The 72,089-nt window shown below is 36.2% G+C and overlaps 2 protein-coding genes, 1 long non-coding RNA gene and 2 pseudogenes across 6 annotated transcripts in view; all 5 read right to left on the bottom strand.

Moving 5' to 3' along the window:
• LOC114167041 (acyl-coenzyme A oxidase 4, peroxisomal-like) overlaps window positions 1-4,721 on the bottom strand; it is a 5,097-nt gene extending 376 nt beyond the window's left edge. The window contains exons 1-12 of one of the 2 annotated variants that reach the window (XM_028051954.2): window positions 4,441-4,721; window positions 3,635-3,739; window positions 2,946-3,052; window positions 2,745-2,822; window positions 2,541-2,664; window positions 2,352-2,425; window positions 2,209-2,268; window positions 1,948-2,057; window positions 1,267-1,426; window positions 799-875; window positions 553-724; window positions 332-424 (exon numbers count right to left, since the gene is read on the bottom strand). In XM_028051954.2, coding sequence (XP_027907755.2) covers window positions 332-424; window positions 553-724; window positions 799-875; window positions 1,267-1,426; window positions 1,948-2,057; window positions 2,209-2,268; window positions 2,352-2,425; window positions 2,541-2,664; window positions 2,745-2,822; window positions 2,946-3,052; window positions 3,635-3,739; window positions 4,441-4,468 — 1,188 coding nt within the window. In that variant the 5' untranslated portion in view covers window positions 4,469-4,721. The remainder of the gene's footprint in view (window positions 1-331; window positions 425-552; window positions 725-798; window positions 876-1,266; window positions 1,427-1,947; window positions 2,058-2,208; window positions 2,269-2,351; window positions 2,426-2,540; window positions 2,665-2,744; window positions 2,823-2,945; window positions 3,053-3,634; window positions 3,740-4,440) is intronic. The other variant, XM_028051955.2, reaches the window with a different exon arrangement.
• A 28,455-nt stretch (window positions 4,722-33,176) lies between these two features.
• LOC146882422 (uncharacterized) lies at window positions 33,177-33,695 on the bottom strand. Its single transcript, XR_014984970.1, has 2 exons — window positions 33,594-33,695; window positions 33,177-33,507 (listed from the first exon to the last, which is right to left on the bottom strand). It is a non-coding gene; the product is annotated as an uncharacterized LOC146882422 (long non-coding RNA).
• An 825-nt stretch (window positions 33,696-34,520) lies between these two features.
• On the bottom strand, window positions 34,521-43,576 carry LOC114165799 (uncharacterized; annotated as a pseudogene). The gene is made up of 5 exons (XR_014984937.1): window positions 43,489-43,576; window positions 42,319-42,403; window positions 35,164-35,324; window positions 34,829-35,070; window positions 34,521-34,751 (listed from the first exon to the last, which is right to left on the bottom strand). The product of XR_014984937.1 is annotated as an uncharacterized LOC114165799 (transcript).
• A 2,684-nt stretch (window positions 43,577-46,260) lies between these two features.
• On the bottom strand, window positions 46,261-47,695 carry LOC146882421 (uncharacterized). The gene is made up of 3 exons (XM_085667399.1): window positions 47,354-47,695; window positions 46,576-47,310; window positions 46,261-46,467 (listed from the first exon to the last, which is right to left on the bottom strand). The coding sequence occupies exons 1-3, from the start codon at window positions 47,693-47,695 to the stop codon at window positions 46,261-46,263; spliced, it is 1,284 nt and encodes a 427-aa protein (XP_085523525.1).
• Window positions 47,696-50,467: 2,772 nt separating this feature from the next.
• LOC114166351 (uncharacterized) lies at window positions 50,468-61,234 on the bottom strand (annotated as a pseudogene). Its single transcript, XR_014985123.1, has 2 exons — window positions 59,529-61,234; window positions 50,468-53,899 (listed from the first exon to the last, which is right to left on the bottom strand). The product of XR_014985123.1 is annotated as an uncharacterized LOC114166351 (transcript).
• Between the last annotated feature and the right edge of the window lie 10,855 nt (window positions 61,235-72,089).

Raw genomic sequence — 72,089 nt, 5'->3', positions numbered from 1 at the left:
TTAAACTGATGAATTAAAGCAGTCAATCAGTTGCAAAGCATATAAATGCTGCCTCTCAGATGTCTATAAATTAAGATGTTCTTCATACTCAAATTTTAACTTTATAAATTATATATAGCTTCTTTGACAGCAGAATGAAGCAAAGATCATTAATGAAACAAAGATCATTAGAACATTACACTAGGGTTTAAAACCTCCTCACGCATCTATTAGGTAAGATTTATTCTGGCGATCTATATACTCATCAACATACAACTAAACTACCCAGTTTAAATCATTGGTCAAACTTGAGGCTCGACATAATAAATCTTGTATTAAGAATCAATAATACCTTTGCCACAAGAAAATCTGCCAAAATTCCATTGCCACCAAGCAATTCTCGGCCCAGAGCAGCTGTTTCTCTTGCCCTCAAGGTGATCCATGACTGAAAGGTCATTACAAAATTCATTAGCATACATCTACCTTAAAAAAATAATTACAAGTAATATTACTTGATTTTGGTTTCAGGAAAGAAAGCAGGGGGTTGCGACTGCGACATAAGTTAGAAGCTACCTTTCCCAAGCTAGCATGACCCGGAGTCATTTTACCACTCTCATACAATTTGCACAGGCGCCAACCAACAAGAATCATAGCTTGAATATTTCCAAGCATTTGGACAAGTTTCTGTTGGCTGATTTGGAAAGCTGCTAATGGTGCTCCAAATTGTTTTCTCTCTGTTAGATACCTATTGATCAATCCAAATTAAGAAAATATTTGCCGTGAAAGAGTAAGTATGACTACATTGTAATTAAGCAATACCTATGACACATATCATAGATGCCCATCGATATACCAATAGGTTGCCAAGCAACCATTATACGTGAAACAGCAAGCACCTGGTTTTAGGAGTCAAAAACAAACAAGCAATGGTAATGATGTAAATCAAGCCCCGAACATGAAAGATGAAAAATACACAGAGGATATTGACTGACGTAAGGATTGTAATTCCATCTACGTTCTTAACCAAATTTTTCCGATCTTGGTATTGAACAAAACAACAAGGATAGAAGACATGCATAGGGGGAATTTAAAGTTTACTTGAACAAAACAAAAACAATCTGTCAAAATGAAAATTGAGGACACACCAACTAAAGATTGATATATCATATCTACTGCTGCATCTAATAGAACTTTTATTGACAACAAGTAACTCAAAGCAATATATGTTTTTGTTGAATTCATATTGATTTATTGAAAGAAAAAGAAAGAAACAACACACAGTCATACCTTGTTTGTGTCCTGAAAAGAGTTTACTCCTGCAATTCTGTCCTCGTCAGGGACAAAAACTTTTCTCATAACGATGTCACCATTCTGTACAATCCTAAGTCCAATTTTATTCTCTATTTTTGTTACTGTTAAACCAGGTGCGTCCTTTTTAATGATAAATCTGAAATAGAAAGTGCAGGGTCTATATGTAAATAGAATATTAATTTCAATACACAATAGGTTCACATAAAACAGAAGCTAGGAGTGTGTGTGTGTGTGTGTGAGAGAGAGAGAGAGAGAGAGAAAGAGAGAGTGTATTAGCATGTTATTGTTGTTAGTTCCTAGCAATACAAAATTCCATCCAACTAAGACATTCTTTACTGTCCGCCGTATCCCCAAAAATAGAAAGAATTCCTTCTTCATAGATCCTTTCCTTGAATTGTGTGATTTCAATAGGCCATGGTATGCAGGCATCATATCAGGCTAATGTTTTACCATATCAAAATATGTCAGTTATTTTATTCATTTCCCTCCCCATTGGGAAGCAGGGCAATGGTACATGGCAGTCCACAAAATTTTAATACATAACTGAATCTCTTTGAAATTTAGATGAAGTGGTATATTAAAACTAAGTTAACATATTTCATTTTCATATATGAGCATGCAGAGACTAAATACTGAAGGTAAGGACTCATTTCATACCCATTTATTTGATTCGTGGCTGCATTCCTAGCAAAGACAACCAATACATCAGCAAATGTACTGTTTCCTATCCACCGCTTTTGGCCCTCAAGGATCCATCCACCCTCCACCTGTTCATTTAAAAGCAAAGCAACTACATAGTATCAATACTATTGAAATTTGGAACAATTAAACACATAAAATTAAGAATGATTAACAAGACACATAAGGCAAAAAGAATAAAAAGCAAATACTAATTAAGGTCTGCATACAGTAACGCACCTTTGTGGCAGTGGTCTTCAAAGCACTGGCATCACTTCCATAGTCAGGTTCAGTCAAAGCCTATTGTTAAGAAAATAACCCATTTCAGAAGTAGCTTTTCCGCAGAAACATAAAATAATATATTGCCAGGAAAACTAACTAACCCAGCATGCTACAGTATGAAACTGTGCCAAAGAAGGCAGATACTTTTGCTTCTGAGCTTCTGATCCACACAATGCTAAACTTGACAGTCAAAGTTAAAAATATCAGGAACTATTGACATGGTATCACCAATACAAATAAAACAACTAACATATAGGGAACTATTTACATTAAATGAACAAGGTTATTACCAATAGTAAGCATAGCCAAGGATGAATGGACCAAAATAAAAGTTGAACAGCTGGCATCAACTCTTGCAACTTCTGCCGTAGCTATTGCACTTCCAGTGATAGAAAGACCAGGACAACCATAATCCTGAGAATCAGAGCTAGCTAAGAACTTCATTGATCATGCGGAATATATAAACAACAGAGGAAAATATCAGTAAGGAGAACCTTGATCGTGCCACCAGCAATGCGCAAGGCACCAAGCTTTGGAATAACATGAAATGGGAACTTGGCCTTCTCCCAATACTGAGAAGAAGAAAAGTTGAAAGATGATGGATTGGAAGAAAAAAAAGAAGGTAACATTATGGAAGAATAACTTCCTGTCATATTTGTTTCAATTCAAGTAATAACAGCATCACAAATACATGCCTCAGTCATTATTGGAGCAATTTCTTTTTCCATACACTCTCTTACTTTCCTCCTAATGGCATGCTCCTCCGCTGTCAACAAGTCATCCAATTGAAAATAATCTGAAGCTGTTTCTCAGACATCAGGTAAAATAGGAAGTGAATTCCTGAAGAATAACTTGTTTAAATCAAAATATTAAAAACAGTAAAAATGTCAGCATACCAAGTTATGCGCATCAATGTAAAGGGAATTAAGGAAGAAGAAAATCATATTTTAAGGGTGTCTTTGGCTCAGCTTTGTTAGATAAATTTACTTCCTAAATGAAAAGTACTAAACACATAAATGTAACGAAAAAATTATTGGAAAACACATGTAATTTTCTGTGATTGAGCACACTCACATGTGTGGATGAATGTGTGTGCGTCAGAGAGGGCTAGAGAATAGTTCATACAATGTCACAAATGGTTAAAAATATACATTAAATTGATAATTAAAGGTAACAATTTAACAGAGCACAAAGTTAGAACATAAAAGCGCTACAAGCCTTTGTGGGAGGGGGCTTTACACCTGAACTATATCTTGATTATTAATGTGTATATCTTTTATCAACATAAAAAGCCCCGTAAACTTAATGCACACACCTAGCTAAGCTCAAGCAAAGACAGCATTGTTACTCTAGTTCGACCTATATAATCACAGAAATTTCTTACCAGAAGGTGGAAACGTTGATGCTGGTGTTGCTTGTGGAAATGCTGCAGAAACATCTAGTGGTGGTAAATAAAAATACGAGGGCATTGCATTTTTGACAGATCCGTCTGCACAAACCAAAGCATTCATTAAAAAGAACAGCACAACATCTTAATAAAATTATTAAATACAGTAATAAATGCCAAAAAAATTCAAAACATCCATTGTGGATTAGAAGACGGGAATAAATAAATTACTGGAGCAAATGATAACTAAATAATATGTTTGGCTGATTCTTTCAGGTTGAGATACAACAGTAACGGTGCACCAAAAGGTCATCAGACATTGTAATAAGGACTGATCCTTGAACAAACCCGGTTCTGATAAAATGTTAACACTATTAATAGTAGTGATCGTAGCGTTAGATAAATAAGAATTAACAACGTGTCAGTCAACCAAACTAAGCACGCTGGGTTAATCCAATATATCAATCTTCTACACAATACTGTTTACTTTTAGAAAAACACCTATATTTACATTAGAGCAAAGCTAACCACCTCTGACAGAAAAATAAAATAAAATCAAGTGCAGAAGAACATAATGCTTTACTGAATCAAAATGACACTTCAATTTCTCACACATATTTCAAACAGCAAACAAAGAATATTAAAGAATTGATGTGAAAAATAAAGGAAAAGATATTTAGCAAATCCTGTTCGAATCAAAGAGCGCTTGAACATGCTCAGAAAGTCTCGGTCATGTTGAAACCGATCGCTATGATTGAATGATGCAAACTGTGACACTAAATAAAACTGAAAAAATCACTGACCTGGATTCGTAGAAGAGGGAATCGTCATGGTCGGAGAGAGATCGAAGAAATGGAAAGTGAAAATTAGGGGTTCAGGTCAGGTGGCACAATATTATAGGAAATCGGAAGAAGAGCGAGTAAATGGAACTTCGGGGCTATGAAGTAACAAATAATACGCAATCCAAGGCAATGATGATTGTCCGCGTCAGCACAACGTTACGTGTTGGTGTTGATGACTACTACTTTCATCCCTCCATGTATGCGGTGTTCTCTTGTTTGACAAAATCCGAAAACTTCATTATATCAACCTTACCAGAAAAACCCGTGACTATTTTGTTCATATTATATGAAACAGTATATGATGAAATTTTTCATTTACCTTATATACAAAATTTTTTATTTTATTTTAATAATATTTTAAAGTTATGATGCCAAATTTGCAATAAAATACACTAATATAAAAATATATTAAAAAAATCGAAGCATGATGAAAAAAAATTAACAGGTAATGAGAACTGAAGTGACTCTTACTTTTGTCTATATTTCATAATCAATTTTTTTATAACAATAATTGATGATAATTCGATTTGTCTCGGTGTTTATTTTTTTTTTTAAATTTTAAGTTAACGTAAACATATTAAAGATTAATTTTAAAATATTAAAATTCAAATATTGATTTAAAATATTACTAATGAATTAAAATTTTGAAACTTATTATTAATTTAAATCATACTTAAATTTGGTGAATATTAATAATTAATAAAAGTAATTTAAATTTGTGCGAATATAAATTATTTATAGTACAGTATATATTAATTTAAAATTTATTAATTTGAAAATTATAGTTATTAATAACAATTTTAACGGTATATAAACTATTAAACTAGTAATTTATTATATAAAATAACTGAGAGAAAGAGAACAGAGAATAAAGACTGATTTTCTGTGTGTCCTTTATTAGAATTTAGAAGTTTCTATTTATAGATATAAAAGACAATCCAAGGGATACAACTCAATGGTTACAATGTTAATGATAACATAATAGCAATCAATCATAGGTAACTGCTAACAACTCAATGGACATCCATAAATTTCATAAGACTTTTTCTTGAGTGTCCATTGATCAAAGAACGTGTCTCGTTAAAACCTTCCTTTGGTATAAAAACCTAGTCAAAGAAAAGAGTACATCATTCTTCATTCTTTGATATAATATTATTCATCACATCTTTTATCTCTCCCCTTCATGTAAACTTACATCTTTAAGATGACGAGTCCAATCTTGTGAACCAATTGCTCAAAGATTCTCCTTGACAAAGACTTTGTAAATAAATATTTAATATATCCTTCTTTCAATTGAGCAATGCATGCATTGTTGTTTTTATATATGGTTGTTGATTCCATTTTTCCTCATGTAATGCTAAAAGTTGCATGATTTGACGATGTTGCTATTATAAGTTGTTTCACTAACCGCCATGAAATCATTGTGCCACCACATGTGAAGAAATATTTTGTTTGTGATCAATCATTGTGAGGATTAGATGAATAACCTGCATCTACATAACTCATTTGATTTCGAATCAGTTGGATAAAAATAAAACTATATTCAAAGTACCCTTGAGGTAACGAAATATCTTAAGAACTTAATAAGTTTCTATTAGACTTTTTTGTAGAAGTGTAGTAGCTCTTCTAGAGCCTTTAAAATATTATTTGCAATATAAAAATAATGTTAATATTGACTTCTCGAATAATCAAATAAGAGAAAAATAAATTAATAATCTTAAGAGTTTAATTCTTACACTATCAAAAAAATACAATGTATTTAGTCTATCTAATATTACTGTATATCAAAATGATCATATATATATATATATATATATATATATATATATAATCACCTTATACATTTAATAATAAATATTCATTATACATTTTCATAATAGTATATAATATTCAATTATTTTTATTCTATTAATATAGATAAAAAGATATATATTATTGTACATGGACGCTGCAATTTTTAAAAATTTAGAAAATATAAGTTATTATAAATATTATGAAAATAAATATTTCAAAATATATTTTATTTTTTCAAACATAAACAAACGATTATATAATTGTAAGGCCCAGTTTTATTTCTGCCCTAATGTTTAAGGGTTAGCCTTAATCTGTTAGGCCTAAGGGTTGGCCCATAGGGTGCTAAAGCCCTAAAGCTGCTAGGGTTTCCTATTCTGATTCATTCTTGCAAAACAGAACCCTAAGCGTTGCCCCTTTCCTTTCAGAACGCTCTGCTAGGGCTCGACTCCGATCTTGGCCAAAGATTTCTCGAGCTCAGCTTTGTTTTTCGCTCCATGTAAGTGTTTCTCGAGCTTGTACCTGTACTCCCTGAAGCTTATTTTCGTGTTCTCCTTCTAGGGTTCCATAATGACTTTGTTCTTTCTCTGCCCCGCTGTTCTTCTAGTTTCTGAGACTGCTTCTCGAACCGTTGCACTCCGCAGTTGGTGTCGAGGTCCCGTATAAGCCCTTTCCAGGTAAGGGAAGCTAGGGCCCATTTGTCTAGGTCGTTTTTCTGCTTGTCCTATTGTTATTGTATGGTTCTGTGGATTATATGCTACTATGATGTGATAAGAATGTCGTTTGGCTTTTGGGTTTGGGGTATGTGTATCTGTTGTGTGAATAAACAGTGGCGGGCACTAGTTTTCTCGCCCAAGCGAGCATGCCTCGCCTAGGCGAGACTAACAGGGGGCTCGCCCAAAAACTTTTGCACGAATAGTCGCCCAGGCGACTTGGCTTCATTTTGAGCGAGGTGCAATCTCGCTTAGGCGAGAAGGGTCTCGCCTGAGCGAGACGTCGCAGAACCCATTGTTCTCTTGTCGCGCCCTCGCCTAGGCGAGATGGGATTCGCTTGAGTGAGAGGGTCCCTCTCGCCTGAGTGAGCCCTGCTAGCTTGAGCGAGGTTGTGGGCAGGTTTGACGTTGTTGTTGAATGGTTCACTGATGTGTGGCTTGCTTGTCTGATCTAAATGCTTTACTAGAAGGGTTGCGTGATGATGCCATGATTAATATATGAGTTTGAGATGGAATTGGTATGTTATTTTATCGAGTATGAATTGGAAAGCATGAGTTGTATGATTTGTTATTTATACATGATATTAATGTTATGAGAAATTCTTGATTGGTGGGTGGAACATGTATAAAGTATGGGTAGGGCATAATTCCATGACTCTTGTAGTGAGAGGTCTTGGTGGCGCCTCATCTGTTGGACGTAATCCCATGGACCCTCTTAAGGGGAGTTCCTGGTGGTGCCTCAACAAAAGGACATATTTCACGGGGGGTCGTGGTGGTGCCTCAAGGCCAGGACGTAATTCCACAAAGGCCACATGGTGGTGCCTCTTGTAAGGGTGTAATTCCGCGAAAGCCTCGTGGTGACGCCAAACTGCTAGGACGTAATTCCACTGTCTCGTGGTGGTGCCTCATTGAACGTATCCAGATAGTCAAGTCTTGGTGTCTTATATGGTTTGATGCCTCTTATGTGGATGTATGCCATTTATTCTTGAATATGAGACTGTATGTTGAGTGTATGATATGAGAACTTTTTCATTAGCTTACCCTTTGCTTGTTTATATGATTGTGTGTGGTTTCTTCCTTTGCGATGATCATCAACCTTGTTGATGTGAGCAGATGTGAGAACCTCTGGCAGTGGTAATAATAATAGAGATGCTGCAATTTGATGAGATCTTGGACGACTATCAGGCTCACTATGGGGGCCTCAGCTTTTGGAGCCTAGTAGTAGTAGTAGTAGTTTCTCTCGCTCTTGGCGAGTTTTTGTATCTCGTTTAGGCCTGTGGAGCCTTTTCCTTTTGGTATGAATATGTTGGAGTACTGTGTACGTCATATTCCAAAATTCTGTACTCTCTGGATATTTTATATGTGGTGTTTTATTTAAATTGATTTTATCCGTTTATTTGGGACGTTACAATAATGATCACAGTTGATTACATAATTCAATGAAGACAACAAACATGTAATGTAAATAAATTTTGGCTAACTAATCAGGCTAATCCAGCACATCGAAATAGGAGAATGGAGAGAAAGGGCCAAACAAAAGTTATGTCAATGAACAAGGAAGAGAGTATTGGAATAAGAAAAATACAACCAAATGTGGCTAATGGGGAATACATGTTCTTTATTAGAAGTTGTAACCCATAGCCCTTTCTTCCAATGGCTTTCTTCTTCTGCCATGCAACACTCAATGCCAATGCCAATGCCAATGCAATAAAAGAGAAACAAAGACTTAACAACATGAATATGGCGAGAGATTTTAGGAATTTTAAGAAATTAAAATATAACATTTCAATTACTTATAAATTGAATTCTTTTTATTTTTTAAATAGTTTATTAGAATAAAGTTTATAAAATAATAATAATAATAATAATAAATGTTCATTATACACTCATTTCACATATACATCTCATAATATAAAAGAAAATTTGATTCTTCTTACTTATACATAACCAACATCAAACATGCATATTTTATATAGTAATAATACCATAGAGAATTCACCTTAAATTAATTAAATTATAATAAAAATAATTTAATATATAAAAATATATTTTATACTGTCACGTAGAAACTTTTTCTCCCATTTTATACAAAAAACACATTCTTAATACTTCCATCACGAATGAGGTGATTAATGTTTCTATCTTCCATTTCATTTAGTTTAGCAAAAAATAATAATAATAATATCAAGATGAGTGACATCTATATGGTCAAAAACAAAATCATCATCTTTATAAACACAAAGTGTGTTTATATGTTCTTCTCCATGTTTTTAGGATGCTTTGATGTAAGAGAAGTATGACCTAAATGACATTTACCACTGTGGAGATAAATTATATTGTCATATTATTTGTCATTGTTTTCATCTTTTTCTTTTTCCTTTTCACACTATTGTTTCACTTTTGATGACAAAATGTCTCTTTGAAATTTCCTTTATGACCATGAAAATATAAATTAGATGTTGCTATATTCACTTATGGGAACAAAGCGTAACCAATTTAGTCTCATGGATGTTGCTGCATTCACTTCTGGGAATGAAGCATAATCAATTTGGTCTCATGATTTTTCATTAACACTTATTGTTTTGTTTGGCCATAAAAAGACATTCAGATGCTTTATTTCCACCTTTTTTCTTTTTTTTTTCCTTTTTTTTAGAGTATCATTAAGACCCATTGCATCTAGATGTATTTCAACCTCTAATACTCAAGAAGATGAGTAATTTTTGCCTTGTAATATCAAAATTCACAAATTCAAATTTTGTAAGGTTTTTGACTTGTTTAAAACTGACTCATAAAATATTGATAGTAATCAAATTTTATTTATGAAACTGTAGAATTAATATAAACAATAATAATATAATATAAGACAAATATGAAAATTGATAAAGTCAAATAATTTTTTATCACAAAAAAGAAGAATAAAAAAAAAAGATTGACAATAAGGAAATGATTAGAAATAGTCTGAATTGAGGTACGCAGAACATTGTCCTTAAAGAGAAAATGTTTCTACTAACTTAGTTGTATAGCCTTCGTGCTGATAACGTGTTATAAAATAATTGAGAGAAAGAGAATAGAGAGTAGAGACTGATTTTTTGTGTGTCCTTTATCAATAGGAGAAGTCCCTATTTGTAGATACAAAAGGCAACCTAAGGGATACAACCAATGGTTACAATACTAATGATAACATCAATAGCAATCAATCATAGATAACTGCTAACAACTCAATGGACATCCATAAATTTCATAACATTTATTTATTATTAACATAAACAAATGTGTTAATTTGTTCTTATTATTATTATTTTTTAAAAATGAATACATGTTATTATCCTCAAAATTTATATTTAAATCGTAAAATCATAAGATTCTACCTTGCATAGTATTCATGAGTCGAGTCAGATTTTATGCACAATCGTAATATAATATAATTAGTAGGATCGTCGAACAAAATCATAAAATCATGTAAGTCGTTATTTTTTATTTGAAATTTTACTAACTTTATATATTCTTTAGTGAATAAATTCACCTAAAATTAAACTTAAACCTAACTAAAAGTTAATATAAATAAAAATTTACATTGTTTTATATATGGTTGGTCACACAACCACGTATCACCTAATTAAATTAAATATTATACAATTAAAATTTATTTCTCAATTAAAAGTTAATACAACTAAAATTCAGCTACAACACACCAGAATATTTCCAATTAAAATTTAATACAATTATAATTTTTCAGTTTTGCAACTACAATTTTCTATAGGCCCAAAGCATAATAACATTTGTATTTATTAATTCTCGTATAAAGATACATAATAATGTTATTTTTTATTATTTCTTATATAAAGAAATTTATATTAATGTTATATATGAAAACTGATAATAGATCGCTTCTTTTGAACATTTTTGAACATTAATGAATAAAACCTCAAATTTACATTATACTCAGAAAATCAAAACAGAAATTTAGTTATCCATTAACATTGAAAAATGAAAATACATCATCCAAATGAAATAAGGAAGAAGAAAATTGAACCAAAAGAACTCTAAACATCCATTTGAAGAGAGAAAATGAAATGGTTGTTGCCCTAGGTGTAATGAGAAGTCAAATGTGTAAGAGAGCCTCTCTCTCTCAAAAAGGAACTTTGTCTTACGAAAAATGACAACTTGGGACATAGTCATATCAAACCCCCTTCCTAAATCCTAAGTTACTCTTCAAAGAAATTACAAAATTGCCACTAGGCTGAAATAAAATTTGGTCCAACATTAATGTTGACATGGAAACAAGGGCTGGTGTGGTGTAGATGATGTAGCACTGATGTGGCATTCTTCTCTTCACAAAATAAACGTCCAAGCCCAAAAATGTTTCACGACAAAAAATGAAATTAATTAAGAACACAAATTAAACAAAGTAAATCAAAATTAGTAAAAAATTGAATTACTGACCTGGTGAGGTCCAAAAGATAAAAATGGACTAAAGATAGATAATTAAGCATTAAAGATAAAACAAGATGGGTACAAAAAGGTAAGAAAAAAAGAGAAAATGATTACTAGCACTCAAGGACTAAAAAATAGACCATACTTTCTTTTGTACACTTAGTTTAATTAAGTATTGATAAAATGATTGATTTTATTTCCATATATATATATATATATATATATATATATATATATATATATATATTGTTCTGGTACAACCAATAAGTCCCACATCGCTTAGGAGTCGAGGTCAAGCACAATTTAAATACTCATTCCTCCCTCCACTTTCTGAGGCGGGTTTTAAGGACAAAACTATGACGAAACTCCACAATCCAAAGCGGACAATACCTTGAGCATGTAGTGATTGTTCCTAACGATGCTGCCAAACGAACTTAGGTCAGGTCAAAACATTAGCGTCGTCTATAGGTACGACAACTCCCCTTGGCCACCTTAGACATTATGTAAGAAGCATAGGAGAAGGAGCCTCAAGGCCCTACTACGAAAGAACTAAAATTAGAAGGTTAAAATGAAGGGCAGATTAGAGGGAGCCAGGGAGAGAACCAAGGAGGAACTATAACGTAGAACACAAGGGAGAGAGGCCATCACAAGAAAACAAACGCCCAGATGATAGACCTCCCCTAGGGATAAACACCATATTCGGAGGATTTACGGGAGAAGACTACTCATCCTCTTTCAGGAAGAGGCATTTGAGAGTGGTCCACTCAGTCCATGCCATGAGGGGAAGATCTTGAAGAAGGATGTCACCCATCACGTTCATGGATTCTGATTTCTAAGGAACGAATCCAAACTAGGATGACCTCATGGTCATAACAGTAGAGCTCGAAAAACTTCACACTAAAGAAGGTCTTGGTGATCAATAGACATCCTCTACTAGAAGACTTTCCTAAAGTTTTAGATACCGATAGAAGACCTAGCACCATATGACGAGCCTATATACGACTTTTCCACAGAAAGGGTCCCGACCAAGGGGTATGTTGACCTCCATACCACCTTCGATGAAGACAGGTAAACAAAAACCATACAAATTTGCTACCTCGTGGTACACAACTCACACCTCCTACAACATGTTTTTGGGGAGCCTATCCCTCAATTCCCTTGGGGTGATACTCTTTACCCTCCACCTTGCTATGAAATTCCGATCATCTTCAGGAGATATCTTTATAATGCACGATGACAAGAAGGAAGGCAGAGAATGCTACATGGCTAACCTTAACCTCATGTATACTCCCATGACGACCCACATCATGGAAAAAGAGTGAGAAGGAGGCATGACCTTAACCAAAGAAGACTTGGACCCAAGAGTTAACGACGAGGCAAGGATAAAGTCAATAGGGAGACGAGGCAGTTCCCCCTCACCCAATGTGACCATTTCCTTCAAATAGGAACTTTTATTAGGGGTGAAAGGGAGAAGATGATAAGGGAGACACTTTTGAACAACGTCGACCTATTCATCTAAGCAATAGTAGACCTCCTAGGGGTTGACCCTAGAATAGCGACACAAGTTGTCAACCTTCAGAGAAGCAAAACCAGTCTCCTAAAAGAAGAGAAAGTTGGGAGAGGAAAGAAGTCAGGTAGCCAAGCTTGAGGTTGAGAAGCTTATACAAGTCAGATTCGTTGGAGAGGAGCAATATATAACATAGCTAACTAATGTCGTCCTGGTGAAGAAGTCAAACAGGAAGTGGTGGATGTACGTTGACTATACAAATTTGAATAAAGCATGCTCTCGAGAGCCTACTCCTACCCAGCATCAACCCCTTTGTAGATGGAACAGCGAGGTACAAAATGTTGAGCTTTTTGGACACATATTTTGGATACAACTAGATACCAATGGTGGAAAATGATAAACTGAAAACAACATTCATCATAGAGGAGGCCAACCTGTACTACAAGGTGATGCCCTTCGACCTAAAAAACGTTAGTGTTACTTATTAGAGATTAGTGGAAAGGGTCTTCAAACCACTCCTTGTCAAGAGTGTCGAAGTGTACGTGAATGACATTGTTGTCGAATCTCCAAACCCGACCCAACATTCCCTTGACCTGGTGGAGGTCTTCAGAGCAATCAACACCTATAATATACAACTCAACCTAGAAAAGTGCACCTTTTGGCGTAGATGACGACAAGTTCCTCGGCTTCATGCTTACACATCGAGGGATTGAAGGAAACCCAAAAAAATGTCAAATGTAAGACCCGTAAAAATTAAATTAATTAAATAAATAAATAATTAATAAATGCAAGAAGTGGGAGCCTTTACGACATTAAATGTTGATGAAGGTGATGTGGAAAAGTACTAGCTTAAATGGTTGAGAGTACCTTATTGTGTGAGAGGACTTGGGTTCAAGTCCTATGTATGCCAATTATGTGTTATTTATTTGTTATTATATATATATATATATATATATATATATATATATATATATATATATATATATATATATATATATATGTAATCCTGTTGTGGAATGATATAATCCGTGAATTATATTTATTAGTAAGAAACATGAATTGGTTGGATGGTTATGCATGGATTTGGCATTGGTATGGTTATGGGTTCAAGCCTTGGAGAAACCAAATTAAACTTTATTTTGCTATTTTGGGTTTTGGCTTCAATTTGAAGGGTTAAGGAAAACCCTAGATGCATGGGCAGCCAAGGGTGGCTGAGAAACAGACCATAAAGAATCAATGAATGATAATAAACATTACCATTATACCTTAAATTCGTTTTTTGGTAATTATCTAGCTTTAAGGCACCTTTAAAAGGCCAATGTGAGGTAAGAAGAAGGGTTTTGGCAAGCTGTGAGTGTACTAAAAAAAAAGAGCACAAAAATTGGAGAGTGGTGAGGTTTAAGTGAAGAATTGAGGTTGATTGGAGGGAGAACTAAGAAGATTTTGGGGTGAGCAAAGAAGGACCTTGGAATTCTCAAACTTTTAGCAAGGAACCCAGGTTAGAGGAGTTTTAATCGTTAGTTTTATGTTAAAGAAAGATTGCATGTGTAACACCCCAGATGGATATTACTAGATACAGCACAACTCATGAATTTTTCTTTTGGAAATCCAACATTATATAAAGTTCCCAAGCGCGGGAAAATTTAAAACTTTTATCGCGATAATCTAATTATAGTACTTCGTCTTTATTACAAGTCCATAATAAAGAAAACATCATAAAGTCTATTACAAAAATGTATGAAAATGAAGATTATGGAAAAATCTCCCATCGTAAGCCCCCGCTCCGTCTCTATGCTTCAGCATTCTCACCTGAAGTCACATCTGCTCCCACGTAACAAGTCACGTGATCATCGCCAAACAAAAAACACACAAACAAGAAAGGGTGAGCTAAAAAAAAAGAATAATATAAACAATAAGATAATAAGAATTGCCCTTCACCCAATCTAACTTAGTTAATTTTAGTTTAGTAATCTTATTATCACAATATACTTCCAATCTCATAAGCTATATGAGAAAGATTCAACCACAACCTTGGTCCTTAGGGATTATCATGCTCCCACGAACCTACCCGCTCGTGGTCCAACTCTACGGACCTCCCCGCCCGTAGTCCAACTCTACGAACCTGCCCGCTCGTAGTCCAACATGCATGAACACCTATATGAACCTCCCCGCTCATAGTAGCCTCAAGTGTGAGCACAGAACATACGAACCTCCCTGCTCGTATCCCCACACAAGAGTACAACAGATACGGACCTACCCGCCCGCATCAATCACGCATCTCCAATCTCCGTTACGAACCTCCCAACTCGTAACCAATCCAGCATATCCCTGACCAAGCTATCAAGAAAAGAAAATGTCCATGCAAATCCATCTGCAAAGGACCCCTGCCATTGCGCTCCCGCCTGGCGCTTCCCTAGGAACCGCTAGGCGGACAGTTCTAGACCGCTTGGCGGTGTCCCTCTACCGCCGGGCGCCACCCTACCAACAACCTTCCTGTTGATGGCTTACCGCCTGGCGGAGATCCTCCTACCGCCAGGCGCCACACCAGTAAAAACAATCTTTTACTGGTTTAGACACTTCCAAGGGTTTTCAACCACATCCAGTCATACAATCATACATCCAGATCCTCAAGTTCGAGTATATATAAATATAACACCTCAAGTCATCGAATCATCAAACAATCAACCAAGGCAAGCACTCATGTGTTTAAGTGTTGGAGTTTAAGCACACATTAATTAGTTTCCTAGTTTTGCAGGCGGCACCCACAACCAGTATTTCAATAATACCATTACTCCACCTCTTTACAACCCAGTATTTCATATCACATAATTCCAACACCACAGATTATTAAGAATACACCACATTAACATACACACATTCTTCCTAAATACTATTATGTCACCTTAACAGTTTAAATAACAACCACTCCATCTAAACACAATTTCCTGCCAACAATCAAGACACACGTGAAACCATACCAAGTCTATCATACAGAAATAATCATCCCAAGTTTTTCTCATGTCTCCATAACTATAGTTCACGCATCATCCCAACCCATTTTGATAACTCTAACATCATACAAGTACCCTCATCTTATACTAACAATCATCCCATCACCCATAACTTTAATCTTTGATTCCCCACTGTGCACACCACCTACTGGACATGCCAAAATGCTGCTGGCAGCTCGGGATCGCCTGACGGTATATCAGATACCGCCGGGCGGCGCACTAGTGATTCCAAAACCATTCAGGTTCCCTCACGTCTACAGAAATCTATTATCCCCAATTTTCCCAATTCAGCTTCTCCTCACAGATTTAGCCACATGTATTCATACATTTAACACACACTGATAAATTTTATACAACTGTTTGAGGCTTATTATTAACATATTGCCGATTCCATACATCACAAATAGCAATCGCATATAACCCATAGAGATCACGCGTTTGTACTCAACCCCATAACTATCAGATTTCCACACCAGTTCATCATCATCCAATCACGTCAATGAATATATCATCAGTATTATATAAATACAACAGTTCAACTATATCACAAAAACATCAAAAACACGTCAATTTGCGCAATTCCAGTGCGTGCCGCCTGGCGGGTCCTCCATGGCCGCCAGGCGGTTCATCACAGAACCCAGAAAAACACTGCAAAATGTTGCGTCGCCTGGCGGAGCACTCTTAGCCGCCAGGCGGTTTCTGGCAGATTTCCCAGAATTTACGAAATTCAATGCGAAGTGCAAGGAAAACTCATCATTCAAGCCATGGAATCAAATCAAACGATAAAACACATTTAAGCATACATGAACAACTCCCCTTACCTCGTTTTTCCTTGCTTCTATTGAAATTTAACGATTGTTGCTTGTTGTCCAAAGCCTCCTCTAAAGGTATCTTCTTCAACTCCCTTCAACCTTCACTCTCTCCCTCTAGAGCACGAAAAGTTCCAGTCCCCTCTATGTTTCTCTTGGCTATCACCCTCTCTAACTCTTTGCTTTCTCACACACTCCTTTCCTTCTCACCAATTCAGCCCAAAAGAAAAACGAAATTAATTTATATTTTTTAAGTTTAATAACCATTACTCTTGATTACTGCACCTAACTGACACCTTTCTGCTTTCTTAGGGAATTTCTATAGTTTCCAGATTTTCCATCACCTGGCAAAACAAAATATATATATTGAAGCTAAGTCCCTTCAACATAATTAAGTGCTCTAAACCACTTAGGTTCACATTGTTTCTTGTCTAGGATTCATCAAAGAATTCTCCTAAGGTAGTCTCAACCCCTCACTTCTTATATTCTATTAATTATTAATTTTCATGAATTTCCTGGATCTCACAGTATGAAATGTATGTTGAATTAAACACATATGCTTTGCCTGTTTCGTAAAATTTTGGGTTTTTGGAAATTTTCCAGAAACCGCCTAGCGGGTCGCTCATGGCCGCCAGGCGACTCATCTCAGTACAATGTATCCTGGGTTTCCAAAGAAGAACCACCTGGCAGTAAATTCCCAACCGCCAAGCGACGCGTGCTATTTTATTCAATTTTCTGGGCTATTGTTGAGCTGCCTAGCGGTGATGAACTACCGCCAGGCGATGGGAGTCATTTGGACTCGATTTCGATGTTTTGATGTGTCTGGGTTGATTTTGAATTGGGAGATTTGGAGTTCTATAGATTTTTCATTAATTGAGTGTGTTATGTGGCTGAATCACATGAGATTGGAAGTTAAAATTAATGACATTGCTATGAAAGCTAGTTTAGGATTGAAATTCCCGGATTTGATTGTATCACGAACAAATGGATATAGTTTGGTTACAAATTTTTATAATAGAGAGAGAGAGATTGAGTGGGAATTGATGGAGATCAGCGAGCAAGTGGAAACTAGGAAAAATTGGGGTTTCTCAGGTGCATGAATTTCTGGGAAAATCTCCAGAATTCTATGCACCCCCTGGCGGCACTTGCATAGCCGCCAGGCGATGGGCGCCAGACCAGATGTGTTGTTGTGGTTAAACGTGCAGTGGGGAAAATATTGGGGAATTGCCTAACACAGTTGGAGTATCAAAAGAAATTTCGAATTCGTTTGGATAGTGCATAGGTGGTGAGGTAATACATAAGATAGATAGTGTAGGGAGGTTAAAATCGTGTTTGTGGAGTGTAATTGAAGGTCATGACAGTGGGTTTCAGGTTAACCAATCTCAAGTGGGGTTTTGATAGATAGACATCTTGTGATTTAGGTAAGCAATACAAACTTACGAGTTTAAGCTAGAAGAATCGTGTGATTTTGAGGAACTTATAATGGTATAATATTTGAGGAATTGAAAGGCCATATACTATGTGAGTATAGGTCTATAAGATGGCCAGTGACAAATTAGGTTTTGGCAGGTTGAATGTAAGTAAGTACAAGAAGGGTAAAATCTTGAATTTATGAATCTAAAGTGGCATATGTATTGTGGTGACGAGATGAAAATGTTAGAAGTGATATAGTTCACTCAAGGAAGTTTAACATAAGTGTTAATAACCATTTTAGACGTGTGCAACTTGTAACATCCCGACTGGATATTACGGATTTAAATAATAAAATAAAGAAATAAATAAAAAAACTTTATTTATTATAACTTATGTTCCCAAAACGCGGGAAAATTTAAACCTTATAGTAGTAATAAATAATCTCAAAACCTCTACTATAACTCAAACATAAAATCCATAATAAAAACCAAGTTTAATAATATAAAATATTACAACTGTTCCAAAACATAATAAAAACTCTGATAAAAATCTTCTCCCAATACTAGCCCCGCTCCGTCTCTAGGCCTCACCAGATCCACCTGCAATATCATCTGCTCCCGTGTACCGCGTACATGATAATCGCCAAACACAAGCAGATAGGGTGAGCTAACAGAATAAACATATAAATAAACCAAATATTTTCATCAGATAATCACACAAGTACACCAAAGGAATTTATATCCTTTGATTCCATAACACATGGCCACTACCATGTCAATCGTGTTCTACGTCTTCTAGTGACTACCTCAAGATGTCTTGCTGCAATACCTATCGACCACAACTGATAGAGCACGTGCCGGAAACCATGCTACGGATCATAAACCGTAACGCCAGGTGGAGTTCCCATATACGAACATAGTTCGTAACGTCCCAAGACTACCAAACTTGTCAGCTAATTACTGAGGAGGACAATCTTTCTAGAACCATCCGTACTAGCCACAACCAGCACACTCACACCGGCAACACTCGCCAACCCGAGCTCAACTCAAGGGTTCCTCGTGTTCATCTGTCATCTCGAGCTTAACTCGAGGGATGTCATTCCGAGCTCAACTCAAGGAATGCCACGTGCTTAACCCCTATCACGAGCTCAACTCAAGGGATACGTTCCGAGCCACCACTCAACGAACACCAACAAGCCGACCTTTAAGGCATCACTAAAGCTTTGTAGATCACACACGTCAAGAGTAAGAACACCAATACCGTTGCAGTACAATCGCCTGGCGGGGGACACGTACCGTTAGGCGCTGCTCGCTTCCAGACCGCCTGGAAGGTGTGATGGGTCGAACCTTTGCTCACATTAAATAATTGAATTTTAGGAATTTAATATTATTTTTGCACTTAAGAAGTGATATTAGTTGCATCATATATGTTTGGATAATATTAAGTTTAATAATGCAACTAGAATTTAATTTAGGTCCTTAAGGGTGTATTTAGTGAATATTTTAAGTCATAAAATAAGTCCCAAAATCAAAATTTTGGAGAGGAATAGTTCAAGTACTAAATGCACCCCCAATTTTCATGTTTATACCCCCTTTTTCAATTGGAGTATCTATTTCTGAAAAGGAATATTTATGCAGCTAACTGCACCTCTAGTTTTCATGTTTACACTCCCTTTTGCAATTGGACTTTCTATTCTGTTATGCACCCCTTCTTTTTACTAATTTGCACCCCTAATGTCACTTAAGCTCTAGTCCACCAGATTACGCCATGTGGCAATCCTCTGCTTACTAAATTAACCAATGAATACATGTCACGTCCTCAATCCCCCACTCACTAAAATAACTAATTATAGAATGACACCTCATCACTCTCTCTCCTTCACACAACCAAAATCCTAACCGTAATTTCTTCTCCTCTCTCACCCTCACCATGTCGCAGCCGCCACACCCAAGGCCAGCCGTCACCGCACCGCCGTAAACTTCCTCCTCCGCGCCTGTGACTCGCCGGAACAACCCCCTTTTTGTCGCGCCACCGTCATAGTCTTCTGCCACAGCCCAAAATGAAACTTCGCTGCTCTATCTGCGTGCCACCTGCACCACTGTCTTCTCCGACGCGTCAAGCTGCCACCACCACCTGCTCCTTGCCATTTAACGTCGCGCCGGAAAACCACCATTGCTGCTCCATCAAAGATTGCGAGACCTACAACAGCCAACGCGAAGCTCTAATGCGTCGTCCTTGCGCCACCGTCGTCTCCCCCTGAACCCACCATGTGCGACGTTGTCAGCCATGGAAGCCACACGAAATGTCATTTGCACAAACCGGCGAAGTCATCTTCTTCCTCGCTGCAACGAGCTTCATCCCCCACCTGAAGCCACAATGAGTTCGCGCCTGCAATAGTAGCAGTGCTTCACCAACACGAGTCTTTCCTCCCTTTGACACTACCATCACGCATACGAAGAGACGAATCACAATCATGCATCTCCACGCGAGTTCTAACTATCACAGATCTGCACCAGTTCAAACCAGACTGAACACCACCACGTTGTCATCGTGAGCCTCGTCAGAAGTGCATTCGGAGTCATTGCGAACCATCTACGGTAGTCCGATCAGTCATCCTCGCTGCGGCCGTCAACCATGGAAGAAACACATATGGGAAACCCTAATTCTAGAGAGAGAAAGCGCACTGCCACATGTCCGCTTCTCAATGGGCAGTCCTATGAGTCAAACTGGTTAACTAGTCAACTCTGAGCAAGGCTTGGTCAAAGTTGGTCAAACAGACTATGTGTCACTATGTTTGGAAGGCGATTCCTCTGCAGGAACCCAAAATAGCCTAGAAAGGAAACAATCGTCTGGCGGTAGTTCATCGCTGGCCAGATAGTTTCTGGAAATATCTAGAAATACTAACTTAATGGAATAAAATCTCAGGTATAATCATACTAAATTTAGCATGCCACTCAGACTTAATCATAAAATTAACGCATAAAGTTACTCTATATCAAATTAACACGTAGAGTTACTCTATTTAGCATTTCAGACTTAAAATCAAATTAACGGGTAGAGTTGCTCTATTTAGCATTTCAGATTTAAAATAAAATTAACACGTAGAGTTACTCTATTTAGCATTTCAGACTTAAAAGAAAATTAACACATAGAGTTACTCTATTTAGCATTTCAGACTTAAATAAACTTAACGTGTAAGGTTACTCTATTTAGCATGCCAATCAGATTTGAAATGGAATTGATGCGTAAGGTTACTCTATTTAGCATGTCAATCAAACTTAAAGTAAAATTAACGCGTAAAGCTCCCCTAACCTGGATTCCTTTGCTAAAAAGGGAGATTCTTGGGAGTTCCTCTTTGATCACTCTCCAATTTCGTATTCCTCTGACTATGACACAAAGACAAGCATAGAAACCCTTCTTCTCACCCAAAATTTGTCTTTTAATGATACCTTAATGTACTAAAACGAAAATTGCCATTAACTAGAGTTTAATTACCATTCAAGGTCCATTTAGTGCCCATTGTCAACTAGGGTTTCTCTAACCTTTCACCTTCATGCCAAACTAATTTTAGCAAAAAGATATTAAATTTATATCTACCAAGGTTCAAACCCATACCCACACCAATGTTAATTCCATGCATAACCACTCAATCAATTCATGTTTCATGATATTTAATATAATTCTATGATTATATTATCACTCAACATGATCAAGCATATTATTAAAAATAATAATAAATTAAATAACAAACAAATGACATACTTAGGACTTGAACCCAAGTCCTCTCACACAGTACTCTCAACCACTTGAGTTAATACTTTTCCACATCATATAAATCAATAATTAATGCCTTAAAAGCTCCCACTACTCGCATTTATTAATTAATTAATATTAATTAATTATTTATTTAATTAATTAATTTTCACGGGACTTACATTCTCCCCACCTTAAAAATTTTCGTCCTCGAAAATAGGACTTACCAGAAAACAATTGTGGCTATGATTTCCACGCGATGTCTTCCATTTCCCAAGTCTTCTCATGCTTATCCTTATCCCAACGACCTTCACTAATCATAGATTAAATTCTAGTATCCATCTCACCACATCTAGGCTCTTCCATCTTTGAGATCCTTTGTGTCTATTCTTCTCTTGTCTTTGTTAGGTAACCCTAGTTCACACGACCCCCATGCCCTCACCTTCTGCTTGATCCACAAATTGTACTTCACGGTCGAGTTATCTCCTTTATGTCATCGATGCCAGTTTGTTGGTATCCCTTCGCTCGGGAAAGAAAGCAGGGCATAACCAATTTCCTTGCATTTCTACCCCAATCTTACAAAGAAGTCGATTCCAATTATCGAGATTGAATCCTTTGATCCCCGGTAGACCACCATACAAGAATAATTCTCCCTTGGCCGTACTACAACCGAAAAACCAACCTCTCACTACCAACTACCTCTTGCAGACTATCGGAACCCAAATCCCTTATGGACAAAACCCAAGGTATACGATCTCCATTAACATAAAATTCACATCTCAGGCACTACTTTTATACCTTGTATCCTTGAATGTGCTTGTTTGCTTCAATTAGTCCATCACCATCTATCATTCTGCATCCCATAGAACAGAGAGGACTGAGAGTTCGTGGCGTCAGGCGGCAGGGATCGTCCCGCCAGGCGATAACGGCAGAATCAGTGGGCTCTTGGAGTGCGTGTGCCTGGCGGTGTGGGCTGTCCCGCCAGGCGGCGACTATTGTGATTGATGGTTTTGAGGCGTTTGGCGGTACACATTCCCCGCCAAGCAGACTGGAAGCGGCTGCGCCGGGCAGTATGTGTCCCCCACCAGACGATTTTGCTACTGCAACCTTGGGTTGTTGGGTTTCCATATGCGTTATCTATAGGGCTTTTAGTGATGTTTCAAAGGTGGGATTGCTAGTGTTCCTTGAGTTGAGCTCGAAACGTATCACTTGAGTTGTGGCTCAGGATAGGGATTTAAGCACGTGGTATTCCTCGAGTTGTGACTCAGAATAGCATCTCTTAAGTTGTGGCTCGGGATGGCGGATGAACACGAGAAACTCTTAAGTTGTGGCTTAGGTTGGCGAGTGTTGCCAGTGTGAGTGTACTGGTTGTGGCCAGTACGGATGGGTCCAGATAGATTACTTTCCTCAATTGTTGACTAATGAGTTTGGTAGTCTTGGGACGTTACGAACTATGTTCGTATTTGGGAACTCCACCTGGCGTTACGGTGTGTGATCCGTAGCAATGGTTTTCTACACGTGTTCTATCGGTTGTAGTTGATAGGTATGGCAGTAGGTCATCTTGAAGTACTCACTAGGAGATGTAGAACGCAAATAGCATGGTTGTGGCCATGCAATGTGGAATCAAAGGAGAGAATTTCTATGATGCGTTGGGATGATATAAATATATGTGTATATTGGTGATTAATATTAATATATGTGTTTTATATGTTTAATCTATTAAGCTCACCCTATCTGCTTGTGTTTGGCAATGATCGTGTATGCGATACACGTGAGCAGCTGATGTGGATACAGGTGGTTCTGGTGGAGCTTAGCCACAGAGAGAGGATAGCTCGGGAGTTTTATGCTTTTATTATGATATGGTTTTGGAAATAATATGTAAACTCCAAGGAGACTAATTGTATTGTTTTCGTTTTATAAACTATGGATTTTTGGTTATTATTGAACATTAATAAAAGTTTTAAATTTCCCGTGTTTTGGGAAATGAGGTATTATTAAATGCGGCGTAATTACTCTTTTCCTCTTTTATTCTTTAAATTCGTAATATCCGGTTGGGATGTTACATCAAGCAATCATTGACATGAGGAGCCCCAAGAACATCAAAAAGGTACAACGACTACTTGGTCGGCTGACAGCCATATCCAGATTCTTACCAAGGTTGGTTGATAAAATCCAACCCATGATAAAGCTCCTAAAGGAATAAACCAAACTTATGTTGGATGAAGCCTACCAACAAAACTGCGACCAACTTAAGAAACTACTTACCACCCTACCAATTCTAAGCAAACCTAATACCAGCCTCCCCCTAATCGTCTTTATAGTAGCCTCTGCTAGCGTTGTCAGTGTCTTCGTCGTGCAGGAAATTGACTAAACTCAGCGACCAATATACTTTGTTAGTTGTGTGCTCCAAGACCCCGAAATGCACTATCAAATGATGGAGAGGATAGCCATATCTTTGATAACAACCATCAGAAGACTTCAAAGGTATTTCAAAAGCCACACTGTAATCGTCAAAATGGACTATCCCATATAGAAGATCCTCCAAAAGCCTGATATGGTCGGAAGGTTGTCATCTTGGTCGACTGAGCTATCCAAGTTCAACATCCATTATGAATTCCACGACCCTATAAAAGCTCAATGTTTAGTTGACTTTACCAATGACCTCAAGACCAATAATCCCTTGAGGAAGGATGGTGGACAATGCACATTGACGGGTCGTCAAACCCAAAGAGCGCTGACATCATTCTAGAAAGACCAGGTGATATCCTAATTGAGCAATTGTTGCACTTCAGCTTTAAAACCCTTAACGACTAGGTTGAATACGAGGCTATCGTTGCCGGCCTTAACCTCTTCAAGGAAGTGGGCACTCATTGTGTGTTGTGCAAAAAGGATTCAAGGCCCACTATTGGACACCTTACAAGTGAATACCAAGTGAAAGATCACATGTTGTTGCAGTATTGCCACCTATTCATCAGAATGACTAAGAAGCTTACCAAGTTCAAAATGGAACATGTCCCAAGAAATGACAACACCAGAGCCGACATATTGTCCAAACTCCTAAGCACAAAGAATAAGGGTTGTTATCAATCCTTACTGTAACAGCTCCTAACCATGTCGTCTATCCAGCGACCAACTGAATGCATGCAAATAACCACAAAGGTACGTGGATGGAACCATTCATCCAATACTTAGAGAATGGCACAATACTGAAAAATGAGGAAAAAGGGTGGACAAGGAGGGTTGCCTATTACACATTAATCGGAGGAGAGTTATTTAGAAAGGGGTTCAAAAGACCTTTGTTAAAGTGTATAACAAGCGAAAAAGTCGTCTACGTCATGCAAGAAATACATAAAGACATCTACGATTACCACTTTGATCCTAGAATAATGACAACTCGAATCCTACGAGCAAGCAACTTCTGGCCAACCATGGAGGAGGATTGTGCTAATTATGCACGAAAATGCATCCCATGTCAATAGCACGGAGCCACCACTCATGCACACTAAGAAGAGTTCCATCATATCTCCTATCCGTGGCCGTTTTCTAAATGGGGCATAGATATCATTGGACCATTCATGTTAGGCAAAGGATAAGTGAAATTCCTAATAATAGGGGTGGACTACTTTTCTAAGTGGATTGAGGTCGAACAACTAGTCACCATAACAATAAAGCAAGTTCAACGGTTTGTCGGGAAAAACATTATTTGTCGGTAAGACATCCCCCACACTATCATAATAGGCAATGATAGTCAGTTTATTGATAAAGGCCTAGCCGAATTTTATCACGACCTTAAAATCAAACATATCACAAGCTTAGTCGAGCATCCACAAATGAACAATTAGGCAGAAGTCGCCAATAAAGTCATCTTGGGATAACTGAAGAAACGATTGAACAGAACATAGGGGAAGTGACCGGAAGAGATATTAAAAGTGCTATGAGCATATAGATGTACATCACAACCGTCAACTCAAGAAACCACTTACAATCTAGTTTACGACACCGACACCATGATATTAGTAAAAGTCGGAGAACCCTCGATGCGGTAAGAACGCCATCAGCAAGGCCTAAACGAGGAATGCATGAAAATGAACCTAGACTTACTCGTCAAAAGAAGGGAGAAAGCATATATCCGGGACACAACCACCAAGCTTAGAGCCACCATGAAATATAACTCTAACTACACCCCCGATCCTTCCACAAAGGGGACCTTGTACGAAGAATGGCCAACAAAGCAAGGAAACATTACCGTAAATTTTTGCCTAATTGGGAAGGACCCTTCTGAGTATTTCAAGATGTCGGGAAAGGCGCCTACAGGCTGGAACGACTATCAGGAGAACCTATCCCAAACACTTGGAATTATTGAATGTAAAGTTTAATTTCAGCTGAATCTTAATTGTAAATTGCATACTTATAACTCAGATGTACTATTTCCTAACCTGACATTTTTTCCCTAAGCGGAGTTTTGACCAGGTAGTTTTTAATGAGGCATCTATCCAATGAAATAAAGGTTACGATAACCCATGTGTTTCACACTTCTAGTGTTCTCAGCCACTAATCTAAGTGTCGCTAGTCGAATATACCAAGTAACAAGTTCTTAGTCACTAATCCAAGTGTCGCGAGTCGAATATAACAAGTAACAAGACTAATCTAAGTTTAACGGGTCAAATATAACAAGTAACAAGCTCCCAACCACTAATCTAAGTGCCCTTGGTCAAATAACAACTAACAAGTTCCTAGTTACTAACCTAAGTGTTGTTGGTCGAATAACAATTAATAAATTCCAGTCAACTAATCTAAGTACAACTAATTAAATTTAACACTTAATGAGTTCTTAGCTAGTAGTCGCTGAACGGATACTACAGCCACAACTGCTAACTTGAAAAGCTGCTAGCCGAGTAGTTCGTTTAACAAACTCCAAGTTGCTAATTATACAGGGCACTTGTTTGATCTCCCTCAATTATCAAAACATGACTAATTAGCAAAGCAATTCTACAAAATCACACATAACGACATTAAAGAAACAACAACACGAATCATAACGAATAACAACCAATAACCAAGACTTATGCAAAAAATTGATTTCATTGAGCAAAATCAATTACAAACAAATCCACCAAATGTGGGATTTAAAAAAAGGCACTCAAGCCGCCAACCATTTACAAAAAAGGAGGAAAATGATTCACAATTACTCGACATCCTCATGCCCCTTCCCATGAACATCTTCTTGTGTCATCTCCTCACCCTCCTCTTACACTGCATCATCAACATTCGTCTAGGACCTACCAAAATCATCCCCTTGTCACCTACTTCCAAAGCTTTTAGAGTTTCCTTCAATCGACTGATCTCGCCCACATCAAGCATATAGTTGTCATAAACGTCCAAATTAACACCAAAGCGACAATCAATGACAGACACCTCTTTATAAACAAAGTCTGCCTACCTCAACGCTTTCTTGAAAAAGTCGATATGTTAGGACAATACGTGCCGCTGAAGGCCTAGGATCTCGGATTCTGCCTTTGCCACGGTCGTATCCTTTTTAGCATGAACTTCATCCAATTCCACCTGAATGGCCTCCAGCTTCTTCTCACATCACGCCAAGCTCCTCTTGAGTTTCTTGACTTGTTCCTCCAACCTCTTCTTCTCCTTAGCCCATGCACCTTTCTCCTGATCCATCTGCCCCTTCAAGGTGGCAAGCTCCTCATCAACTTTACTTTTCCCGTTCCGCTAGCTCACTCTGTAGGATACTAGCTACCCTTTAACTAATTATAAACCACTTGCCAGATACTCAACCATGGCCTTCAAAGCCAACCTGTCTCTACTGCCTCCACCTTGTCCATCTCATGGTCACTTAGTTTAACCTCAACACCCCACCTCATTTACATTCACGAGCTCTCAAAGAGACTAAGATCGAAACCACCCACCCCGCTAGATATTAACCCACCACCCTTTGCAAGGGCCTTTAGCTTTTTCCTGTCCTTCCCCACCCCTTTCAATTTTAAAGGAAGCGACCTCTGACCAGCCATTTGAGGCCTATGAGTATCCACAACAAGTGCCACCAAATTAGGCACTTGAGATTGCCATTCTACCTTAACCATTTCTGTCATCTTATCATAAAGCTACACAAACAAATCCTTATATGCCCCATTCTTCTTTGAGTAATGAGCCATGACACCTACAAAAACAAAAATTAATTCATATTAGACCAACATTTGAATAACAAAACATTTAGAATATACCGTAGACATCCCTATCCGGATTATTGGTGAGATAGAAACAAATTATCCATTTTTCGGGCACTCTAGTTGGCAACTACTCTAGGATATCCTCTATTCACCTACTATCAATAGCAAGGGACTCCTTAGACATCCCGACCAGCCTACATAGGGACTGAGTACAATAGAAAGGAAATTTTGGTTTACCAGCCTTCTTACAATACAAAGAAAGACCACCAGAAGTCATGCTAACCCGAAATAACCCATCCTTGAAACCCTTAAAAGACTACATATACCCGTACAACACACACGCCTTGCATATTAATCTGAAAGCCTGCAAACTACCCCAACAATTCGGATGTAGTTGAGTAGGAACCACGTTCAAAATCCGTAAAACACCCATGCTAAACTCATCCAAAGGGAGGCACACGTGAAGCTTCACAAACATAGAAGCATACATATAAAAGAAATCCTCCTCAGCCCCCTCTCGACCATGGCAAACGCTTTTAACACCACTCACTCTCTGAATGGACATAGTACCTGGATCAACCCTCTTTCAAACAAATAAATACTTCTCATCCATGAATTCAGTATCTATTTTGTTTATTAGATTTGATGAAAATTCTTGTCTATTACGATTATCTATTTTGTCTACTTTATTGTCTATTTTGTTCATTTCCATCAAATCTAATAGACAATAATTTCCATCAAATCTAATAAACAATAAATGACTCTGTAGTACCAAATAAAAAGTCTTGATTGCTAAAAATGATAGTTAGATATCTCATTATTAGAGATAAATTCTTTGTAATGTGAGAAACAAAGCTAATCAAAACAAAAATTCCTTTTCAATATTGAATGTTTATGGAGACTCTAACCTCTAAAAGGTGAAGAAAAGGCGAGTTGGCAGAGCAACCAATTGATCAATCAATCACTCCAAACAATTGCTTCGATGAAACCGAACTTGAACTCGATGTCGTTGTAACCTCCCCAAACCTAGTTCTCTTCAAAATAGTTAATACATCAAGAAACTTTGTCCTCTAAACCAACTTTGAAAAGAGTGAACGAGAAATGAAAAAGTTCGATGTAATTAACCTGATTTAGGGAACCGAACCTAACGTCGCTACAACCTCTCCAAACTCTATTCCACGCTTCTCGGCACTGTCTAATGCGAACTCCGAACTTATAAGCTTTTTGAATAGAAGAGTTTAACTACTTTAAAGGTTTAATATTATTAAGTTTTAAATTTTATCTTTTTAATTTGTTGATTTTTATTTTATATTTAATATCATTTTCTTTTCTTTGTAGTATATATATATATATATATATATATATATATATATATATATATATATATATATATATATATATACTAATATCAATGATTAATTTAAAAAAATCAATTCTTTTAATAAAAATATATAAATACTAAATTAATTTTAAGTGTATAATTAAATTAAATTAAATATTCATGTTTTATAAACAAAATATATACATACAATTTATTTTTATTTATAATGTATCATAAATAATTTATTTCATATTTAAAAAGTTTAAAATATAAACATATAAAACAAATTATACCATAAATATAATAATATGTAACATTATAAATTAATTAATAATCCTTTTATTTCAAATAAAATAACATATAAAATACAAAAAACAGCGTAAAAGATAATAAATAATTTTAAATAATAATTAAATTCCATTTTAAATATAATTAATAAAAATTGTTTTAATACTTTTTATAATAATATTTAAATGAAAAAAATTATTGTATTAGTTAAATGTTAGTTATCATTAAAAAACATATATAATAAATATAAATTACAAATAAAACATTAATTTAAATAATAATAAAAATATATTTTGATAATTTATTAATACATTGATAGTTGTTAAAAAATAATTTAATACAATCATTTTTTATAGAGTAGTTTGCATATTATTATTTTTTAATTAGAAATTCCATTTCTTAGCTTTGAATTAAAAATAAAATCATTTTGTAGTTAAAGCCATAACTAATTAGCTTCAACTTAGCAACCATATTATGTTGTGTCTAATCTTTAACTACTTAGCTACAAATTAGCTACCATATTATGTTGTGTTTAATTTCTAACTAATTAGTTACAACTTAGCTACCATATTATATTATGTCATAATCCCTAACTAATTAGTTACAACTTAGCTACCACATTATGATGTGTCTAATTCCTAACTAATTAGCTACAACTTAGCTACCATATTATGTTGTGTATAATCCCTAACTAATTAGCTACAACTTAGCTACCATATTATGTTTTGTCTAACTCTAACTAATTAGCTACAATTTAGCTATATTATGTTGTGTCTAATCCCTAACTAATTAGCTACAACTTAGCTACCATATTATGTTGTGTCTAATTCCTAACTAATTAGCTACAACTTAACTACCATATTATGTCGTGTCTAATCTCTAACTACTTAGCTACAACTTAGGTATCATATTATGTTGTGTCTAGTTCCTAACTAATTAGCTACAACTTAGCTACCATATTATGTTGTATCTAATCCCTATCTAATTAGCTTCAACTTAGCTACCATATTATGTTGTGTCTAATTCCTAACTAGTTAGCTTCAACTTAGCTATCATATTATGTTATGTCTATTCTCTCACTAATTAGCTACAACTTAGCTACAATATTAGTTTGTCGCTAATACTTCGCTAATTAGTGACAAATTAACGAGCAAAAGTTTATTGCAAATTAACAAATTTGTTGTAGTGTTTGATTTGCTCTTTTTGTCCTTATTGATCACTGTAGGAAAATTTTAAATTGATGCACATAAATGAAATAATGAGTGTGATTATACAACATAATTTACACTATATATGTCATGGAAATTATTATTTTATAACTGTTCTCACTTCCTTTATTTTTCACGTGTATTATGTTTTTTTATAAAAATAATGTAGTTTTGAATAGCTTCAATTTGCATCTGAAATAAACAATCTAGACTTAAGCTTTCATAAAATTGTGAATAGAAAATATACAAATAGTACGTGAGAAATGTGAAAATAAATTAAACTTTCAAAAGTTTAAAATTAATTCAAATAGAAAGCCACAGGAGTAGTGATAGATATAAAGAGAATACACAAGTTTTGGCTTCATGAATGGTGGAACACAATAAAGAGATGGTGATGAACACTCTTCTGATTCTTTTATTTATTTTTTCTTTTTTTACATTTTATTAGTGCTTTGAGTATGTTTCCAAAATTTTAGATAATAAGTTTTAAACGTCCTTTGAGTATGTTTCCAAAGTTTTAGATAATAAGTTTTAAACATCCTTTTAGTATGTTTCCAAAATTTTAGATAATAAGTTTTAAACGTTGAGCACATAACTCTGTTTTTGATATGTGAAACTATCTTATAATAATTTGCTTAACTGGAATAAATTATTTAATTTTTTATCTAAAATATAATTTACAAGTTATAAACCGTAAAATGTAATTTTAATATTTATTAATAATAAAACATAAAATATAAATTTATAAATAATTAATAAAAAAATTAGTAAAATTTACATTCATAATCTGATAAAAAAATACGTTCATAATATTATAACAAATTGATTACAAATATAAAAACATGTCAAGATAATAAACTATTAATTTGTTTAATTTTAATTTTACTTATACTTTTTTCAAATAAATATATACAAATTTAATAGTATTTTGTTTCAACTAACTTCTCATTATCTAATACTTTTTAATTATTTTTTTATAGATTAAAATTTGTAACATTATTCAACAACATTAAATCTCACATTAAAATACATGATTAATTTCGGTTAAATTGTTGAGGTTGAATAAAAAGTAATTTGAAAATATTTAACTAAAAAATATTTTTATTCATTTATTTATTATATTTTTTTATTGAGAAGGATTAATGGAAAAATGTTTTTCTAGTTAAAAGACTTTAATTTTGTGACAAAATAGCAAGACAAATGTATGTTGTAAAATTGCAGCTATTTTGCTACAAACAAGTTATAAAGCTACAAACAAGTTATAATTTTGATCATGTACCATTTCCTTACATAGCAGCGAAGAGTTAATGAGCAAGTTTTTCCTCACTAAATTTCTTTGTATAATAGCAAATTTTTAATAGTGATTTTTTTAGTGTTTTAAATACATATACATGGCATCACCAATTGTGGGAAGAATTTTTTATAACGTTGAATGCTATGTTTCTAGGGTTGTTGTGGAATGTGGATGTGCAAAATAATACAACAATATTTAGAGAAGTCATCATTGCTAACTTTACTAGACTAAACCACGAAAATATTGTTGTGATGTAACTCTAGAAGGGGATGAATATATCCTATAAACAAATTCAAACAATTTTTGCACAAACAAATAATCAAAGTAAATGTGTAGACAAGGAAAAACACAAAAATTTATACTAGTTCACGCCACCACTAAGGCTATATTTAGTCCCTTCACTACAAAAATAATTGTTTTTAGCGGGGGTTATATTTGGTGTTTCTAGGGGTTTTAACCCCACTAATGGTTTTACTAGGGGTTTGAGATTCCCTTGGAAGTGCAAGCGTGGCTAACGGATTACCGGAGGTTTTTAGTAACCCCTGGAAGTAGCGCAACTTATCGGGGGTTTCGGAAACCCCCATTAATACCTGGGGTTTCGAAAACCCCCGTTAATGCTTGGAGTTCCGAAAACCCCCATTAATGGCGGGGATTCTGAAAACTCCCAGTAATGCATGGGGTTCTGAAAACTCCCATTACTGCCTGGGGTTCTGAAAACCCCCAGTAATGCATGGGGTTCTGAAAACCCCCAATAATGCATGGGGTTTACAAAAACTCCATTAATGCTTGGGGTTCCGAAAACCCCTATTAATACCAAAAAGTTAGTGCTCATATTATTATGACATTGCTATAATGCTAAAGTTGTACTTTCCTGATAATTGATTTGTTTAATTAATTATTTGAGTACGAAAAGAACTTTATTCTATAAAATTTCCTATTTATTACTTAACATTTTGGTATCAATCAATACAAATAAGCAAAACCTTCAATGCCACTTCAAAATAAGCAATCAATACAAATATTCATTCAAATGGTACCAATACAAATATTCATTCAAATGGTACCAATAGTGGACTAGCAGTCATAATGCTCTTAACATAATAAGTGTTGGAGAGGTAGCATTTGAATGATAGTGACATAATAAGCAATGCACTATCTACCTACAATAAAACCAAAATTAACCAAAAGTTTCCTAGAAGCATATTTGTTGACAAATTTCAAAAGTAAACGAAAAATATCATCTAATGCGGTGTTGGATGTTGATCATTTGTTTCTTCGTTAGGAACACTTCCTTGATCAGATACCTAACATATGAAAAATAATGATAATTAATAACTTTCCAAATAATAATATCAAACATATATTAATTTAATCAAGATTTAAATATTACCGTTGGTGCATGATGCATAGTAAAATCACGAGGCAACTCTCCTTGATAATTTTGTACTAAAAAATTAACCATCGCCTTCATTTCATTAAGTTGGGATGTCAATGTAGAAACCTATTTTAAAACACAATTAATTAAATTAATCAAAATAATCAAAATAGAGAAAATAACTCTTATTTTCTACTTTTGAAGAAACAAAATGGAGCTCTTTTGACAATCTTGGTTTACATAACATATTACTTTAAACATATTCAAACGTGAAATTTGATAAAAGTAATGCATCATGATCAAAACTAAAAAGTTAACCTGATTTTGTAATTGAGCATTAGAAGGATTTGAAGATGCTCCACTATATGAATGACCCTTGGAGCCAAACACTTTAGATGGGCAAGGACCCAAACCCAAACCCTTAACACGTCCACAGTGCTCTTGGCTTCCGAAAGCAAAAGCTAAGGAATCAGTACTTGATATTTCTTTTGATACAGATGATGATGATATTGATTCATATACTTGAATTTTTTCCTACAAAGACATAAGAAGAAACTAATTAAAATAACACAAAGTATGGTTGACAATTATAGACTTTATTAGAATTGAACTTACACTGATTTCCCTCGCTTCATCACTCACAAAGGCTCCATTATCATGTTTATGTGTTGCTATCCATACCTCTCCTCTACTAACCTTGTGGCCACACTCTTTTTCCTATAAAATTAAAGAAAAAAATATATGACACATAAAGCCTAAAATTGAAACAAAAGGTTCACATCAAGATATGTAGTATTATCACCATTTCATCTTTTTTCCTTGCAATGCTCTTAGATCCACATGTGTAAGCAATGGTTTGCTTTGCCCTATTATCTTTATTTTTCAGAGCATGCTCTTAATCATCAATGTATAAAAATTAATAATCATTAACTTGAACGATGTTGATGAAAAATAGTTTCAATATACCTTTGTTTTTGAATTTAGTCGATAATCCACAAAAGAAGCCCAATGATCTCTATCTATTCCTGCTGGAACCATTGTGATCCATTCATCTCTAGTACGTGTTCCATCATTTCTAAGTTGCCACAATTCCTGTCAGTGGTCTCTCCACTTTATGTTAAGTGATTTGAGGATGTGGCTTATATGAACATCAGAATGGACATCAAACTTAGCCTTCAAACATAAAACAGTTAAAATTAACAAGAGTTATAGTATAATTAAATCATACATTAAGCTTTTACAATGCTGACCTGAATAGTATTCTTAAGTACGTCTTCATTATAATCTTTTGGAATCTTCTTCCAACTAGAATAACTAATAGGAAGAGAATTAAAGTTTCTTGCAATGCTACCCAAGAACCTATTCAATAATGCTCCACCATCTGCAATTGCTTGACCCTCATTATTCCACTGCACAACAATCCTTTCATTAGGAGGTAAATGCCACACATCATTGGTTCGTAGTTGTTTTGTAATTCTCTTTCCTTGATCATCTACGAAATGTGAGAAAATAATTTTTACTAATTTATTATAAAGACAAATATATGTATAATATATTATGTAGTACTTTGTATATAGTTGCTTACCAATGACATTAACAAACCATGCTCTTTTTCGGGTTGCAGGCCTTTGTTCATCTACTTGCAACTCAGTCTCTTCATTTTCTTCCTCTTCATTTTCAGAATATGAATGTGATGTAGTTGTGATGAATATCACCCTATAGGGCTTTTCAGCTTGTGCCCATGGCCTGGCTCATTTAGTTTTTCTTTGTCATTAAATAAATAATCATTTTGGGCCTTATACTTTTATTGGGCCATTCTTTTGTGCTATCTTTAATTGTCTTGATTCTTTTTATGGCTAGGAGAATACAAGAGGAATGGGCCTCCAATGCACATACAAGGCCCAAGATGAACTTTATATGGGCCAAAGAAGATGTGAAGACCTAGCCTAAAACTCTTTGTTTGTAAATATTAGAATAGGGTTTATTTTTGGGCTTTGTATTTTGGGCCTAGTAGAATAGGATTTTCTTTAGGCCATGTATTGGGCCTTAGAGGAAATTGGGCTTTAGAAGTAATTTTGGACCAAAAAGGGAAATTGGGCCAAATGGGCCAAGAGTAGTGTGTCTACTCTAGAAAAGCCTAGAAGCTTCTCAAACTTACTCTTCAAGAATAAGAGTTAGCTTCCCATGGCAAGACAAGTGTGACTTGCTTAGGTGGCAAGTCACACCTCCCACATGCTCCTTTTTGGCTCCAAAATTCAACTTTCTAGATTCCTTTTTCCCTCCACTTTTTGGAGGCTCCTTGGTCTCATTTTAGCCTATAAATAGAGAGCTTAGGACCCTTGTATTTTCATTCATGAATATAGTAGAGAAATTATGTTGAGATGACTCCAAACTCCTCTCTTTTTGTGAATCAACTTAGGCTAGAGTTCTCCTTCTTGGTTTCCTCTAGCCTCCTTCCTTGAGTGTTGGCCCAACCTCACTTGAGAGCTTCTCCAAACACCATTGCTGCATCATTTCTCCTCTCATCCTTCTCCATGGAAGCCTCATCAATTCTGCATGGCTTCTCCTTGGCTTCCTTACTCTTGAAGATGGACTCATCATGTGGTATCTAGAGCCTTGGTTGATCAAGCTTGACATCAAGAGATAAGTTCATCTTCCTTGTGGTTTTTCTTTCAATTTTCGTGTTGTTCATCCATTTTTCTTTGCGTTCTTTCATTTTTTGTGTTGTTCTTCCATTTTCTTTGAGTTTTCTTCAAGTTTCCTTCAAATCAACCGAACATCTATGAGTCTACATGAATTCTATGGATTCAAATGGTAGATCTCCATGATTTCTGGTTCACATTTGTTCTTAAGTTCCATTTATTTTTCCAGCAACATTTTCTTTGCTTCCTAGTGTGTGTTCTTCATTTTCATTCGGTGGTTTCCATTTATTTTCAGTTTATCATCTTGTGTTTTGTCTTAAGTCATGTTTAAGTGTTTTGTTTCATCTCCATTTTCGTTTCATTTGCTATTTTCTGCATTTTCTTGATGAGAACCAAGTCCTACATCACACAAAAGAGCAATGAACATCAAAGTGATGCTTGTGGATGTGTAAGGCATGTTCTCACTGTTTTTTGATCCATTTCACCCATTGGATTCTTGCTTTTGTGTGTTCTAAATGTTCTTCTATGATTCATTCTACTTGAATTTCATAGAACATCTTCTCAATCTCCGTGAGCAACTATGCTCCAGTCTCTGTTTTCAGTTTTTACTGCACGCACACCTACTGTTTGTGATTTATCCTAAACACATGGTTCGACAAAAGTTTTTTCTGATTTTTGCCTCTTAAAGAAGAGAGATAGACGAAAATAACAAAAAAAAAATCACTAAAAAATGTTGAGTACAAAAAATATGAAAAATCTGTGAAGTTGAGGCATCAATTAACGTTTTCTGGACTGCCAGTTTCTGGAAAATTCATTTTCAGTACTGTTTTGTGTGCGTTTTGCTGTGTTTTAAGTGCTCTTTGTTGATATAATTTTTGGTTTAGGTGTGTGCTCTATATTGCCTCGAGTTGCCTTAATTTCAAGTGGATTCTTCCCTTCATTTGGCACTGTTGCAATGAGTACTATAAGCTTCATGTTTGAGCACTTTTTTTTCAGATTTTCTCTTCAATTCTAGTGCCATTCTTTAGGTAATTCATTTGAGTGCTTAACTTGTTTGTTTACCTTATTTCTAGTTTGTCTTTCTTTGTTAAATCTTTGAGTATGTTTCAACTATATTCCACTTGAGTTTAGCTCTTCTTTCATTTATGCTTTTCTTGTTTTTCCTTATTGGCTTCTTTGATTTGGTGTTACATTCTTGGTGGAAGATTTCTTTGGAGGTAACCCAACACTCAAGGTAGCATCCTAGGAGGTGGAAACCAAAGTGGAACTCCAAGCTACAAGTGAAGTTCACAAAGGACAAAATTCAAAGCAAACACTTGAGGGAGACACACTTTGGAGGCTGGACCGAGAGCTTGAGAGACATAGCTTGGCATAGCATAGTTTTATTTTGGTTTTTGCTGTTTTGATGTCACGAATTTTGTGTAATTTTCTTTCTTTCAGTTTTCTTCTTTCATTTGGCTTAGGTGGGAAAATGCTTTAGAGCAATCCCATCCTTAGCATTTAATTGTAATAGTTTAAGGTGTAGTGTGAGGTTCAAGGGGTTCCAAAGGCCACTTGAATTTTCACTTAGGATTTTCGTCTAGTTTATGTTTTCAGTTTTTATGTTTTCTGCCTTTATGTTTTAAATGTCAAGGTTTTGTGTAATTTGTATGATTGCTTCTATGTTTTAGGTCACCGTGATATCTAGGTGCAAATCTTTAAACACTTAGTTGACCTTTCTTTGGTCATAAGAATTCACACACTTTGGAAGTTGTTTTTCACAATTAAGATCTGTCTTGTTGGGAAATTTTATTGAGAATTTTTGTGAAAGAATATTAGAGATTTCTGGCTAGGAAAGGTTTGGTTTCTAAGCCTGTCCATGAGACTTACCTCCCTTTCCTGGGAACATCTCTAGAAATCTTTTCCTTTATATTCTCTTTAAAATTCATAAAGTTTCTTTGTGAAAAGTTGTTTAGATAAGTGTTTCAAAAGTGTTTTCCAAAATGAGTTATCGTTTGTACAATAGATTGCATTTAGGTAGTCATAGTGAAGATAAAATGCATCATACACATGAGAGTACATTCCCTTTCTTTGGTGAGGACATAAGTGCATTATCATACATATCTTGGGAGAGGGAAATAAATGATTTGGTGCAATCATTCCATCTTAGACATAGTAAATACTACTTTCTTACTTTGTGCATTTCAAGTTTTGTAGGACATGCAAGAGAGTGGTGGGATTATAGGCAGTTTAGAGTGGAAAAAGGAAGAAAATCTCCCATTCAAAATTGGAGTGAGTTGAGAGCATGCATGAGAAGAACATTCATACCACCTTCCTTTGATTTTGATCGTGAGATAGAGAAAAAGAAAATTAAGATAGCAAGAAGGAAGGAGGAAAAACTCACAATATTCTTAAGAGAGATGAAGGCGTTGGAAGAAAAAGAAAAAATAAGAATTCAGAAAAGAGAGCAAAAAGAAAGAGAGAAATTTGAGCAAGAATTGAGAGAAGAAGAGGAAAAGTTGAGAAAACAAAAGGAGGAAGAAAAAAGAATAGAATATGAAGAGGAAAAGAGAGTAAGACAAGAGGCAGAGTTTAAAAGAAAAGAGGAAGAGATTGAGAGGAAAGAAATAATGCTTAGGAAAGTAGAGATACAACATCCTACGGCTCCTTGCATAGACTTCAATGGAGTAATTCCATCTTTCAACTCTTCTTTATTTGTTGTTAATACTTTTGTCTTAGTTCTCCCTAAAATTGTTTTTCCACCTTCATCATTCATTTTAAACACTTCAAAAGAATTTCCAAAAATCTTCTTTGAGTTAGAGTTACCTTTTAGGTATCAATTAAGTCAAAGTGACAAGCAGTATTTTTATGAAGTAGGCTATGTACCAAATCCTTCCAAAATTAAAAGGCCTTCTTCATATAGCCCTTACAAATATATTCTGCTTCCATTTCGGAAAAGTAACAGAAAAATTGTTTGATGATTACTGCATACATATTTTTGATCCTGGAGGAATCAAGCTTTCAAAGCTGTGGGCCTTAAAGAATCCTCTAGATCTGAGGACAAATCCTCTTCAAGAGGGAGGGGATGATGAATATCACCCTACAGGACTTTTCAGCTTGGGCCAATGGCCTGGCCCATTTAGTTTTTCTTTGTCATTAAAAAAATAATCATTTTGGGCCTTATACTTTTATTGGGCCATTCTTTTGTGCTATCTTTAATTGTCTTGATTCTTTTTATGGCTAGGAGAATACAAGAAGAATGAGCCTCCAATGCACATACAAGGCCCAAGATGAACATTACATTGGCCAAGGAAGATGTGAAGACCTAGCTTAAAACTCTTTGTTTGTAAATATTAGAATAGGATTTATTTTTGGGCTTTGTATTTTGGGCCTCGTAGAATAGGATTTTCTTTGGGCCATATATTGGGCCTTAGAGGAAATTGGGCTTTAGAAGTAATTTTGGACCACAAAGGGGAATTGGGCCAAATGGGCCAAGAGTAGTGTGTCTACTCTAGAAAAGCCTAGAAGCTTCTCAAACTTGCTCTCCAAGGATGAGAGTTAGCTTCCCATGGCAAGACAAGTGTGACTTGCTTAGGTGGCAAGTCACACCTCCCACATGCTCCTTTTTGGCTCCAAAATTCAACTTTCTAGACTCCTTTTTCCCTCCACTTTTTGGAGACTCCTTGGTCTCATTTTAGCCTATAAATAGAGAGCTTAGGACCCTTGTATTTTCATTCATGAATATAGTAGAGAAATTATGTTGAGATGACTCCAGACTCCTCTCTTTTTGTGAATCAACTTAGGTTAGAGTTCTCCTTCTTGGTTTCCTCTAGCCCCCTTCCTTGAGTGTTGGCCCAACCTCACTTGAGAGCTTCTCCAAACACCATTACCGCATCATTTCTCCTTTCATCTTCTACCTTCCGCACCTTCATCCTTCTCCATGGAAGCCTCATCAATTCCGCGTGGCTTCTCCTTGGCTTCCTTACTCTTGAAGATGGACTCATCAAGTTGGTATTGTTGGTTCAGAAACATGAAATGATTGATATGGTGGCTGAGAATTAGATTGAGGCACAATTGGGGGTTGGCTAGTTGAAGATATCCTCACTTTCAAGGTTCCTGGAAATAAATTGGTTAGATATTCCTAAAACTGAATATAAAATCAATTTGATATATACAAAACCTAATGTAAAAAAAATTATATACATAATACTTATTCATGAAATTTGATAAAACAAATTACTTGGCCGAGGTGCAAATAGAGGTGGAAGGCAAGCATATTTAGGACCTTGTTGAATACTTGCTTGAGATGCAGATGGAAGTGGAGGGGAAAATGAAAATGTAGGACCTTGTTGAATATTTACTTGAGGTGTAATTGGGGTTGGAATTTGTACTTCAAGTCTTAGAGGTTGAGTACTAGGCAGTGAAGAATGAGTACTCACTTCTTCAGATTTTGACTTAGACTTACTTGAGGTTGAAAAGTTCATCTTCAAGTCTCCTGACAACAGATAAATATTGATAAAGTTAGATTGGAAATCCTTACAAGTATGCACCAATTTTTATCCAACTCATCGTCTACATAATATACCATTTGAGCTTCTAATGCCTTAATGTATGGCTCGTCATCATCATTATCACCAATATGGATTAAGCGCGCAAAACTTACTAATGTAAATCCGTACTCATCACTCATAATCCATCTAGAAGTAGTTGTATTAGCCTAGTTACATTTGAATAAAACAATTAAGAATCGACCATGGTAGTTTATCTCAATTATGTCTACCAGTCGACCATAATACGACACACCTCCAAACTGCATTTAATTATCACTACTACTTGCATAACTCCTTGTCCCAAATGTACCAAACACTGTAACATCCCTAAGGAATATTACTGATATTAAATAAATAAAAATTCGAAATCCAACAAGTGCTGCATTTAATATAAACTATTTCCCAAAACACGAGTAATTTAAAATTTTAAAAATTAAAATCCATAAATCCAGGAGTCCATAATTCATAAAACCGAATTAAAAGTCAAAGACTCCCAAAAGGGATTACATAATTTTCTCAAAACTAAAAATGTAAACATCTGTATACATATACAAAATTATCCCCCTGCTAGCCCTCACTCCGCGTCTAAGTGTCTCCTGGCCCACCTATCACATCATCTACTCCAGGATAACAAGTTATCCGATCATCGCCACACACACATAGAAAGGGTGAGCTATGCACAACATATATAAACAAAACATGATATAAATATGTTTCCCAACCCAAAACAACATAACTAACTTTATAATTTCCAAATCACCCAAACCATGACCTCATAGTCCTTCATGAGTCATATGCATGAACTAAGTCTTGGGACTTCCCTGTGCTCCCACAAAACTAACTCATTCGTGGTCCAACCCTATGAGCCTATCCCGCTCATAGTCCTGCCCTACAGACTCCTCGTCTGTAGTAAAACATCCAAGTCTCACACTTGGACCCTGGCACGCACGCAATCACCATACTATGGACTCCTCTCCCAATAGTAGTCGACGGGAACTCAACCAGTTCCATGCCCATCATGTGTCCAACCACCGAGCACATCCCAGACCCCTATTGGACTTAGTCCTTCAAGCCCAAACATCACACCACATGCATATGCAATCCATCCTTATGATAAACAACCAAAACACACACTCACAAACACATGAAACACAGTAACTCGCATAAACTTGCTTAGGCTAGGGACCCCTCGCCCAAACTAAGCTCTCAGCCTCGCCTAGGCTAACCCAACTCGCTTGAGCGAGGTTAAAGCAAAGACCACACCAGATTATCTCGCTTAGGTGAGATACTCTCGCCTAGGAGAGATCATCTCTCGCCCAAACACCCATCTCCAACTCACCTGAGCTAAAACGCAAACAAGCATCACACATGGTCACGACGTCTCGCTTAGGCGAGGCCACCTCGCTTGGGCGAGATCCTGGTTCGCTTAAAACCCACAAACCCTCGCCTAGACGAGAAATCGCGCTCAATATGAGCACATTTCCTTGCTATCTCGCTTAGGCGAACCACTCTCACCTAAGCGAGAGTGTCACTCGCTCAACAATAACACAGCTCGCCTAGACGAGCTACAAGTCCTTTAAATCAGAAGAGTAGCTCTGCAATTCTCGCTTAGGTGAGATGGACTCGCTTGGGCGAGACTTGCAGGGTTTTGCCTCTGTACACGCACACAATCATTCGAAACATACCCAAACCAATCCCAAATCGCAACCAAACATGTTCAATCAATTTGTATCATCAATCAAGCCTTATATATATATGCAGTGCAACACATTTGAATCCTCTCAACCCACATATTGGCCATAACCTAAAAATAACAACACCAAAACCCTCATTCTAATTATATAATGCATCACAAGGTTATGCACACAACCTCAAACCAATCAAACTCTCAAGCACTGCACATAATACACGAATTTCATGCCAAACATAAATCAATTGTGAAATCCATGACACAGAACCATACACATATTACGTAATTCACGCGCACAAAGAAAAGCTCCGCTAACCTGGAATTAGTGCTCAAAATTGAGAAGACAGACACCTTGATTCCAACCTCCCTCTTGCTTCAGCCCTTGCACACCCAAAATTCTGCCCACACTCTCAATTTCATGCCTCTCACTATAGCAGTTCACCACAAATGCCAAAACCCTTCCCTTTACCCAAATTTTGGCTTTTATAGGTGCCTTTGAGACGGGTTTTAAAAATAAAACGGGAATGGCTTTAGTGTGGGATTAATGGCTATTCAAGTCCCTTCTTGAGTGATTTTTCAGCACCTAATGGTTACCCTTCTGCTAGGTTTTCTTTACCCCTTCACATTCATACCACAAGTAATAGCTAGCAAAAATAGAGCTTATTCTTTGCCCACCAAGGTTTGAACCCATGACCTTCCACTCATAATGTCAAAGCACAACCACTATGCCAATTCACATTTGATGATATACACACTCAGCATAAGTATACATTTCAAGTTCCACACTCTTTCATATTAATAAAACAAAGCATAAAACAACAACACATAATTGGCATACATAAGACTCGAACCCAAGTCCTCTCACACAATCAAAGTACTCTCAACCATATGAGCTAGTACTTTTCCACGTCACATTAAAGAACAATTAATGTCATAAAGACGCCTTCCTCCCACATTTATTAATTAATTAATTATTTATTTAATTAATTTTCCCGGGTCTTACATTACCCCCACCTTTTAAAGTTTTCGTCCACGAAAATAAGACTTACCAGTAAAGAGATGAGGATAAGACTTCCTCATAAGGTCCTCCATCTCCCACGTCATCTCCTGGGTTGCCTCGTCCCAGAGAACCTTCATGGTCCGAATCTCTTTCCCTCTGAGCTGTTTAACTTGAGAATCTAAAATTCTCACCGGTCCCACTCCAAGAGTCAGGTTCTCACGCACCTAGACATCATCCTGCTCCAACACATGAGTAGGATCTGCCACGTACTTCCTCAATTGTGATACATGGAAAACATTGTGCAGGTTTCCCAAGTGAGGTGGCAATGCAATCTCGTACGCCACCGGTCCAATTCGCCTCGTAATCTGATATGGACCGATGAATCGAGGGGTCAACTTCCTCGACTTCAATGCTCTCCCAATACCTACTGTAGGCGTAACTCTGAGGAATACGTGGTCACCAGCCTCAAACTCAAGTGGCCTCCTCCTCTTATCTACGTAGGATTTCTGCCGACTCTGAGTCGCACGCATCCGTTCCTGTATTACCCTTACTTTCTCAGTAGTCTGTTGTAAAAACTCTGGACCAAGTACCACAGACTCTCCATCTTGTTGCCAACACAAAGGTGTCTGACATCTCCTGCCATATAAGGCCTCGTAGGGTGCCATCCCAATGCTGGAATGGTAGCTATTATTATAAATAAACTCCACCAACGGTAGCACATCACTCCAAGTCCCGAGGTGGTCCAGCACACATGTTCTCAATAAATCCTCCAAGGACTATATGGTTCTCTCAGACTGGCCATCCGTCTGAGGATGGTATGCCGAGCTCATTTTCAACTGAGTGCCCAAAGTGTTCTGCAACGACTGCTAGAACCTTGAGGTAAACCTTGGATCTCTATCCGATATGATACTCTCGGGCACACCATGTAATCTGACTATCTCCCTGACGTACAACTCTGCCAATTTATCCAGAGACATCTTCTGATTAATAGGTAGAAAGTGAGCGCACTTCGTTAATCTATCCACTATTACCCATATGGAATCATGCCCCTTCACTAACCTCGGTAGGTGAGTAACAAAATCCATGGAAATGCTATCCCATTTCCACTGAGGAATCTCAAGAGGCTCCAACGTACCACCTGGCCTCTGATGTTCTATTTTCGCTTTCTGAGACACTAGACATGATGCCACATAATTTGCCACATCAGTTTTCATACTAATCCACCAGAAAGTTGCCTTCAAATCCTTGTACATCTTAGTCATACCTGGGTGTATGCTAAGATGACTCTTATGCCCTTCATCCAAGAGCATTTTCCTCAATACCCGACTTCTGGGTATACACACCCTCTCTCCGAATCGCAAGATGCCATCTCTACCCATCCTGAAGTCTTTTCTCTTCTTTGTGCCCAACTCACTAATGATATGCTGCAACTCCTGATCCTTACCATGTTCCACCCGAACCTCATCTAAGAACTCATTAGTGATCCTCAACATGCTGCATCGTATGTGATCTGTCTCCATATCTAATCCCAGATTCATATCTCGCAGCTTCTCAATCAACTCCAACTCCTTAATCATCATGGCAGACACATGAGATTTCTTCCTGCTCAGAGCGTCTGCTACGATATTAGCCTTACCAGGATGGTATAACAGCTCAAAGTCATAGTCCTTCAGGTATTCCATCCAGCGCCTCTGTCTCATATTCAATTCCTTCTGATCAAACAAGTATTTCAAGCTCTTGTGATCACTGAATACCTGAAACTGTGCCCCATATAAGTAGTGCCTCCATGTTTTGAGAGCAAAAACCACCACCACCAATTCTAAATCATGCGTAGGATAGTTTTTCTCATGCACCTTCAGCTGACGAGATGCATAAGCAATAAGCCATTTCTCCTGCATCAACACACAACCTAGACCTTTGTATGAAGCATCACAATATACCTCAAACGTCTTGGCAGTGTCAGGAATAGCTAATATGGGTGCAGTGGTCAATCTCCTCTTCATATCCTCAAAACAGACCTCACACTCGTCTGTCCAAGAGAAAGGCTGGTCCTTCCTAGTGAGTTGAGTCAAGGGACTCACCAGCTTAGAGAATCCCTCCACAAACCGCCTGTAATAACCTGCCAGGCCCAAGAAACTCCTCACCTCAGTCACAGTCTATGGCCTTTCCCACTTCACCACTGTTTTAATCTTCGCTGGATCCATCGATATACCTTGGGCTGAGATTACATGGCCCAAGAATTGTACCTCATCTAACCAAAACTCACACTTTGACAGCTTCCCATACAGTTTATGCTCTCTTAGAATTCCTAGCACCACTCTCAGATAATCTGCATGTACATCCCGACTCTCCGAGTATATCAGTATGTCGTCAATGAACACGATAACAAATTGATCCAGGTATGGTCAGAATATCCTGTTCATGTAGTCCATGAAAATAGCAGGAGCATTTGTCACCCCGAATGACATCACTACATACTCATAATACCCGTAGCGTGACCTGAACGCCGTCTTCTACACATCCTCTGGTTTGACCAAGATCTGATGATATCCAAACCTCAAGTCAATCTTAGAGAACACTGCGGCTCCCCTCAACTGATCTAACAGATCGTCTATCCTCGGCAGTGGGTACTTATTCTTTATGGTCAGCTTATTCAACTGACGGTAATCCACACATAACCTTGAACTGCCGTCCTTCTTCTTTATCAGGAGTACTGGTGCTCCCCAGGGTGACGCGCTTGGCCGAATGAACTTCTTCTCAAGCAAGTCTTCTATTTGCTTCTTCAACTCAACCAACTCCGCGGGTGCCATTCTATAAGGCGTCATGGATATTGGGCCAGCTCCAGGGATGAGATCAATGGAGAAATCCACATCCCTACTCGGTGGCAACTGGGGTATTTATCTGGAAATACGTCGGCATACTCCTCCACGACTGGAATCACACTGACCTTCTTGGCAGTACTATTCTTCTCTGCATGAGCCACTATCATAAAGCAGGTGGCTCCGGCTTTTGCTTCGTTAATCGCCCTCTGAGCCGAGATTAACTCCAGTCCTTCATGTTTTGGGAATACCTAACTGCGCCGTCCACAATCAATTATGACGTGATTGTTAGACAACCAGTCCATCCCCAAGATTACATCCAGTCCCTCCAAAGGCAAGCACACCAAGTTCACCTTGAATCTGCAACCTGCCACTTCCATAGAACACCCAACGCAGACTGAACTGGTAGCCACTTGACTTGAGGAGGGAGTTGAAACAAGCAACTCACATCCCAAATCACATGTCACCAATTGCAATCTCCCCACGCACACATTAGAAATAAAAGAATGGGTTGCCCCGAAATCAAACAACACCAATACCAAATTACCAACCAATACACAAGGTTCAAGGATGAGATTACCCGACTGTGTAGCCTTAGTGGTGGTCAGGGCAAAGACTCTGTCCGCTGCCCTAGCTCGCTCTGCTGGCGATGCGACTAGTTTCTTCGTGCTAAGACTCTTCTTCTCTAGACAATTGTTGGCGAAGTGTCCAGGTTTGTCGCATATAAAACACTTGCGACGATCGCTTGACCCTCCTACTCCACTTGCCAGCTGTGGACAATTCCTTTTCAGGTGGGGTCCGCCACACTGGTAGCAACTGGGACCCTGAGATGTTTGTGGCCGGTTGTACGGCTTTTTCATCTGCCTAGCCTCCGCGACATTCTTCTGATGTCGGCTCACAATAGGACCATGGCCCTTCTCAAGACTCTCAGCACTCTTGGCCTGCTCCACCAAGATGGGAAATCTCCTCTCTCTTAAAGGGGTTACCACCCTCTTCAGCTCAAATCTGAGACCTCGCTCAAACTTTAAACACTTCCACTCTTCCGTGATGTTCTGTGAAGAATACCTCGCCAAGTGCTCGAATCTATTCACACACTCCCTGCTGCAATGCTAGGAATTCAGCCTCTCTGTCCTGTCTCGCCGTATCTGAAAAGTACTTCTCCAGGAAATGAGCTCTAAAGTTGGCCCAAGTCACTGGCTCTTCACTATTCTCCATCTGTTGTTGCATGCCTGCCCACCAGTATTCAGCATCCCCATTCAGCAGGTACGCAGCGAACAACAATTTATATTCATCTTCGCAGTTCATCACTTTGAAGATTTTCTCACACTTGCGGAGCCATGCATCCGCTTCATCGGGGGAAGCCTTGCCAGTGAACTCAACTGGCTTGTGGCGCAAGAAATCTTCCACTGTCGGCACCCTGACTGGTGCAATCGCCATCCTAGGCTACGCTGCTACGGGTGGCTGCATCGCATCCACCATCCGGTGAATCGCCTCAGCGATGTCATCAGCGCCACTGCTCCTCCTCCTCCTGTTAGTAGCCATAGCCTGGATACGCCACATTACAACTGTTAAAAATCAGTCGCTTAGTCAAACAAAACCACACATTTTTTCACATTAAACACACAACATTCACAAACAACACATCGATAAGCTCACTCCCCACTAGCCCCAAAATATTTAAAAATATTTTCAAAACTTTTGCTCTGATACCAATTGTAACATTCCTAAGGAATATTACTAATATTAAATAAATAAAAATTCAAAATTCAATAAGTGCTGCATTTAATATAAACTATTTCCCAAAACACGGGAAATTTAAAATTTTAAAAATTAAAATCCATAAATCCAGGAGTCCATAATTCATAAAACCGAATTAAAAGTCAAAGACTCCCAAAAGGGATTACATAATTTTCTCAAAACTAAAAATGTAAACATCTATATACATATACAAAATTATCCCCCTGCTAGCCCTCGCTCCGCGTCTAAGTGTCTCCTGGCCCACCTGTCACATCATCTACTCCCGAATAACAAGTTATCCGATCATCGCCACACACACACACAGAAAGGGTGAGCTATGCACAACATATATAAACAAAACATAATATAAATATGTTTCCCAACCCAAAACAACATAACTAACTTTATAATTTCCAAATCACCCAAACCATGACCTCATAGTCCTTCATGAGTCATATGCATGAACTAAGTCTTGGGACTTTCCTGTGCTCCCACGAAACTAACTCATTTGTGGTCCAACCCTCGTAGCCTATCCCGCTCATAGTCCTGCCCTACAGACTCCTCGTCTGTAGTAAACCATCCAAGTCTCACACTTGGACCCTGGCACACACGCAATCACCATACTAATGACTCCTCGCCCAATAGTAGCCAACGGAAACATAACAGTTCCTTGCCCATCGTGCGCCTGACACATGCAATCACCATACTAAGGACTCCTCGCCCATTAGTAGCCGACGTGAACTCAACCAGTTTCATGCCCATCATGTGTCCAACCATCGAGCACATCCCAGACCCCTATTGGACTTAGTCCTTCAAGCCCAAACATCACACCACATGCATATGCAATCCATCCTTATGATAAATAACCAAAACACACACTCACAAACACATGAAACACAGTAACTCGCATAAACTTGCTTAGGCTAAGAACCCATCGCCCAAACTAAGCTCTCAGCCTCGCCTAGGCTAACCCAACTCGCCTGAGCGAGCTTAAAGCAGAGACCACACCACGTTATCTCGCTCTCAGCCTGGCCTGAGCTAAAACGCAAACAAGCATCACATATGGGCGAGATCCTGGTTCGCTCAAAACCCACAAACCCTCGCCTAGACGAGAAATCGCGCTCAAAATGAGCACATTTCCTTGCTATCTCGCTTAGGTGAACCACTCTCGCCTAAGCGAGAGTGTCACTCGCTCAACAATAACACAGCTCGCCTAGACGAGCTACAAGACCTTTAAATCAGAAGAGTAGCTCTGCAATTCTCGCTTAGGCGAGATGGACTCGCTTGGGCGAGACTTGCAGGGTTTTGCCTCTGTACACGCACACAATCATTCGAAACATACCCAAACCAATCCCAAATCGCAACCAAACATGTTCAATCAATTTGTATCATCAATCAAGCCTTATATATATATGCAGTGCAACACATTTGAATCCTCTCAACCCACATATTGGCCATAACCTAAAAATAACAACACCAAAACCCTCATTCTAATTATATAATGCATCACAAGGTTATGCACACAACCTCAAACCAATCAAACTCTCAAGCACTGCACATAATACACGAATTTCATGCCAAACATAAATCAATTGTGAAATCCATGACACAGAACCATACACATATTACGTAATGCACACGCACAAAGAAAAGCTCCCCTAACCTGGAATTAGTGCTCAAAATTGAGAAGACAGACACCTTGATTCAAACCTCCCTCTTGCTTCAGCCTTTGGACACCCAAAATTCTGCCCACACTCTCAATTTCGTGCCTCTCTCTATAGCAGTTCACCACAAATGCCAAAACCCTTCCCTTTACCCAAATTTTGGCTTTTATAGGTGCCTTTGAGACGGGGTTTAAAAATAAAACGGGAATGGCTTTAGTGTGAGATTAATGGCTATTCAAGTCCCTTCTTGAGTGATTTTTCAGCACCTAATGGTTACCCTTCTGCTAGGTTTTCTTTACCCCTTCACATTCATACCACAAGTAATAGCTAGCAAAAATAAAGCTTATTCTTTGCCCACCAAGGTTTGAACCCATGACCTTCCACTCATAATGCCAAAGCACAACCACTATGCCAATTCACATTTGATGATATACACACTCAGCATAAGTTTACATTTCAAGTTCCACACTTTTTCATATTAATAAAACAAAGCATAAAACAACAACACATAATTGGCATACATAGGACTCGAATCCAAGTCCTCTCACACAATCAAAGTACTCTCAACCATATGAGCTAGTACTTTTCCACATCATATTAAACAACAATTAATGTCATAAAGATGCCTTCCTCCTGCATTTATTAATTAATTAATTATTTAATTAATTAATTTTCCCGGGTCTTACAAATACTCCACTGTTTTGTGTTTTAAGCCATAGATCACGCTCAAATATATGAAATTTGAACCCATTAACATTGTAGGCATTATATCGCTTTGCACAATCAATAGGACCCATGGCCAATCATCTGAATGGATATCAAATGATTCATTCCTTATTTAAAACACAAAAAGTAAGAATCATATAAATTATAACATACTCATAAATCAAAGATTTCTAGAGAAAAGATACATACACGACGTGAAAATCACTCAGCAAATTCTTTATGAACCCTTTTGTCTATCACAGAGGAAGATCGTGTGCGACTTCTTAGTTGTGTTCGTATAATGCCTCTAAATTCTCTATGTGAAACATGTAAAATATGTTATCTAATGTTAAATGAAAAACCAAATATATAAAAACGCCTTGCTCTATAAATACTTACTTTATAAATGGGTCAACTATGGGGCAATTTGTTAGCACATGACGATGTGCTTGCAGCTTTTCCTTTGTAGATAGAGTGAAATAAGTAAAACTCCCAACTGGTTTTCTGATTGGTGGGAACAATGTACTTACATTACAAGACACATTATTAGGTTCATCATCAACACGATGCAATCGATTGAATACAGTCTCAATTCCATCTAAATATCTAGAACAAAATGTTAAAGACTCTTCAGCCATGTTTCCTTCAGCTATTGATCCTTCTGCTTGTGCTTTATTACGGACATACGACTTCAATTTTCCAAGATACCTCTCAATGGGATACATCCATCGGTATTGGATGGGTCCTCTAAGCTTAGCATCTTCCACTAAATGAACAATTAAATGAACCATGACCGTAAAAAAGGAAGGAGGAAATAACATCTCCATGTGACACAATGTGAGAACAATTCTACCTTGTAGTTGGTCAAGTTCATCCATTTTCAAAACTTTATTACACAATTGTCTAAAAAACAAACACAAATCAATCAAAATTGAGCAAACTTCATTAGGGAGTGTCTTTCTAATTGCCAAAGGTAGAAGTTGCTCCATCAAAACATGTGAGTCATGACTTTTTAATCCTCCAAGCTTACGTTGTTTGACATCAATGCATCTACTAATGTTACTAGAGTAGCCATCTAGAACTGTTATGTTCTTATATAAAGTTTTGAGAAAGATATCTTTATTTGCATTTGTCAATGTATATATAGCAGGGAGATATCTACCATTCTCATTAGGCCAAAGATCGGGTCTAATACCCCAAAGTTGTAAATCTTTTCATGCTTTTAGATTGTCTTTACATTTATTTGAACTATCATTCAACAATGTAGACACAACATTATCACATACATTTTTTTCAATGTGCATGACATCCAAATTGTGATGCAATAAGTTGTCTACCCAATAAGGAAGTTCAAAAAATATACTTTTTTTTTCCGCCATTGTTGAGTGTCTAACTTAGCATGATTAACTCCCCGTTGTCTTTTGGCCCGTTCTTCAAGTAATGGTTCTTTCCCAAATTCAACATTAATATTTTGAACTTGTTGTAACACATCATATCCTGAGATCGCCAAAGGTGGATTTCTATTTTCTATAGTTCCATCAAATCTCATTCGAGCCAGTCTAAATCTATGTCTTCCATCTAACCAACGACGATGACTCATGAAACAAAATTTACCACCTTTAATAAGTTTCTTAGGAGTTGTGTCAAAATTACATCTAGGACATGCCAACCCAGTATGTGTGTTCCATTCCAAGACCCGGAAAATCACTAATGGTCCACAATATAGCTGCATGCATATCAAACATTTCACTTCCATATGAATCAAAAGTTTTGATACCCGTATTCCATAGCTCTTTCAACTCTTCTATTAGTGGCTGTAAATATACATCAATATCATTTCCTGGAGCTCGCTTTCCAGGAATAATCATGGAGAGAATGAATGAAATTTGTTCCATACACATCCAAGGCGGAAGGTTGTATGGTATGAGCACAACTGGCCAAATATTGTGGCTAGTGCTTAGATTACCATATGGATTAAACCCATCCATAGCCAAACCAAGTCTCACATTTTGAGGGTCTGAGGCAAATTGAGGATGCTTAAAGTCAAATGTCTTCCATGCTTTAGAATCTCTTGGATGCCTTAAGATGACTTCATTTGTACTTCCCGATGAATGACATCGCATATGATCAACTATTTTGAAGGACATAAACATCCTCTGTAAGTGTGGCTTCAAAGGAAAATACCTCAACACCTTTGCAGGAATCCTTTTTCTTTTATTACTTGTAGCACCAATTGTACCTTTTCTTTTTGCCTTCCATCTAGACGTTTTACATTTCTTACAAAAGTCCTTATTTGCGTCTTCTCCAAAGTACAACATGCAATCATTCAGACAAGCATCGATTTTGGTGTAATGAAGACCAAGCTTGTTAATGGTTTTCTTTGCCTCATAGAATGAGCGTGGAATTTTAGCATGTTCAAAGACATCTGCCAACAACTCTAATATCATGGACATTCCCTTGTCACTTATTTTGTAAAGACATTTGATGTGATACAACTTGATCAAGAATGAAAGTTTAGAATATTTATCACACCCTTCATATAAACTCTCTTGACTATCTTGCATTAACTCAACAAAATCTCCAATATCATCATTCCCGGCATGGCTTGACTCTGGACCCATTTCCTTATCGTCCACCGTGTCATTGCTATATTGATGATACCTAAATGCATCATTAACCATGTCAAACATTGGATTTATTTCATTATCTCCTTGCGGCATTACACGTGTTTCATCAGTCACATTTACTCCTCTTCTCTCCCCATGTAGAAGCCACATTGTATATCCTTTTGGAAAAGGTTTAAGAATCAAGTGCTCATACACTAACTCACGATCATGCCATTTGTTAAAGTTGCATTTTTGACATGGGCATACTATTTTCCCCCTTACACCATTATTAGCAAATGCAAAGTCCAAAAATTTGTTTAAGCCATCCATATATTAAGGTGTGTTTCTTGGCATGTCTATCCAAGATTTATCCATTGGAAATAGAGTCTGTTGAAGCCAAAATAATTCATACATTATTTTAGGATAACAATAATGAATATAATAAAGGAGAATAATGAATTCTCCTTTCCTATCTAAAGTAAACATTTGTTGAAAAAACCATATGTATATATAATTTTTGTGTGAAGAAAGCAAAGGTGAGAGACAGAAACCTGTAGAACTATTATTACTGATGTTATTATTAGTAAATATTAAGACCAAAATGGTTAACTAGTTGTACCGGTATATAGAAACTTAAACATTATTACAAATATGGAATGAATTTGGAATATATAATAAAATAGAAGGATAAAATATAATGATTAAACTATAATACATAATATATAAGGATAAGAAATTCTTACATTAACTCTATTTCCAGAAACTGAATTAGTTGGTGAATTTGCAAAGAGCCTTCGTCCTTTTCCTTCTTCACGTATTGCTGTATAATAAAGATGAAAAGGCATTGATGATTAAATTAGAGTCCCAAGAGAGAGAAATTCCAAATAAAGTTCGAGCTTTCTCTGCGTTTGACATCAATGCTTCTTCTGCTACGCTCAAACACAAAGCCAGTGTTCAAGGAAAGAAAGTTTGCATGTGTGAACTTTGTTTTCCAACATCAGACACAGACAAAGATATATGGAAGGTTATGAATGTAACTATGATTCGAATGTTTTCTCTGTACAAATGACATAATACACAAAAATAAATATTTGTTTTTAAATTTTAAAGTTAAAAAATAATATCTTAATTGTGTATTTTAAAATTATAATTACAAATTTACCAGCGTTTAAAGTTTGTTATTAAAAAAAATTAATTGGATGAAAAATTTCAATGAAAACAACTTCAGGAAGAGATGGAAACCCCCCTTATACATCACATTTTATTAATTGTCGTGTCATCTATTCTTACTGCATTTATTTATATAGTAAAGTATATATATATATATATATATATATATATATTTAATTGCGAATTTTAAATATTAGCAATAATTGAATGATATATAATTAAGATCACCAGAAATATTTTTTAGAAGATGACAAAATGAAGTAATACTCGATAGAGATTTTAAAAGATTAAAAAGATCTATCTCATATTAAAAATCATGCATATTTGAATGTTAGAATTTTTGATAAATTTGACTGATTTTGTATTTCATGAAACAATTTCCCTGATGTGGGACTTTTTTCTATTTACATTAAAATGATAAATGAAATAAGAAAATAGTCATTTTTCCAAGTGACCCCAACCATTTATTCATTGTGCATGTTGCTTTCTCTCACTTTTCATTTAAGCACATATAAACAACTAGAAAACCATTATCTTCTTACACAGAAATGAAAGTTCAAAATACTCATTTTTTCTTACATGAAAAATTAATTAATCAATTCATTCCCACTGATTAAATAAATTAAGTTATATGTTCGCTGATGAAACGAGTCAAAACATCATTTTTTTCTCATTCATAGGAAATGCCAATATTGAGAATAAAAAGATGGGTTCCACTACTACTACCAATTTCTAAGAAAAGTACTATATATATTACACAGTTTGTTTTTGCATAGCTTCACTGAATTAATAAAGCTTAAAATAGGAAAAAAGAGTGGAAACTATCTAAATTCAAGAAAGTGTTCAAAGACATCATATAATCTAGATGAACTATTTTACCAAACACGTCATAGCAGTCATAGCAATAATTATAATAATAGGATGTAATAAAAATGATTATTATATTGAAATGATGCTTTTAAAATCACAATAGTTAATTATGGTGTTAAACCTTCTTCAGTATATGGTTTCTGCCTTCTAAGTAGAAGTAGTAAAAGACAAGGCATTGAATGTATGCATAAAAATATCATAGTTCATGAAATGGATATTGCAAACATAGAGTAGCTGAAGCCTTTCATGTCAAGATCTTTAATGTCTTGTTGAAGAACTTTGTTTCTGCCTTTGATATATGTGAAAAGACCCTCAATCTAATGTTATTGTGTAATGAGAATGAAAGTCCCACTTGAAGAAAGTAAAAGTCTACATCAACAAGGGATAATTTACTTTTACCAACAAAGAAAGTAGTTGCAGAAGGTGGCAAAATTCCTAAAGTGGCTACTCGCACTTTAGGAATAGTTTACTTTTCGGTTAATGTTATGTATAATATTAGATAGGACAAAAAGGGTTTCTGATTTGTGAGATGTTGTGAGAACTTTTGATGACAGTTTGGGTGTGATTTTCTTTGCATGATTAATGGAAAAGAAAAAAAAAGTGATTATAAGAGAGAAGAAAAAAAGGATTAAGGTGGTGTTATTTAGTAGTGGGAGGAGGCTTAGGGAACAGTGAGCATGTGCATGTGCAATTGGGAGGCAAGGGGTGTCAGTTTGCTTTCTAGACCATGTGATCCATCAGACTTTGCATTATTTGGTTCCCTTTAACAACTAGTGTGTGATACTTGTAAGAGGGGAGTGTAGGACCACCCTCCCCTCCCTTTTTCTTTTCTTGCTTTGTTTATGGGGTTGTTATCTTTACTGTATTCTCTAACTTTTTGGGTTGCCTCATATAAATTATATACCCCAATATATTTTGGAGTTGGTGTGTGTAACATCCCTAGGGAATATTACTTAAAAATAAATAATAAAAGAAATAATTACATTAATAGTCATCTCGATAAAAATCCCAACGCGGGAAAAATTAATTTCATGAACGCACGCACCAAAACTTATAACATAATCAGTCAAGTATTACAAGTTCCCATTATTCGTGTTTATAATAAAAACATAAAGTAATACATATAAGAGAAAATCCTAGCTCTAATCCCATGCTAACCCTCACTCCGCCATCTGAACATCCTCAGCACCACCTGTACCAACATCTGCTCCCGTGTAACGAATTACACGATCATCGCCACACACAAACAGAAAGGGTGAGCTGAGAAAATAAAATCACAAACATATAAAACACAAGATAGATCATATACCCATCTTATTATATATAATTCTTGGCCAAGACCTTAACCCCAAGACTTATCAGTCTTCAGATCATACAATTGGTTAGCCTTGGACTCGGGAACATGATGCTCACACGAACCTGCCCGCTCGTGGTCCTGCCCTACGAACCTCTCCGCTCGTAGTCCTGCTCTACGGACCTGCCCGCCCGTAGTCCAACACATGTGATCCACCAGCCCCCGTACCTCCCCGCACGTGGCATCTCTCAACGTGAGCACGGAACATACGAACCTACCTCGCTCGTATGCCCACGTGAGAGTAATTGGATATGAACCTCCCCGTTCATATCCTCACATGTCAACACCATCCATGAACCTACCCGCTCATGGCACAGCATCTCCCGATCCAAGTAAAGCATCATTGTCAGTTAAAACAACACACACAACTCGTGGCCTGGTGCACGGCCGCCTGGCGCACCAGCCAACACCGCCTGGCGAAACAGGCCCAGACCGCCTGGCGGTACCTGCCCACCGCCAGGCGCCAGCGCTCTTCCAACGCCATTGTTTCTCGAATGCCGCCTGACGGAGCACTCCCTTGCCGCCAGGCGCCACACGGTGCAGGAGTCTTTCCCAGTGATTCCTATCGCCTGGTGGTATCAACAGACCGCCAGGCGCCATACCAGTAACTTCCTGCTACTGATTTGGCACCCAAAATGGTAAATTTCGCAATTCCAGCATGTCCTAGAGCGTACAGCACAACTGTCTTATCAGAATTTATAAATTCTCCAATCCTACACCTTCCCATGTATAGCCCATGTACCTAACTAAAGGCATTTAGACACTCTATTTCACTCCTCTATCACAGTTAATCATCACTACAATAACAAGGCACGCCATTCACTATCAAATACTGCAGTTTAGGAACATTATCAAATCACCTCTCATTATACTCATTTCACGCTGCACTACCATGCATCTTATTCCACACAATCTCACCTAATCACATAACTTATGTTTAAACTCACAAGTTCCCAAACACTTAAAACTTATAACCAATAATCAAAGATATTTAACAACATTTATGCAGAATACTAAGCTTTCCAATCCTAATCCACTAACTCATGCTATCCAATACTCTTCCTTTACCCAACACAACTATCAAGAACTCATCACGTAATCACCCCGTCAACCACTTCCCATTACCATACACACTTACCTAAGTGTATTATTTCTTATTGTACCCTTCTTTAAGTTCCAATATCACTCTTAGCCTCTTCCTTCACAACTCCCCGAAAACAAACATTAACTATGCCACTGATCCCGATGTCGCCTGGCGGCAAGCTAGTCACCGCCGGGCGGTGTATCAGAACCCAGAGAAACTCCAGGTTGTTGTACTCATGATATGCCAAGTTATCCAGAATTCAAGCCATACTTCACAGACAATATTACCCAATAAATCTTACCTAGTTTACTGTCCCAATTTCTCTTGGCGTAATCTCCTCAATTTCGTCCACCCTATGAACCCTAATAACTCAACTTGGATTCCACCCATACCAATAATCCAACCCTATCCATGTTAAATTATAAAGGAGTATTCTCAAACATTACCAGACCCCAATTCCAACCAACTCATACTATCAACGCATATAGTCACAATCAGAAACCCCAACGCTCCCTGTGCAAAACGCAAACTTAACAGAAAACGCAACACTGTCGCACCGCCTGGCGGACATTCATCCCTGCCAGGCGATTTAAGCCATTAGGAACCAAATCCACCCATAAACTGATGAACCGCCTGACGGCACATGCATGCCCGCCAGGCGGTTTCTGGGCAGAACTCAGAAAACGCAAAAACAGTACACACCAGGCAGAGAATTCATGCACTTATGATCATACAAGACATAATAAGGTGAATACGAATAATGGCACGCGAAGCAACTCCCCTTACCTCTTATCCTCGCTCCAAACCCGAATTGGTGAGTGTGCTTTGAAGCAAAACCTTCTCCTCTCTTGATTTACACCCGTCACACCGTTCTTCCTCTCCAACTCCTCTCTACAATACGCCCACACCAGCTGCTCTCCACCCAACGCTCACACTCCTGTCTTAATACCCCTCCTCTTGATAATTCTCTTCCTTTTCTTTACTCACTACCTTTCTAATTACCCCTTTTTACCACTAAACGAAAATTTAAATAAAATAAAGCTCAATGGTTAATTAAGTCCCCTCACATGATGCGTCCAGCCCTCTAAATTACCTAAAAAGAAAGATAGGTTAGTTCTCAACAAGGTTTGAACCCACACTCATGCATATACCCCAACCAAGGCCAAACCATTCAACCAACACATGTTTCATGATGACTCCTACAATTCTAAGGATTTAACATCATCCCCACGCATTCAATATATAAACACACAAAAATGCATAATTTAAATAACACCCAAGTGGCACACATAGGACTCGAACCCAAGTCCTCACACACAATTAAAGTACTCTTAACCACTTGAGCCAGTACTTTTCCACGTCATAGTTCTTCACATTTATTACTTTAAATGTTCTCATTACCCATCCTATTTAAATAAATAATTAAATAACTATTTAATTTTCCCGGGTCTTACAGTGTGGATGTTTTGAGTGCCCTTCAATACATTTCCCATGTGCTTCTCTACTGTTTCATCCCTAACATACTTTCCAAAACGTTAACCAGATAAGTATCTTATTATCTCCCCCATGTGCTCATTCACCTTCTATGTTAAACAAATTCTCATACTTTCAAGTATGAGTATTGTTCGATCCAAAGTCTAACGAGATATTATTGGATATAGTAGAGTAAACATTCAAATATGAATCTAAATCTCACTTATTTTCTTTAAGGTTTTGAATAGAAATCGATGTTAATTCTGATGTGAATTAGGCTTAGATCACAAATGTGATTTCTCTTTAATGAACCACTCTTCTTTCCTCTTTTCCTTGTTTTCATTTTCTCCTATCTGATAGTACTTTCAGAGATAGTGAAACTCATTGCTACCACCACTACTGTAGCAGCATTTAACATGGTACACATGCATGCAAGGACTTGGAAAATGCATGAGAGTGTTATTATTAGTGGGATTGGTCCTAACATGAAGGCTAGTATAACATCCTAGACAAAAGAGCATCCAATAAAGAATAAATGGGCAATTAATGTGAGGTAGTTGACAATACCAAAATCTGTAAAACAAGGACAATCCACTAAAGTACTCACCAAGTATCCCTTTATTGCAAGGTGTAAGCAACTTCGTGAACCATGCCAACGAACATTGTACCAACTATTTAATTTTAAGAAGTTAATAATAAGCGTAAATAAATGGTTGACTATTATGTCTCTATCTTCTTATAACAGATACATTAAGAACACAATGAGAAATATAATATTCATGCATTTCTTTCATCAATCCAAATGCAGATAGGTTTTTCCTCATTGTTTTCTAGGCTATGCTAGGATGATATATATGTAGATTCTGCAGAAAGTTATAGGCCCATGTCCTTCATATTCTCTATTTTTTTTAGAAGTGTTATTCTACATTAGTGATCTTCATTGTTCTTTCTTCCCTTTTTCTAACTCCTAGGTGAAGTTATTGTACAAAAAATCAAGCACTTTCAGCTTTGTATAGAGTTTCAGGCTAGGGTAATATGAGTTCATACTAGATAATAGGCAAATGTTGTTGAAATGTTGTTGTGCATCAATAAATAATTTTGAAAATAACTATAGGTAAATCTAATTTCTTCAAGAAATATTGCTGTGCATTAATTTGTAATTAATATTTCTTGCAAATTTAAGAGATTATAAATATTTTTTATACAATATATATTACAGACAGGAGGAATAGGAAAAAAAGTGTGATAGGATAATTGATTTATGCATTAGTTACTCGCGAACAAACTCACAAATTCGATGGTGTTCTTGAATCTCTTAAACAAGCTAGAATATCCCTACAACACAAAATATTTTATTTGAAAGCTACTGTGCAAAACCTTAATAATCAATTATGATTGGAGATGAAAAAAGAATTGAACAAAGAAGTGACAAAGCAGAAAAAACTTTTTCAGTATTCTCCATGTTCGTGAATGCTGTGATGAAAACAAACTCATGCGTATGGCAAAGAAATCACAAAATTTGCTCACAATTTAGCAATTGAGTAAAGAATCATAAAAAAACATATATGAAAGGTTGAGTACCAAAAAAGAAGTTGAAGATGATGATAGTTAGAAAATAAAAATGAACAGACCTCATCTGTGATGCAAAACAAAGATTGAAACTGAAAAATTAAAGAAAGTACCGAAAGAGCAAAAATTGAACGCACTTTGATTGAGCGCACGAAAATTGAACGCACTCCGATTGAACGCACGAAAAGAGGAGCACGAAAATTGAACGCACGATTCTTGGCAATGGCAAATCTGAACGCACTCTGATTGCAATGGCTATGGCACAGTTACTTGGCAAAATCGCACGTAGTGACAAAATCAAAAAGAGAAATGAAAATAGAGCAAAATCGAAAGCAAAAATCGAACGTAATAGCAAATGAAATGAAAACGAAACCAAGGGAGATGAAGTATGAAAACGAAATTGAGAGATCGAAAGAGAAAAATCGAAAGACGAAATAAGGAGATGAAGTATGAAAACAAAATTGGAAGCAAGGGAGAGCAATCTTCGTTATCTCAAGCGGTGGTGGAGGAAGTTTCCATGAGACAGTGAGGAAGAACGGTGGAGAACGATGTGCAGCGGTGGTGGAAGACGGTGGAGAGTGGAGAACGATCTTCTCCTTTGAGAAACGACCACGCTACAAAGGAAAGCAGCACTGCACCTCTGAGACAGTGAAGAAGTGAGGAAGAAAGATGGAAGATGTGCGACGGCGGTAGAGGACGATAGAGACACAACCACAACAAAGGAAAGCAACACCGCACTGAGACAACACTCAACTGATACACTAATGTTTCTAAAACATTAAAAATTACAAAATTAATTAAAATTTAAATTTTATGGGGGTTCTTTAAAAAACCTCGGTACTTAACTGGGGTTTTTAAAACCTCCAGTATATTATATTTTACTGAAGGTTATTATAACCCTAACTAATTAATCCCTTCTAAAATTAAATATTTTTGTAGTGTAAGCAACCTATTTAGAAAGTTTCACTAATTAATTCCCTTAAATAGAATAAGTATTACCCTCTACGGGTTACAATGAGTATGATGGAAACCAACTCCATAGACTTAAAGCTCCTCCATGTTGAAATGCAGAATAGTCATGCTTCAAATGAGACTGGCCAACTTTAATGTCATGCTTTCAACATAAATCTACTTTGTTGCACATGTGCTTGATTAATTAATTAATTTTCCACTTCATCAGATAATCCAAAAAAAAATCATATACTAGGTGGCCAAATTACATAACCCAAAAATTATTTAGCTTGGCACAAAATAATGATGTTTACAATTTTACAATGTTATAAGGGAAGGAACATAAAAGCAAATAAACTACACTCCACAAAAGTATATTCCTTTGAGCTCCTTCTTCTTCTTCTTCCATTGTTCGAGCCATAGTCCTAGTTAAAGGCCCAATGTGAGTCCTTTCAAATGGTCCTCAATCATATCCTCCCTCTTGAAAAGGATTTATGTTAGTACAAATGACTTTGATGCTTAGAGATTTGATGAAGATATAGCATAGTGACTTGATGAGGTTGTGAACAATTGGTAGAGATTAATGAAGGCTTAATAAATTTATGAAGACTTGATAAAATGATGAAGACTTGAAGAAATGGTGTGTTGTTCAGGCTTGAAGTGTGCTTAATCTAGCTAACACGTGAAGAACTTGAAGCTTGAAGATTGAAGCTTTACTTGAAAATTATTTGACCCAAAATAGGTGTCTTGTGTTTGGTTGTAGTCTTTTAATTTGTTAAAAAGGTTTTTAAAAAGTTAATTGGCTTGTTGTTATAGTTCTAATATTAACATATTAAATCAACTAACTTATAATTTAATCAACTGATTTCACTAAAGTCAAGTGAAATGAACAAATTGAACAAATGAATCATCATGTTGAATATGTTAACTGATTTCATAGAGGTTTGTGACAAAATCATTCTGAGCGTGAAATTAGTGTGAAATCTCAGAAAATCACGTCCTCTCTAAATTACACAGTGTTGTAAACGTTAGTGAATAGCTTCTTGCAAGCTTGAAGCCTTTGTGGCCTTGTGTGGGTGCCTTGAAGAAAGCTTTACATTGGCTAGAGAGAGCCACCACCAAGGTTTGGTCTTTCTTGGGTGTTTGGGTGTTGTCTGGTGTTATTCCTGATGAGTTCAAATTTTTGCCCTCATTTAATATTTAAATTTTGGGATTTAATTGAATTTTAGTGCTTATAAGATTGATTTAATCAGGATTTATGATTATTAGATTTTGGAAAGAAAAAGTTCAGGAGCTAAATGCACCCCCAATTTTTATTTTACACACTCCTCCTGCAAGTGGGCCATTTAAAAACCTGTTTTGTACCCTTAGTTTCTACTAAATTACACCCTTCTTACCACTTAAATCCAACTTAACCAGATCATGCCATGTGGCAATCCTCTACTAATTCAACTGGCCAACAAAAACATGACACATGTGTAAATTCAAGCATTCATAAACCAGCCAATTAGAGCTTGCCACGTCATCATCTCCTTCCATCTCCAAAATCAGAAACCTTAGCCTCCATCTCTTCAATCTGCCGCACCTACACCTCATCGATAGCCACCGCAAACTCGCAATCAGCCTTGCACCTTGCCAGAAATCACCTTGGCAGCCACCACACTGGTAGCCACCGGAAACTATGGAATACAAGCACCTTGGCAGAAATCACCTTGGCATTTGCAGAAAACACACAGCCACCATGAATACAAGCACTAATCACCTACACCATCTTCTTGTACGAAGCCGCAATGGAGAACGCCACCACGAGGAACAAAAACGCGCATAGCATCCATGCTTGAATCGGAGCTCCACCGCAAGTAGACGCTGCAACATCGTCAAACCATCGCGCACCAGATTTGCACGACCACCAAGTGCCATGAACGAGCCAGAACCAGCACCACCACTTTCTGCATGTACACCGTGAAGCCATTGCAACAACAACACCTCCATTCTTCACCACTATAGTGAACGCGAACAACACCACCATCCTCCATGTTTGTAACTCGTCAGAGCAACACCTATTGGAACATCAAAGGCACCACTACGGGTACCTATAGAAAATGCGAGCCATTATTGACGCAACAACCACGATGTAGATCTGCGGGAACGAAGTAAACCTGCACAAAACACCAGAAGAGCATCGCACTATGGTTCCCACCATCACGTTTCAACAACCATTGGGAGTAGCAACCTCGCCGGAAAACGTGAAGCAACGCCATGGAACGCCTTCGTGAATGCACTTGCAGCTAAAATGCCGTCAATCTGCACCATCATAAACCGGCGGCAATAGCCGGTGCAGGTGAATCATGGTGGAGGTAGAAACCCTAGTTCTAGAGAGAGAAAGCGCACTGTCACATGTCAATCTATCATTGCATAATCAAATGATCAACGAGTCAAAATCTGGTCAGACAGTCAACTCTGGGCAAATTCTAGTAAAAAATCTGGTCAATATTGCAAAAATATTCAAACAAGAGGGACAGAATTGGAAATTGGATAAAAATTAAGTTGCTAAGTAATTCATTAATGATTTTTAATTAATTATCTTTAATATATCTCAAATTATCAGCAGAGAAAATCATTTAAATATTTTAAAAACTGATAAAATCTATTAATTATTTAAGAAATATTATATCAAAGATAAAAGATTTCAGCAATACAAAAGATAAAGTCCAAGTCCAATCAATGCCGATATAAAGAGACCCAAGGGAGCACATGAGGGACACTTAGAAATCTCTGGTTTTGGCAACTACCATCCATCCATCACATCTCTCGTTCTTCCATCTCTTTTATTTTTCTTTCATTCATCATTTATCATATATTCCATCCAACCCATGAAGAGTTAAGCTTTTAAGGTTGATTCCACTATAATTTCTTAACTGGATTCTAAGGTTAGATGAATTAATGTATTTGTTCTTTTGATTTTTGTTGAGATTTATTTTTCATCTATGTCTTTTAGTTCTTAATCTAGTAAAAGTAATGATTTTTACATTATAGCAAGTTAGCATAGTGTTAAATCTACATAACATAACAATCGTATGAGTCTAAGGGTTTTAAAATTTTACTTAAGTTACTTTGATTAATTTTAGAAACTTTCATATGATTGCATGAGTTTTTGCTAATAAGTGAGAAGTTACTTTGATTAGAGGTAAAAACTTAGATTAGAATTAATCAAGTTACTTTGATTAATTAGCTTTTTACTAGATATAAGGGATAAAATAATAGACATGATTAAGAATAGCAATGTTTAATTTTGAAGTTACTTTGGTTAAATTTACTATGATTAATCTACAAAGTTCTTGCTTTTGATCGAGAAGTTACTTTGGTTAAAAGTGAGGACGTCAACAAATTAATTAAGAAGTTACATTGATTAATTTGAAATCTTAGACAAGAAATCAATAACAATAATCTTTAGAAAACCAATGATGAATCCTATTTTGAAATAGTAGTGAAATTGACCTATTTACTATTAATGTGTTTACAATCTTTTATTTGCGTGTCATTTATTCTTTGCATATCAAAACCCCATATTTTTATAGTTACTATTTTTAATTGCATTTTGGATAAATTTTTATAACACTCAAATATTTGAAATCAATTCCGTATTCATTGAGAGACGACTCAAGGTTAGCTTAACCCTAACTAGTTTGTTCACTACTAACTTGGCAATACTAAAGTTGCTAAAGTTAAGTAGTGGTAATTTGATTACTTCACGACAACGATATCAATTCCAGATTTGCAAGTGAGATTCTTGTTGTGTTGAATTAGATTATTGTGGGATTCAAAAGTCTTGGTGTGGTGTTTGGTTGTTAAAAGTGTAATCTTGTGAGGATTGTGTAAAATTTTTGATATACTGAAAAAGTCAGGTTGAGGTTGTCTTGACTAACTAGATGTAGCTCACCATGAGTGAACCAATATAAAAATCCTTGTGCATTGGTTTGATTACTCTTCTCTTAATTGATCTTTGATAAAATCATCAAGAAACCTATTTTAGTCAATCTTTTTGTATAATGCAGATGCCTTAATATAATATGTTGTGTAAACCTATTTTAATCTTGATTGACAGTTTGATCAAATTTTGTGTTATGTGTTAATTGCATTTTTTGCATAATTTTTACTAGTTTTTCAACCTGTTGACCTGGTTTCTTAATCAATTGAATTATACTGATTTCATTGCATGATTCTCTATGAAGTGATTTTAATTTGTTAATTTTGTTTTTAATTTGTTAAAATGTATGTTCTAGGTGTGATAGATTGCTAGAGACTTGGTCAATTGAATTCAAACAAGATATTTTTAAAAAGTATAAAGTTGAACCTATTTTTCAGAAAGAGCCAATTCAATTCTCACCCTTTTCTTGGGTAAGAACATCTTTCACATCTTACAATTTGTCCCCAAATCAATTCTTCTTCATAGCCAACAATACTTGTAGAAGGAGTCAAATCACAAACATTAAAACTAGAGTTGACTCCATAAGCAATAGGAAGATTGATGAAGGATTATCTTGTTTTCTTTTAGAGTTATGAATATGGTGAAGTTGTTTAAGAAAGCTTTTGAAAATTCCCACTGGACATTAAGATAGCAAGCTATCTAGATGTGAAGGTTCATTTCTCAAGCTTATGAAAGGAAGAAGAGAGTTGGATTCAAGCTTAAAACACACACGAAAATAACAACATTTAAATAGCAAAATGAAAGAAGAAACAATCAAAATGGAAAGTATAGAAGATGAACAATGGAAGAAGCACGCCACTCATAGGGGGATCTAAGCCAACTAAACCCTAGAGATGAGTGATGGTGCCGCCACTTGCAAGCAAGATAAGGCAAAGGTGAGTTCACTTATAGGAAGGAGAGCTCGCGGAATGGTGGTTGAATATACAAAGTTTATAACAAAATGATCAAACCTTTTACAAGACAAGGAGCACCCTTTAAAAAGGAGTTCATAGGGGTCCTTTAGCAAATACGAAAACATGAAAAAGATTAACTTTGCAAACCCTAAACCTAATGCTAGAGTGATTCTCGGCCAAGTGAAAGGAGGTGATTGGTGGATGCATTCCCATGAGGATTTTAGGCCAAAAGAGGAAGGAGACCAAGTAGCCTTCTAAGGAATACACCAAAAAGGCAAAAGGAGACAAGGTACATGTCTACTTTTGCTTTTACTTTTTGCTTTTTGCTTTTCTCTCTCTTCCACATCATCCACGTGCTCCAATCACCATGTGCCACCTAGCCATGCTCTACTTTCTCTTAATTACCTACAAAACAAGACAAACAAGGATTAGCATGTTGGTTTAAGTTAATCTAATCTTGGTCAAAGGTCAACTTTGGGTCAAAGTCAACAAGTCAACCAAAATAAGTCAACTAGAAACCAACTTAGGGAATTCAAACTAAAGTGATGCAAAACAAAGATAAAGGTGATGAAATAGAAGACTCCCCTTTAGACATGCTTCTAGTGATCCTTCTTGATTGAGCTTCTAAGGAGGTAGTATGGTTGGTCACGCCTTCATCAAAGATCTAACCTATATGCATTATCATTTATTAAGACATGAGTGAACAAGTATAAAAATCCTTATGCACTGGTTTGATTGTTCTTCTCTTAGTTGATCTTTGATAAAACCATCAAGAAAATTATTTTAATCAATCTTTTTGTATAATTCATATACCTTAATGTAATATGTTGTGTTAACAATTCTTATACTGTAAATATGAATTAATCTTGATTAGTAGTTTGATCAGATTTTGTGTTCTATGTTAATTGCGTTTTCTGCATAATTTTTCTAGTTTTTCAACTTGTTGATCTTGTTTCTTATTCAGTTGAATTATACTCATATCACTACATGATTCTCTGTTAAGTGATTTCAATCTGTTGATTCTATTTTTAATCTATTAAAATGTATGTTCCATGTGTGATATATTGCTGAAAACTTGGTCCATTAAATTCAAACAAGAGATTTTGTAAAAGTCTAAAATTGAACCTAATTTTCAGAAAAAGCCAATTCAAAGCCTACCCCCCTCCTTCTTGGATGAGAACATCTTTTACATCTTATAATTTGTCCCCAAATCTATTCTTCTTCATAGTTAGCAACACTTGTAGAAGGAGTCAAATCATAAACATTAAAACTAGGGTTGACTGCATAATCAATAAGAAGATCTAACCTATATGCATTATCATTTATTTCATGGATCACTTAGAAAGGACCATCTCTGCTTGGACTAAGTTTAGACTTCCTTTGGGAGGGAAATATATCTTTTCTTAAAGGTAGCCAAACCCAATCTCCTTTGTCAAAAACCATTTTCTTTATCCCCTTGTTGTTGTATACAATGTATTTCTAAGTTTTCTTTTCAATTTGGTTTAGAAACAACCATTTCCATTTGGACAAAGTTGAGACTTCCTTTGAGAGGGAAATCTATCTTTTCTTAAGTGTAGCAAAAACCAATCTCCTTTGTCAAAACCCATTTTCTTTGTTCCCTTGTTGTTGTATTCAATGAATTTCTAAGTTTGCTTTTCAATTTGGTTTTTTATATTCTCATGAAGTTTTTTAATGAACTCCACTTTAGACACTCATTCCTTATGTACTAAAGAAGTCGTATTCAAAAGTGGTTGTAAATCAAGTAGTGTGAGAGGGCTAAAACCATAAACAACCTCGAAGGGAGAAAGGTTAGTAGTCTTATGAACTACTCAATTATAAGCAAACTCAACTTGTGGAAGAGGTTCATATCAAGACTGCTTATTGCCTCTCCAAATGACCTTTCACAAATTGGACAAGGATCTGTTTACTACCTCAACTTGCGTATCTTTTTTAGGGTGACTTGTAGTAAAAAACAAAAGTTTATCTCGTAACTTTTCCCTTAAAGTTTTCCAAAAATGGCTAAGGAACTTAACATCCCTATCAAACACTATAGTCTTAGGTAAACCATGCAAACAAACAAGGTATGAAGTGAGCCATTTTTAAAGTTGAAGTCGTGCAAAAATGACATCACTTTAGTTCAAATCATTTTTGAAGTTGAAGTCGTGTCAAGGTGGCACGACTTTAGTTCAGAGCATTTTAAGCTGAAGTCATGTCACCCTAGCGTAACTTTAGTTTAAAATGCGATGAAACAAAGTCACTTCACCTTGACACGACTTTAGCTTAAAACTCTACACGTGTCATCCTGAAATTACTTCTTCACAATGAAATCACTACAAGAATGTTGGATTGTAGCTTCTAAAAAATAATGTTGGACCCTAGTATGATGCAAATGGCGTCGACTTAATTGTTGCAAGCCTGATTCTAAGAAAAAATATTTAAAAATGAAAATATGTATTCTCGTGAGCTTTAACAATATGGTTTTATTTGTAATTTAAATGTAGTGTAGGTTTGGTTGTTGCTTAAAGTGAATTAATTGGTAAAAAAAAATAGGTTTAATTACTTAGATGATACCCACTTTGGTAGAGGTGTGTCAGTATGGTACCCGCTTTTAAAAAAGTGTCAATTGCATCCCAACTTTTGGAAAGGTGCTTCAATTAGGTCCCTTTCAAACGGAGATGATTAACACTGTTAACGACGTGCCACGTGTTAGTCTGTGCTTTTTTTTATATATTTTTTAATTTTTTTAATTTTCTAATTTTTTTTGCAAAACAAAAAGAAATGCCATGTGTCAGGTCCCTGGTGTGACATGTGGCATTGTCATTGTCATTGCCACATGGCAATGCAATGCCACGTGGCAATGCAATGCCATGTGACAATGCAATGCCACGTCTCAGTGTCAATATCAAATGTCATTGTCTTACTTTCAATTTAGTCCCCATATACGTCTCAATGATTCAATTTAGTCCCTACTTATGTATCTCTTATTCAATTTTGACCCAAATTTTTTTAATAATTAAAATCCATTTTTAGAGAATTAAAACTTATTAAGTATAAATATTTTTACAAAAATTAAGTATTGATATTTATATTAAAATTTAGAGGTAAAAGTCTTTTTATTTTAGTCATTTTTAATAAAAAAATATTAGTATAACATTCATACAAATAAAAATTTTGGTTTAAAATTAGTGAGAGACAATATTGTTCTATTTTGAAAAAAAAAAGTAATAATTAACAAAACATGAGTACTTAATAAAAAGTAATCAATAAAGTAGTTTTTAAAGAGTCAAATTTAATAAAAAATATTCGTATAACATTTAATAATAAATTTGGTCTGAAATTGGAGCGAAATAATATAAATATCAATACTTAATTTTCTAAAAATATTTATAATTAATTAGTTTTAATCTTATAAAAAATAGATTACAAAAATATTTTAATTATTAAAAAAAATTGAGACAAAATTGTATCAAATACACATAAGTAGGGACTAAATTGAATCAAGAACACATATATAGGGACTAAATTGAAATCAACCCAATGATATTTCATAGTGACACTAACATGTGACATTGCATTGCCACGTGGCACTGACAATGCCAAGTGTCACACCAGGGACATAAGACGTGACATTTTTTTTTTGTAAAAGAATTTAAAAAACTTAAAGAAAAAATAAAAAAACACAGACTGGCACGTGGCACGCCGTTAACAACGTTAATAACTTCTACATGAAATATACCTAATTGAAACACTTTTTCAAAAGTTGGGATGCAATTGATATTTTTTTTACAAGCAGGTACCAGATTAACACACCTCTACCAAAGTGGGTACCATCCGAGTAATTATACCAAAAAATTATTAATGTTTTTGTTGTCTTAGCTGACACATGTATGTCACAACCGAAATCACGACGGCACGACAAACCAAAAATTAAAATTTTGAAAAAAAAACAGTTTGGAGTCACCACTATAGTTTATTCTAGAAAACTACGGAAAAACCAAAACAATAAGACGAGGTCTGCAAAAAAAAAAACAGATTTTGGGTCCGCGAGTCGGTTACGAGTGGGGAAGGTATTAGCATCCCACAACACCCATCCTAACACGATACCTTTAATTAAACATGCAAAAGGATGCGATTTTCCAAAATATTTATTTTCCCCAAAAATAATAAAAAATGAATTTACAAAAGAAACAAAAATAATTTTTTGATTTTTTTTGGATCGACGAGGATTAATCCTCACTCCTACGTATCTCCATTCACAATGAAGAATCAGGGGTAACATCGTTCTTTGAAATCTTTTAAGAATTGTTGATTTGATTTTTTCTTATTTTTTATAATTATGAAATTTTTTTATGTTTTTTTGGTATTTTTTAATTATTTGAAAATGAGTATCACGTGACGCAAGCGGCCAGACAAACACTAAAATTAAACAAAGAAAATTATTTTTTTATATTTAGTTCTTTATATTATTTTTTATATATTTTCTAGAAAAATAAATTTGAAAATTGGTGTCACATAGCGCGAGCTACCGAACACACAGTAAAAGAGATGAAGAAAAATATTTGTTTATGATTAAAAAATATAGAAAGAAAAACGAAAAAATAAATAAATCAAAAGAATTAGAAATTGACAATGACATACCTTCAAAATTTTTTGATATATGTTCTCTTCTATATCAATCTCACCCTTTCGTTTTTCCAACAAAGGAGGTAAGAAGGAGGTGCTTTTATGTGGGTGGTAAGGGAAGAGAAAGAGGAAGTGCAGCTAATATTTTCTTTCGATTTTCTACCTCCTTCAATATGTTTTTTTGTTTGTTTTGAAAGAGGGATAAAAAAAGGAGGTGTATATGTGGGAGAGGTGATGGGAAAGAATTAGAGAAGTGTAGAGAATATGTTTTTTTCGGTCCCTTTTCATGGAACAGACTATTTATTTATATTCACAAATTGCAATCCTACCCTTAATTGTAATGAACAATATAAGGAAGAAATTGGTCATGATAACAACACATTACGGAAATCAAATCATAGCAAATTAGAGCACAAAATCAATCAGGATCAGTAATGTTGATTCTAACCATTAACAAATCAGAGCACAAATATCAATCCTAATTAATAATATTGATTCTAGTCATATAAAGAAATATTGCTTCTAATTATTAGAATCAATCCCAATTATTAATATTGATTCTAACCATATGAAGAGATATTGCTTCTAATTATTAGAAAATAAATAATTGAGTTGTTGGGCTCATGAGAAGGAGTGTGATAATTAAAAATAAATTGAGCTCTTCCTTTCTTTCCTTTTTTTTCTTTTTTTTTCATCTCTTTTTTTTTTTGCTAAAATTAAAGTTTGAAAATCTTGGAAGAAAATTTTATTTCACCCTTTTTTATTTTCCATTAACTATTTTTTTTTTTTTGAAAATAAATTTATTCACCCGAACGAATTTGGGTGTTGACAATGTGTCTCAAACTAATAGCATTAAATGGCGAATGCATACGTGATTGAATTAAAAAAAAATAAATTATTTAGTTAAGTGTTAGGTGGGAAAATTTTGAGATTGCACTTCCCCCCTTTCACCCATCTTTGGTTGTGAAGTGAGTGCAAAGAGTGACAAGTGACGAGCCTTCAACGAGCATCAGGAGCCTTGAGCGAGCTTCACGTTTCTTTGTGAGTTCATTCACCCTGCCAACCTTGTGCGAATATTGTGTGAACAACATTTGCAAATGAAATCCCTTTCTTTGTGAACACGTAGAAGAGCAAAACCCATTTC

This window comes from Vigna unguiculata, chromosome 10 (assembly GCF_037176805.1).
Source record: "Vigna unguiculata cultivar grain cowpea cultivar isolate G323 ecotype 2 chromosome 10, ASM3717680v1, whole genome shotgun sequence".
Taxonomy (NCBI): domain Eukaryota; kingdom Viridiplantae; phylum Streptophyta; class Magnoliopsida; order Fabales; family Fabaceae; genus Vigna; species Vigna unguiculata.
Note: the sequence above shows the minus strand (reverse complement) of the source record. Positions and strands in the feature narration are given on the sequence as shown.

Coding starts and splice junctions, on each gene's coding strand:
- LOC146882421 (XM_085667399.1), bottom strand. CDS start 47,695: ATGGCGATTGCACCAGTCAGGGTGCCGACAGTGGAAGATTTCTTGCGC. Junction 47,311..47,353: donor TCCTAGCATTGCAGCAGGGA/GTGTGTGAATAG, acceptor TATTCTTCACAG/AACATCACGGAAGAGTGGAA. Junction 46,468..46,575: donor TGCCTTTGGAGGGACTGGAT/GTAATCTTGGGG, acceptor ATCTCGGCTCAG/AGGGCGATTAACGAAGCAAA.